General features: G+C 38.4%; 5 protein-coding genes across 6 annotated transcripts; all 5 read right to left on the bottom strand.

Annotated features, from left to right (window-relative positions):
* Positions 1 to 11,138: 11,138 nt before the first annotated feature.
* LOC104596925 (serine carboxypeptidase-like 45) lies at positions 11,139 to 14,543 on the bottom strand. The gene is made up of 9 exons (XM_019197929.2): positions 14,236 to 14,543; positions 14,020 to 14,124; positions 13,832 to 13,927; positions 13,611 to 13,703; positions 13,152 to 13,237; positions 12,742 to 13,044; positions 12,535 to 12,641; positions 12,243 to 12,453; positions 11,139 to 11,458 (listed from the first exon to the last, which is right to left on the bottom strand). Exons 1-9 carry the CDS (start codon positions 14,465 to 14,467, stop codon positions 11,279 to 11,281), a joined length of 1,413 nt encoding a protein of 470 aa, XP_019053474.2. The 5' UTR covers positions 14,468 to 14,543; the 3' UTR covers positions 11,139 to 11,278.
* A 4,573-nt stretch (positions 14,544 to 19,116) lies between these two features.
* On the bottom strand, positions 19,117 to 21,815 carry LOC148800964 (serine carboxypeptidase-like 45). 2 transcript variants are annotated; one of them, XM_088900635.1, is made up of 9 exons: positions 21,556 to 21,815; positions 21,336 to 21,440; positions 21,141 to 21,236; positions 20,929 to 21,021; positions 20,611 to 20,696; positions 20,211 to 20,513; positions 19,986 to 20,095; positions 19,692 to 19,902; positions 19,117 to 19,435 (listed from the first exon to the last, which is right to left on the bottom strand). In XM_088900635.1, exons 1-9 carry the CDS (start codon positions 21,779 to 21,781, stop codon positions 19,256 to 19,258), a joined length of 1,410 nt encoding a protein of 469 aa, XP_088756761.1. In that variant the 5' UTR covers positions 21,782 to 21,815; the 3' UTR covers positions 19,117 to 19,255. The 2 variants fall into 2 exon arrangements, with proteins under 2 accessions (XP_088756761.1, XP_088756762.1); XM_088900636.1 differs by having other exon boundaries at positions 19,708 to 19,902.
* A 3,761-nt stretch (positions 21,816 to 25,576) lies between these two features.
* On the bottom strand, positions 25,577 to 28,302 carry LOC104591210 (serine carboxypeptidase-like 45). The gene is made up of 9 exons (XM_088900637.1): positions 28,032 to 28,302; positions 27,812 to 27,916; positions 27,617 to 27,712; positions 27,406 to 27,498; positions 27,088 to 27,173; positions 26,688 to 26,990; positions 26,463 to 26,572; positions 26,171 to 26,381; positions 25,577 to 25,914 (listed from the first exon to the last, which is right to left on the bottom strand). Exons 1-9 carry the CDS (start codon positions 28,264 to 28,266, stop codon positions 25,735 to 25,737), a joined length of 1,419 nt encoding a protein of 472 aa, XP_088756763.1. The 5' UTR covers positions 28,267 to 28,302; the 3' UTR covers positions 25,577 to 25,734.
* An 8,260-nt stretch (positions 28,303 to 36,562) lies between these two features.
* Positions 36,563 to 39,271, bottom strand: LOC104602857 (serine carboxypeptidase-like 45). The gene is made up of 9 exons (XM_019197682.2): positions 38,969 to 39,271; positions 38,751 to 38,855; positions 38,571 to 38,666; positions 38,359 to 38,451; positions 38,106 to 38,191; positions 37,693 to 37,998; positions 37,483 to 37,598; positions 37,195 to 37,405; positions 36,563 to 36,901 (listed from the first exon to the last, which is right to left on the bottom strand). Exons 1-9 carry the CDS (start codon positions 39,204 to 39,206, stop codon positions 36,722 to 36,724), a joined length of 1,431 nt encoding a protein of 476 aa, XP_019053227.2. The 5' UTR covers positions 39,207 to 39,271; the 3' UTR covers positions 36,563 to 36,721.
* A 19,151-nt stretch (positions 39,272 to 58,422) lies between these two features.
* On the bottom strand, positions 58,423 to 62,807 carry LOC104596917 (plant cysteine oxidase 2-like). Its single transcript, XM_010258237.3, has 5 exons — positions 62,301 to 62,807; positions 60,922 to 61,040; positions 60,660 to 60,819; positions 59,077 to 59,295; positions 58,423 to 58,751 (listed from the first exon to the last, which is right to left on the bottom strand). Exons 1-5 carry the CDS (start codon positions 62,524 to 62,526, stop codon positions 58,627 to 58,629), a joined length of 849 nt encoding a protein of 282 aa, XP_010256539.1. The 5' UTR covers positions 62,527 to 62,807; the 3' UTR covers positions 58,423 to 58,626.
* Positions 62,808 to 66,121: the final 3,314 nt, after the last annotated feature.

Below are 66,121 nucleotides of genomic sequence, written 5' to 3'. Positions count from 1 at the left end.
GTCAGCTGGTCTTCGCGTACCTCCTGTTTAAGACTTGTTTAAGCAACGTACCATGTGATGCGAAGGTAAGCTTTCAACAATGTGTAGGTCCACTTGGTGGTTAATTAGAGAAAATATCAAATTACGGCTTTTGACCTAAGCTTTAGCTTATATCGTCTTTTTTTTTTTTCTTTTTTTCTGTACAAATTGGACCAATGCTAGGGCCCGGGACCTTCCTTCTAATTCTCTGGGGATCCCCATTTAGCCACGTCAGCCTCTGTTCTAAGTCATGGCACACAATTCTTTTCCCGTTTAGGGTTTTTCATTTTTTTTATACACCACAGAGACATACATACTAAGACGAGATCTTAAAAAAAAATACAAATATGTACATATGTGCGTACATGTATGCATGTCTTATTATCTGGATTTGTTATGTATATGTGTGTTTTTATGTCTGCATGCATATGGACATACATGTATTTATATGAGAAAATATATGATATTGGAGACATGGTACAACATCAGACCCCACACATCATGATTCTTGTTATGGGGTGTTGATCGTCTCTCGGACAGGTCCACCCATAAAGTAAATCCACTTTTAGTTTTTTTTTTCTTTTTTGGTAAGATACTTTTGGGGGTTGTATATCCATCCAATAGAATTTCAAAACTTAATTAATCTTTGGAAAAGTAAAGTACAGACAAGTCCAATATAGATTTTTGATTTCCACTGCAGAGCTATAAACATTTAAAATGTCAATAATCCACATTTTATACATCAACATCCACCCGTGAATTGACATCAATTCCATATTGACACTTATCCCAACAGTATTTTGGGCTTATAAATTCTGATCCTGGGCTGAACCGTCATTCTTCCATTAATCTTCTGAGTTGGAATAGATTGTGATTATTATTACTATTATTATTTTAAATCATACACATCTAGATAGTGTCGACATATTTAAGTATATATTACACCAAAATAAAATAACACACAGTCAAGATATAGCAGTAATGATACTATGTGCCAGGTAAATACTCTTGTTTGTAATCTGCACTATTCCATATTCCATTGACTGATCCATTTTAAAAGAACATCTTGTGCACCATGTAACCACCATCTGTTTGGATGGTATATGAATGGATGGGTCGAAACCTAGCTACGGTATAGGCCCACCACCCATGATGTGTGTGTGTGTGAGAGAGAGTATTTATGAAAAACATGTGAGCAATGATCTTAGTTTAACAACAATAGGTCAATGATCCGTACTTAATTCTAGCTTGTTTAATATTTTAAAAGCATTACAAAGTGTAAGATGCACATAATCTTAATATATTGTCTTAATTGGTACTCTAGTGTATGTAATCCAAGAGAAAGCTTTTTTCAACGAGCTACAATTAAGAAGTTGGAGATGATAAAGCATCAAACAAATGTTAAAAATAAGGTATCATATCTACAGATCAACAAAGGTGTTATGGCATGAACTCATTGGATTAAGCACACCTTCAAACGTTTAAAAACATAACCACCTCGAGACTTTTTGTTAGATTATTAGTAAATTATTTCAAGTTGTAGGTATTCTATTGAGTGAGGTCAATGCTTTTGATCAAGCATTGAATTGATTATTTAAATTTGAAATGTGCGGGTCAGTTTTAATTTGTTTAGGCATTTATACACCAGTTCAAGTAAGATTTGCATTTTCTGTGGATTAAAAGATTCAGCTTCCTCAAGTGAGTTTGACCTAGAATGTTATTTTAAGGCTCACAATCTGATAGGATAGTTGTTAGAAGCAGTAACTGATTAGGTTTTTATATTGCCACTAGGAAGAAGTCTATACTTGAAATAAAATCTAAAATAAAGTGTTTCGATTATCCATTAATGGAGAGAGAGAGATATAAATAATGTTTTCAAAACGTTATTGACCCCAGTGGTTGAAATGTTCGATAAAGAAACCGGTCACATATGTATAGAAAAACATTAACTTGGTCGACAAACCGCTGAACCGCATAAACCGATCGAACAACAGCTTAGCATCTCGTTTTGTTATTTGAACCACTGACCCAGAACCATGAGGTTTCATTTATGGGTTGATTTTTAAAATATTGCATACAAATGGGTGTATAGAGATAGACCATGATTTTATGAACCAACGAGTGCAAAGATAACGGGTGTTGATGAATTGATTTTTATTGATGTATCGATTTTTTGTGTTAAGTATTTCGTCATTTGGTCTGTTTCTAAGTAGCTGATGACTCAGGCTGAAGTGAACTTTGGCTGCCGTGCTGAGTCGAGTTGGGCAGGCTAGGTGGCAAGCTGACTATAGTACCGAGTTGCCTATGAGGTGCCGAGATGACCAGGTGGTGAGCTGCCTGTGAGGTGCCGGGCTGACCAGGTGCAGAGCTGCCTGGTGGCGAGCTGAATTGATGAACTTCGTTGCTCTTTAGAGACCTGCAAGGAACCAAATGTCAGAGGACCCGGGGTGGTTAACCCGGCGAGGTCGCTCCGATGCTTAAGTCAGTACTCTCATAGTAGACTGCAAGCTAAAAATCACAAAGTCTGAGAGCTAGAACTTGCTTACTTGCCCCCTTCTGTCATTGGGGTTGGTGCCTTTATATAGGCCTTGCTCACGGACCGCCCCCGAGATCTCTAGGAAGTTGTGTCTAACTGGTCCGAGATCCTCGGAGGTAACTGCCATGCACGTTGACCATCTTCCGGAACGAGGGCCAACCTCCAAGGATCGTGGGGTATGCATGCCGAATTTGTCGGCGAGCACGTCACGCAGGTCGCCAGGTCGGCGCCTGAGCTAAGCCGCCAGATTAGGCACCATCAACTTGACAAGTTATTGCTTAAGTGGTTCCGAGTATCACATAGTTGCTCTGAGGTACCATATGTCACAATCATTGGAGGGCCAAATCCGCCCTCATCAGGTGTATACACTCATATGGATCTAATTAAATACTAAATGAGATGCTAAATCAGTTGGACTAGCTAGTTCTCGACTAAAAATTTGGTAAGTTTAGGTGGATTAGTAATTAAATCTACAACTTGTATCGTAAGAAAATTGAAGTCATCGCTAGAGGTTTAAATTAACCAAGCTAGCTTGTGATTTCAGCTCGCGTAGATATTATAATCTATAATAAATACAAAAATAATATTAATAATTCTTTCTTAATTTTCTTCGTGTAGTATAAGTTATGGGGCTGAAAAAATGGACTCTGAATTTGGGCTTTGGTAGTTTGGTGGTCCTAATATCAAAATATTATGTAAAATTGTAAAAGTCGAGCTGGACAAGTCTCAGATAAGCAATTGTTTATAACTTGACCCATTTTAGAGTTGCTAGTTGGGTTTGGGTATATACCCACACCAAGTGGGTGGGCCAAGCATGGCCTAGGTGGGCCTACATCTGATGTTCCAACTTCCAAGTAATTTGTAGCCCCCGATACTCGTAGAATTAGAACAGAAAGCACCAAAACTTGAACATTGTACTTCACAGAAAAACGAAGAATCGAAGGAATTAGGCTTCCAACAGGTCTGAATAGTGAATACACAGACTCAACCTTACCAAGACGTTTCACCCAGAACCAGAACCATACCAACTGTGGTCAGATGCATTAGCGGTTTTAATGTGAATCTTCAGAAAAATAAATACTTAGATGTCACTACAAATTCTTAATGTTTTACAAAGTCATTATTTAAGAATAATTATAAAGTCAAACGAAATTGATCTTAGAAGGCAACCAATGGCCACAGGAGTAGGAATTCATTGGCATTTTGAGTTATGAACAAGTCAAATCTTCTGCTGATTAATGACTTTTACTAAGCCAGAAAAGAAGTCATTAATGGAAAAAAAAAAAGAGAGAAATCAATTTCTTTTCAACAGCTTCAATTCCCACTGAAATCAAATTAAAATTTATATATATCTTCACATAAATGTATTAAAAAACTCATAATGGGCAAGACATGCTCTCAAAAATCAAAGAGATTATTGATTTACAGATATCCCGTGCAGGCAAGATGGTGGTTGCTAACTTGGGAGGACTTTTGGTGATACAATTTCAACACAATTGACTTGTCGTTGTTTGAAATTTTTATAGAGCTCCACGCTTCCACTGGTATGAATTGAGAGAATATTAGTTGTCCATTTTTATAGTAATAATGGAGAATGAAGGTCAATCCAAATTAAAAAAAAAGGGGCAAAATTATTGGGGGGAGGGGGTTGGTCTAATGGTTCAATTGGTTGATTCATTGTATTTTGTATTCTAGCTGTCAGAGGATGAGATCGGTCTCAACTTTCAACTTCAATGGTCCCTACTTGTCTAGTTTTGGGAATAGTTCTGTCATTTTGTGCTATGGAGAAAAGAAATGTTTGGGAATTGGGATTGCATTAATCCTTTGTGGTTCCCTGAAGGTATCTGGTCCAATTGTAGTTGGGCCAAATACCATGTGCATTTGGTAATGTCATTAATGAGCCAAGCGGGACTCGGGAGAAATTGGTTCCAATTCTCCCATGCAAAAAATCTGTTATGGACGAGTTAATTTTCGTCTGTAGTTTCCAATTCCATATCCCGATATCCGGGGCTGGCCTTACTCTTGGGCCCAGGGATTCACGAATGAGATAAGTGACCACTTGGACTTGGAACGGCTGGAGGGCTGCGGCTTCTGAGTTCTGGCTTTCTCAGGTAGGGCTCCACACAGCCAGCAGCCAGGCCGTAAGCTATGTTTGTTAAGAAATCTGGAGCAAGGTTTTAAAACCGTCCTTCATCCAGATGGTCAGACCATCCAATCTAGAAATTGGTCAGAATACAGGTTCTGTTTCTTCCCCAAACCGTAATTTTTCCAAAAACCATTGAACTTAGATAATTGTTTTCAGGCATTTTTTTTATTTTTAAAATTTTTTGATGCAACATGGGCTGATTCTTTCAGACTGGATGGTTGAACTGCTGACTTGGAAACCAATCACCAAAGTGGATCTGGTTCTTGGTCGTTTTTTAAAATACTAGTAAGCATGCACATGCTTTATACGTGACAATTCTAAATGATGATAATGATAGTAATAATGTATCCATAAATTTTTATAAATATGTAGTTTTTTATTTTGTTTTTTATTATTAATCGGATGCAAATTGCAAAGTCAAAATCTAATTACATAAACACTTCATCCAAATATGTGATAATTGGATCGAGTTGTGGAGTTTCAAGTATCATTGATAATCCCACATGTTTTGCTAGATTCTTATTTTTATAATGTTTTATCTTTTTGGTGCATCTTTTTTTTTGTTCATTTATGAAAAAATAAGGTTTAAATAGAGGAGAATGATGTGAACAATATTTGTTCAATTTACAATTTAAATGTCACAATTAAATAGGGATTAAATCCAAAATGAGTATTTTAGTCAAAAGAAATTTTCACAATCTTATTCATATTTTTAATAGTGTAGATATAGTATTATAATTGTGTTCAATTTTTTCTTCTTCTTTTTTTGTATTTCTGTGTACAGAAATATTTTTGATGTCACACTTACTTTTTGTTTAATATGATAATTATATGATATTATACATGTGACTGAATGCTTTTTCTTTTTGCAAAATTTATGTATTTTTATATTTTATTAACTATTCTTATTTATTTATGACATTAAATGTTAAAACATTTGACCGAAAAGTTGAACTATTGGTTTTTGTCAAATAGTAAAATAATTTCATTTTTTGTCAGCTTTAGATTATGTATTTCATTTTCATATCAATAAAAATAATCCTTGTTTATTACACTTATTGCTTTAATTTATTAATAAAAGTATCATAAATGTGTATAATTTTTTATATATTTTTGTAATTTAATATATTTATTCTTATTTTAAAAATTTTATTACCTAACTAAGATTTCATAGGTTGATCAATTTGATTCGGATGGTTGAATTTCTTAGCCACCACTTGGACAAATAATGTTTTTGTTTTTGAATCAGTTTTAAAATATATGGGTTTATGTTGTTAAAATATTGACATAAATCTATTTAGAAGCATTTATTAGTAAAAATTAACTTAAATATAGGATTTAATAAGAGAAAATGAGAATTAATAATTTAAATATAAGACTTAATGAGAGGGGATTAAATGAGGTGGGAAGTAATTACTGAAGTTACATTTTCAACTCTTACCATTAGAGATGAACTAAGTACACAATTATAGACATTTTAGTAGCTATAAAAGCTGTCATTAAAGCTATAATAAAATGACTTTTATACCCTTTCTTAAACAAAGAAGTAGAGGGAATTTTAGTCTCAAAAAAGTTTCACATTGCATTCCCACTTTTATATATAACTAGCAATTAAGCACATGCGTTGCACGTGAGAAATTTTTCTTTATATTAATTACTTGAATTTTAGATATACCATAGTTAAGATAGAAATTGAAAATTAACAAAAGTAACAATATGATTAAAAATAAACTTAAATGCTTGTAGCAAATAACAATTATTATTATTTTTAAATTTTGTATTGTATTTTTATCATAAATAAAAAATGAATTTTATTTTAAAAATTATTTTTATTTCATATGATGAATATATAACATAAAAAATGTTCTCAAATGTTATCGAAAAAATTCTGTACATTTTCATTTTAGTGTTTTTTCTTTTCTTAAATATTTATTATTCAATTATGATATCATGAGTTTCTTTGAAAAGTTGGATTATTAGTTTTAAATTTGGGTAATTATAGTCAGAGCCGACTACACATTTAAAATTAAGCTACAAGTTGGCCCATAAACCTTCAAAACTTTGACAACTGGCTCTACACTTCAAATTATAAAAACCCTTGCCATGTCATCAGAGGCTTATGTGGTTGTTGCCAACATGGGACACTTAATCCATATTGGACATAACAAAAAGCTTATACCAAAATTGGAAAATAAAAAAAAAGGGTCTTTAGTTTCTCTCTCTCACTCTCACTCTCACTCTCACTCACTCACTCACTCACTCACTCTCTCTCTCTCTCTCTCTCTCTCAATCTCCCTCACACTCTCTCACTCACATGGTCATTTTTATTTGTTCAACGACTGTGTGATTTGAAAATAAATAAAAATGGTTTTTGGTTCCTATATTTACGTTCTTTATATCAATTTCTCTTTCTCTCTCTCTCTATCTATTGTTCTCCCTCAATTTCTCTCATTCTCTTTCTTAGTCACTCTCTCATTCTCCCTTAATTTCTATCGTTCTCCTTCAGTTTCTCTCTCACTCCATCTCTCGTTTTTTTTTTCTTACACACTTATGTGGTATAATTAGATTGTATAAAAGAACATGAGACCAATTTGGTATGGTTCAAAAATCATTACACCTATTTGATAAAAATTCATAAGAAACTCTTGGCTATGTAATTTAAACAAATTGGAGAATGATAGAGGTTGAAGGAGAGAGAAGGAGATATTGACCGAGAGGGAGAAGAATGAGAGAGAAAGAGAGATAGGTTTTGATTTGGCTACAGATTGAAGCTGGAATAGTGAGAGAGACAAAGGGAGCGAGAGATCAAGAGATGACTATGAGAGTGAGAGAGAAGGGAGGGAGATCGAGAGATAGAGGGAGTGGGAGAAACTGAAAACCTATTTTTGTTATTGGTTTTTTGTTGTGTCCAACATGGACTAAGAGTCTCATGTTGGCAACAATCACATAAGCCTCCGATGACATGGTGGGGGTTTTTATAATCTGAAATGTAGAGCTGGTTGTTAGAGTTTTGTTGATTTCTAGACCAACTTGCAACCTAATTTTAAATGTACAACCGACTTTGACTATAATTTTCCCTTTAAATTATATATTTCATTTACATTATATAAAATATTTTTTACTTATCGCACTTAATTTTTGTTTGTCTTTGATATCATTTGACTCAATACACTAACTCACCATCTAAAAAGAAAAAAATATTTTGATTTCTAAGTTGACATTAAATTTTTGTATTACATTTCCATCACTGATAAAATTATTTCTTATGTATAAAACTTATTTTTGTTCAATATAATGAATGCATGATATTAGAGATGTACCCAATATTTTATTTTTTATAAATATATAACATTAGATATGTACCCAAAATTTTCTTTATCTTTTTTTAATACTTTTGTGGTTCTTTGTATTTTCTATTATTAAAAATTTTATTAATTGACTATGGAATCATTTCATTTATAGGTGGGTTTTAAATTTGGCATTCCATTTTCACCATTAATAAAAATACTTCTTACATTTCCTAGTTATTTATTTTAATTTTTATTATTTAATTATGACATTATTTATCAATCCATTTGACCCTAAATGGCCAAATTGCTTGCCCACCACCGGGAGGGGAGAAAATGGTTTTGTTTTCAAATTACTTTTCAAAATATTCATTTTTATACTATTAAAATTAATATTATGGATTTAATTATAAGAATTTAATGATGAAAAAAATATATCTTAAATATAGGATTTAATGAGAGAGAATAGGAAAATATTTTTATTTCCAATTGATTTTAAATTTTACATTCCGTTTCCATCATTAGTAAAAATATTTCTTATTTATCATAACTATTATTGTTTAATATGCATGTTAAAAAATGTTTTCAATTTTTTTTTAAATTTTATTATTTAATCGTGGCAACATGGTTTAACCCATTTGACCCAAAATGATTTAATTTCTTACCACCACCTAGATGAAAACACTATTTTTACTAAGTAGATTTTAAAATTATAAGCTTTTTTGTTATTGGAATTATTAATTTATTAAGTATGGATTCAATTAATAGAACTTAATGATTAGAAGAAACAAAACTAACTTAAATATATGATTCAATGAACATGAATACAAATTAATAACTCAAATGTTGGATTTAATGAGAGAGAATTGAATGTATTGAATATCTTTAAATTACCTCTTTTCAACTCATTTAATATGAAGAAATGGATACCCTATTTGCCCTTGTTCCTTTATTAATAAATTTAAATATAGAGGGGTAAAATTTGTCCTTAGAAAAATCTAGAAATATTCTTGAGGCTATTCATGCTTTTTAAAGTAGTATAGATATAGATTAATATGACAAGTCCAATTTGATAGCTGCATTTGAAGGGCTGTCTGTGCCTGTATGGGAGGGAATTTCAGCTCAAATAGGCAGTCAGTCAGTCTTCCCACCCAAATGAACCTTCAGTGTAGTGTTTGTTTGGGAGGATTTTCAGCTTTTGACAGTGCAAGGTGTGCTCTACCCAAAATAGTTTATTAGCAATATTTGGTGCAAAATCCTGAAAGCCTAAATTTGTTGTCCTACCTCTAAAAAACAGGCTTTTCATTGAAGTATGAGACAAAAAATAACTTTCTGATGAAGCGAACAGGCTCCTAGTCTCAAAGCAGTTGAGGAATTAGAGCTGCTATCAGGCGGAACTTCACCTTGTATGAATCTGGCCATAAGTATCCCATGTGGACAACTTTTTCAAAAGTGCACATATTCTTCTTCGCAATATTGATTTTTTTTTTCACTTTTTTGTTTTTTTATTGGTTGAATCAATCCATTTGACATTTAAAATAAGGGCAAAAATCATGGTGCATCTATAGAAATTGCTGCAACATAACTCAAACGAAGTGATGCAGCACAATGACATTTTTAAAGTTAAGTTAATTAATGATAAATACAACTTGTGAAATATGAATCAATATGCAATTAAATCATGTGACATCCTTAACATGATTAGTTAAAATAATGATGTAATATGCCAAAAATTTTCAAAATGCATTGCACTGTAGTTGGTCTCTAGAAATAAGATATTGTTTTGAAGTAAAATCACCCCCCCCCCCCCCCCTTCATAATTAAGATTTTGACATAGGTATTCGGAATGGAAAATTTTCATTTGAGTTTCTCCTCCTTCCCTTTGTTGGATCCAAAGATTACCACTCACAATGAAATTCATTGTATATCTGTTAAGAGAATTCATTTATTTTAACTTTTAAGTCCCATAAAAGAACTCAGCTCTATTCGCATGTAATAAATCAAATTTATGTTTTCAAAGGTTGAGAAAACTTCAAACAAAATAATTTCATTTTATGTCCCCTCCAAATCGGTTTATTATTAAACATGAAAATTATTAGATATTAATTCAAGCATTTTTCATTGCAATGTTATAAATTCAGTATGTATAGTGATGCTTAGTAGCACCTGCAAATGAGGGAGTGGTGATTCTTGACCAAACCCATCAAATCCACCTATCAAAAACGCCCATTAAACCCATCATCATCCAAGCGGCCCATCAATATGTTTGGGTTGAGTTGGGTATTTAATTGGACCTGCAGGTTGTTGGGTTCTTATTAAAATATTCAAGGTCTATTAAACATTGGGTTGGGTTGTCCGGCCCCGGCCTTCCCCTAATCCCTGTATAATAAAAGACAAATTTGAGAATTTGGATTTTAAATAGGTTGTAAACTAAACATTTTTTGCTGCATTTTATTTTAATGATTTATTTACTTTTTGCAGTTAAAATGCCCTTATGAACATTGAATTTTTAACAGCAATAAAGAGATAATTCCTTAAAATAAGGAATGCCAAATGCAGCCTTAGTATTGAAGAGATTATGTACGAATTGGGCACCAAAATAGGTGGTGGTAAATTTAAAAGTACAGGGTGTATTAATAATATTGGAACCACTCATGCTGAGAGAAGATCCGTTAACAAAAAGATCACATTAAGGGCCCATTTCGAAGGGCTTAACTTTGGTTCAGCTTCAAATTCTTTGAAGGAGCGACTTGAAGAGACTTCAACAGAGAGCCTGAAAATTAAAGTTCAATCTGAACCTCTCCTTTTTAATAAACACCACCAACCCCTTGCATTAAGATCACCCTAATTTTCCCAATTAGGAAGAAGGATTGGATTTGGTCCTATCATAAAAGAGGAAATGGTCTGATTTATGGTGAATGATAAGGCCACGTCTCCTTGGAGCACATTGGAGTATTGTGTGTATAAATTAAATTGGGAACTGACCTTGAAAAATTAAAACCTGGGCTCCTTCAAATTTGAACAAATACATAACTCAAGCCTGTCCAAGTTGCAAGCCTAGTTTGGGGATGGGCTACTCCTTTCAGGTCTGAAAGAAAGAATCAAATTGGCGTTACAAGTAGAGTTGAAGACATATTGCTCATTCTTCACCGGAAAGAAGAAGATATATCATCGGACATTTATTATTGTTATCAAAAGAGTTATACAAATAAGGTAGCTATAGCTGTGAAGAAGACAAAGACGCAAGTTTAAAGCACCAATTCAATTGAGCTATGGGCTCAAAGCCTCCCTCTAGGCAACTTTGGGCGTGGGCAGAGAAGATGCACTTAGAAATGCTCGGAACAGTGTTAGAGCTTGTGATGGCGATGTGTATGGAGCTCCATGCGATCCACCTCTGACTGTTGCAAAGGTAAGATATGTCACGTTCTTTCCATATCTTAGCTTACCAAACGACTGAGCCCAGCCACCCACCTGCAAGAAAGACAATAATTTCCTTTTTATTTAAACAGAGGGTCCTCTCTATATCTACACACACCCTCTCTCTCTCTCTCTTTTTTTTTTAAGGAAATCTGCCCATTGATTCATGGTTGAGGCAAATCAAAAAAGAATTTGAGGGCAAAGCTAGTGTGGGCCCTTTTTGCCAACGTTCATATTATTCAAGGCGGCAGTTCCATAAAGCCTTGTGGCCCTTGGGGGGAAGAGGACCTAAGCAGAGGGGTTGATAGGCAGAGAGTTGGATGTTTTGGCCTAATAAGTAAAGACAAAATTAGACACCCTTTGGACTCGGATCATCAAGTAGGTCTAGGTTGGTAGTTTTGAGTACATCTAAAGATAATTTGGGTCTGTTGGCTGTAAATGTTATAAATGGGCCGGGGCTGCCCATCCCACACCAACAGATTAAAATTTGAGCCTGGAGAATGACAGATTTATCCCTGGATCAGAATTTGTAAGTTCAAAGTACTGTTGGGGTATGTGTTAGCTCGGAATTCATACTAATTTACTAGAGAGCTTTGATTTATAGAGTGTGGGTTATTGATATTTTAAATATTTATAGCTCTGTAGTGAAAATCGGAAATTTGTATTGGACCTGTCCGTACTTTTCCTAAAAATGAGAATTTGAGAAGATGGATGAATTGAACAAGGTGCTTTGTGAGTTTCTGGGGTCAGATGGTGGACATGGCATCAGAAACGTTGTCCCGATATTTCGTTTTAAAATCACAGAAACCTTGTTATTGTTGTTGAACGGATCGTATACCTGCTTATTATCATACCAAGGTCCATAACTTGTCAGGGGAACAAGCTTCAAACTTTTAGCAATAGTATTAGCAATTATCCTCGTCTGACTGAGTGAAACTTTTGCGTCTTGGTCACCGTTGTATAACATGATGGAAATATTACTCTTGAGAAGATCTGAGACGACTGGTATTATGTTTATATCCACATTATCCATTTGGTATTGAAGAGGCCTGCAAAATGCAAACTTTCAGTTACATATCGAGAGAGAGAGAGAGAGAGAGAGAGAGAGAGAGAGAGAGAGAGAGAGAGACCCTGAACAAAAGCTCCAGTTCACTGGAATGGCATGAAGTGCTTTTTGAACCTTAGGTCTGTTGAGGTAAGCAAGAACTCTATCTGAGAGGCATGGATCAGCAGCACTCTGGTAAAATAATCCAAACAGAAAGAAAATCGATCATAACAAGAAATGTTTCCATTAATTACCATCTTAATTAATTCTTACGTAAATATTCAAAGCATACCGTTCCCTTTGCCATTGGGTTTGTTGCTCTGGCTCTAAATTGTTCAGCTCTGCTCGATGGTAAGCACTTGAACGAGAGCAGGTCATTGCGATCGAGATCATCACCAATCTCTCCATTGATTCTATCAAACACATCAATGCATTCCTTGGACAGATTTTTATAGACAAACAACTCCTTGTAGTATGTTGGAATCTTACAAATTGTCTTCTCCAGCATTAATGTTTCATCTGAGATTGCTCCATGCGACCACAAGTCGTCGGCGGACTCCATGCTAATATCTAAGTTAAGAAGTGGACTCCCAAGCTACAACCAGAAAAGCAATAAAATCATGTCTCATCTCTGCAGAGAAAGAAATTTATCAACAGATCGAATAACTGAAACAATAAGATGTAATTAGTTCACGAGTTTACAGCAACGCCCTTCAGCTTGATGGGTCTGATGTCGGGCTTCCTGTTGTACTCCAGCAGTAAAGATGCAAGCTGTGGAACGTAATGGCCTACAACCATATATACTATTGTTCAGAGTCATAGATACGAACACACAAAAGAACAGTTGTAGTCAATCAATGGCGTACAATAATCAAACCTATTATTGTCACGATATTCTTATATATTTCACAGCGTTCTGCCAGGCATTTCTAATAATTCGAAGAATTGAATTATTTGAAATCTATGATCAAACTAACTGGCTTCTATTATTCAAATAGACGACTAGATTAATTGCCTTCTATATAGGAACATGCAAACAGGGGCTTCATTTAATTTTGGGAAAATGAAACAACAACTGAAGAATCGTAAATTTTTAAATTTAAGATTTAAGAGTACGAAAGACAGAAGGAGTCTTCTGTTTAATACTAAACATTTTGTTACCTGCATAACTATCTCCGGCTAGATAGAGGTCTGAGTGTTTGTATTTTGGGAATTTTTCCAACCAGTTAAGAAGAAACTTCAAATTATCCTCAGCTGTGAAGAACCAACAGATTAAAAGGATTATAGCTAATTAAAACCTACAAGGTGAGTGTCAGTTTTAAATCTCGAAACGTTGTACTACAGATATTCAGGAGAAAAAAAAAAAAAAAAAACATAATTACCAGTTGTAGTGTCGTTCCAAGAAATGTAGTCTAAGCTGGTGTTGGAATATGAAAAGCCTACTCCAATGGGACTCTCCACATACAACATGTTGGATTCTGTCGACAATTTTAACATGTGGTTTTAATTCAGTTCCTTCTTAAATGAATAGATTTCGAATTTGAAATAACCCAAGTGAAACTCAAATTACCCAAGTTCCAAGAATACATGTTCTTAGCTAACATTCCATTGTCCTTGGGCTGGAATGGACCGTGTTCAATGAAAGCACCTTCACCGAGTGAAGAGCAACCAGGACCTAGCAATTTGGATTTAATTAAACAAAGTATTAGAAGACATATGGAGATCGAAGAAACATCTCAGAAGAAAAATTAGATTAAAGAGGATCAAGATTGGTACGGAATTAAACCTCCACTTAGCCACAATGTTAAGGGACGAGACAATGGATGAGCCGAATCTGCTTCAACGAAATAATAGAAAAGAGCTCGGCCATGAGCAGCATCTGTTACAATATAACCAGAGTACTGTTTGAAAGAAACATGGGTGGGTTGGCCTGGGAGAATTGTAGGCTCGCCAAAGGATTTAGTGAAGAAGAAGAAACAAATGATAGAGATAACTGTCGACATGATTCGCAAAGCCATCCCCGATTCCGAATGATGTGTATGTGGAAAACAGAGATGGCTTTAGAAGATCTATATGTAGAGAGAGAGAGAGAGATGGCTCTGAACTGATTGAAAGATAAGGAGCAGGTTAGTGAGTCGGTGCCAGTGCTGCCATGCAAGGAGTCAATGATCGAGATGACTCAAGTCTGAGTCTAAAACATGTACTGAATGAAGCCGGGTCAAAAGGAAAAGCAAGAAAGTTTAACGCGGAAGGTAGTGTTCGTATTTGTTGTATTGTATTCATGCTGAGAACCAACTTTCTTTGTTGCATATTGCACAAAATAAGTGATTTAATAAGCTGAATGAGGATGATCTGGACCCACCATTCAATCAACCTCATTCCGAAGATTGATTGGACCAACAACAGGATTGTTATTCAAAATCTGTGTTCTATTCAATCGATGTTAGGTAAGCCCCCTCTCTTTCTTTCTTTGGTGAGTGGTGCCGTGGTTTGGGGTAATGGATCGGTTTTGGGTTGTACATCGTTCAAATCAAAATTAATTTGGACGGATTGTACTGGATGGAGCAATAAGTAGACATTGAATTACACCAGTCTAGTTCGATGGTCTAAGGTATTTATTTGATTGATTGGACTTGGTCCAACTATAATTGGATTGGGTCGAATTGAATCAATATTTGGTCAGTAATAAAAAGATAATACAGGTGTCAATTGACCAGATTTTGGTTGAACCCAATTTAAATTAAAACTAATTTGAATAGATTGAACGGTCCAGACATTGAATTGGATCGATCCAAAATGGTTCAAAGTATTCATTGAATTCAATTGGACCTGATACATCTGTAATGACTCATATTAGACCGGATTGAATTGGACTAAATATGGTCCAATTGACACCCATTGCCGTGGTGTGCTCTAACGTTTGATTCTGATGTTCTGTACATTTCCAATGTGCTACAGTTATCTGTGCACTGGCAATGCTCATTGTTTACTCCCCATACCCATGTCAATCCCATATTAAGAAACTAGCGGGGGCCTGTGTGATGCATGGGATGAGGCACCCCTCCTTATTTTAAGACATTCTACTCCATCCCTGTCCCGATCCCAATGGTGGGGCGAGTTTGGGGCAATGCACCCATTCTTCGTCGGAGAAGGGGAATCCCCAAATTTTCCCCATCCTAAGGCAGTCACCTAAAAAACTAATTCTTGGATATTTTACAAATAGTATTATGGGAATTTGGGGGTATTTTAAGAATTGGATTATGACAATTTGGGGCATTTTATAAATGAAATTATGGGATCCCAGGATTATAAGAATATGAGGAAAACTTAGAAATATTTTAAAAATCAATATTAAATTTACATATATTTTATTAATTTACCATTGGGTTGGGGAATTATATGCAAATCCCATCTCTAATTTGGGGCAAAAATATTTTCTCCGTCCCCACCCCATCTTTGCCTCGTCCTTGTTTAAGATTTGAGAAAACTTGCCCCATTCGGGGTGGAGCAGGGCAAGGCCCTAGTTTTATAGGGAAAATTGTCATCCTTACAATTCTAATAATTTTCTATAAGTAATTAACTAGCAGTAAATTAAATAACAATATTTTATGATAATTTCCAAAAAATTATTTTTAAGCCCAAATTTCTAGCTTTTTTAAGTGCTTATATAATAAGCACTTATTCATTTTTTTCTTCTAAAATTATCCCTAGTTGAATTTTAAAATAACACTTATAATTTTTTTAAAACCGCTTTAGAAAAGTACTTTCATGAAAGTACTTTTATAAAGTGCTTTCCTAAAAATATTTTTATAAAAGTAATTTAATAAAAGTACTTTCATAAGTATTTTAGAAATTTAAAAGAAAATGAAGAAAAAAATAGTCACAAATGATTATTTAAGTGCTTATTGGAGAAAAAGACTATCAAATGCCCAATATAAAATAAGTGTTTATTTTTTAAAATAAGCACTTTAAAAAATTGGATGCCAAAATACGAATAAATGCTTATGCAAATAAGTACTTATTTTTAACATAAACACTCCCAAACATGGCCTAACACCCCCGAGACCATTTGTGAGGGCTTCTTCATTGATTAAACTGCGTTGATTGAATCCCTTAGAAGAAAAATCAGATTGACGCCCCACAAGCACCCCACAACACTTCCCACCTGTGTATTGGGAACATCTCTCCATAACAATTACGGGAGATATTTCCAATACAGGTTGAGATGTGCATGTGGGGAACCCTCTAGGAGGAGAGGCCCAAGATACAGCATTGATAGATATCCCAAGCAACCAATTGATGGAATTCAATTAACACACAAAGCCCCTGATGTGGGGATAATTGACCATCCAATCACTGTGTGGTTTATTTATAGGGCAGCCCTATTAGTACACAGGCCTTCAAAGGACAATCTTAGAATATTTCCCATTTTGCCTTAGTGAGGGCCCATAATTGCAAGCGTTACGACTTACAACCTTGGCCATGCTCAATTTTGGCTAAGGTTTTAAAAGGCAAAATCATAGGACAGTCTTTTCACTTTGCTTTATAATTTAATGACTTAAGCCTTTGGATTAAAGGTATCTAATCTTGTGTATAAGTACTACACACAAGTACATGAGCTTCTCAATTTTGGTTAAGGTTTTAAAAGGTTAAATGTAGAGGCAAGACGTAAGTCTCAAACTATAAATATAATTTTTTTATTTTTACATGTATATAAATATAATGTATATACATGTGTATGTATATAGGCATACAATTTATTTCATTTTGTAGTGAACATATACATTTTCTTTTTATTACGTATATATTCTTTTTAAAACTATGGTTTTGACAATTCCCCTTCTTGTACAACAATGATATTTAGGGATGGTAATTTTCTCCATCCCCGACGGGGACTCGACTTCCTCGACCCAATGGGGTCGGGGATGGGGATTGAGATCTCCACCCCGCCCCGACCCCGATTATGTGTGTGTATATATATATATATGTATATATTATTTATATTATATTTATATCAAAATATATTTAAAAAATTATTTATAATTTAAAATTTTTATTTGTCTTAAGTAAATTTTTTTTTCAAATAAATATTGTTATTTAAAAAAAAATGGGGATTCAGGTCCTACAGGGAATCCATCGCTGTCAGGGGTCGGGGATGGAGGACAAATTTTATCCTCGATGAGGATCGAGGACAAAGACGGTCAATTTCATAATCGGGGTAGGGGACGGGGAATATGATCCCCGCCCCGTTGCCATTCCTAATGATATCAGAATCAAATATTCAGTTAATCGTTAGTTTTTGATAGATGTACATAGTGATTCCCATAACTTTGTTGGTTTCTCCATGGTTTAGCAATTGGCAAGGATAATTGATCTGTCATGGTTTAGCAAAGGGCTCTTGATTGGTGCATGTGAGCAAGATTTTTAAAACTGAATCGAATAATGAATCAGTTAGGAGTTCAGTTTTCCGGTCAAACGGTCCGATTGTTCAAACCAAACAGACGACTCATTCTGATAAAAAAAATTAAAAAAATAAATATAGCTAAATCGTTGAATGATTCAAACGATTCAACTGCCCAGGTCAACAGTTTGCTAATCAAATCAACGATTTTTGATGAAATAATGGTTCTACGATAAAATGGAACCAATCACCTAACCAGTTCCTGGTTTTTCTAATCCAACCATCCGGTCTGATCCAGTTTTGAAACAATGGGTGTGAATAAAGTTTGATGATATGATAATTACTTCCATTAAAAAGAGAATACAAAAACAGATGACTTAAACATGTGGGGAAAATTGTTGAAATAAATGTGTGAACGTAAAGTTTTACCTTGGAAAAGCATACGAGATGTGAGACCGTATACAAATGTTTTTTATTGAATATATTGGTATTTGCACTTTTCCAAAACTTAGCAAGTGCAGTTTTTTTTTTTTTTTTTTTGTGTGTGTGTGATTTTCACAGCTCCCACCATATATATAAGGTGAAAAAAAATCACAAAGGGCATAAAATGTAACTTATTTACACTTGGGGACTCATGTAAGAAAACCATAGGGGCATATACCCAATGACAATAAACTATTTTTACAACAATTTGTTTTAGCCCTGAGCTAAAACTGTGAATGATGGCTGTGGGCCGTCCACTAAGAATTATTAGAAAGATGTAACTGAACTGATATGTCAATGTGCGGCTACAGTAAGACAGTGGAAGGCCATTCATACATTTTAGCCAGCTGGGTTAAAAACCTTAGTGTCGGAATCTCCCGCCAACAAAATTCCCTTCCAACACATATTATGGTGGGTCCCATTCTTATGATGCTACACATGATCTACACATAGACATCTTTTTTTGGCAGGTAATCCGGACTCAAAATGTAACAATGTATTGCTTTGAAAGAGGAGTTACAAATTGAGCGTTTTCGCTGTCCAGAGATGTGGAAACTGTGTGTATAGCGTCTTACTGGGTGTTGTGTCGATAAATCATCCAAACCCAGATTGGATTTCGATGTTGGTACTGGAATTAATCAACATTGGAGGATTGGCGCGTAGAAGTGCAACTGGGGTACTAGATTTTTAAAAGTTAAAACCTGGGCTCCTTCAAAATTTAATAAATATTTAACCCAACCCAACTAAGTTGCAACCCCAGTTATGAAAGAATCAAATGGCGAGTTGAAGACAAACTGCTCATTGGACTTTTATTATCATTATGATCAAGAGAGTTTTACAAATAAGAGTAGTTGTGAAGAAGACAAGATGCAAGTTTAAATCACCAATTAATCCGATTGAGCTATGGGCTCAAAGCCCCCTTCTAGGTAACTTTGGGCTTGGGCAGAGAAGATCCACTTAGAAATTCTCGGAACAGTGTTAGAGCTTGTGATGGCGATGTGTATGGCACTATATGTGATCCACCTCTAACTGTTGCAAATGTAAGATATGTCACATTCCTTCCTTCTCTTAGCTTACCAAACGACTGAGCCCATCCACCCACCTGCAAAACAGGCATAGAACATCTGGTGAGGAAAGCTGCTATGTGCACTCAATGGGAACAAGCAAAGCTGCCCGTTGCTCCATTAATCAATCCCTTCTCAAAACTGATGCATCGATCATCTGATTTTAAAGAATTCCAGAATCTGGGTGCAGTTTGGAAAAGGTGCTTAATTTCTGGGGTCAGACAGTGGACTTAGCATCAGAAATCTTGTCCTTAAATTACAGAAACTAACCCTATTGAACGGATCGTATATTACCAGATTATTATCATACCAAGGTCCGTAACTTGTCAAGGGAACAAGCTTCAAGCTTTTAGCCATGGAATTAGCAATTATCCTCGTCGGAGTAAGTGGGATTTTCGTATCCTGGTCACCACTGTAGAACATGATCGGAATATCACTCTCCAGAAGATGAGACACGACTGGTATGATATTTATGTCCACATTATCCATTTGGTATTGCAGAGGCCTGCAAAATGCAAACTTTCAATTACATATTCATTGATTGATCCAGAGATCTAGAGAGAGAGAGAGAGAGATTGAGAGACAGACCCTGAACAATAGCTCCAGTTCACTGGAACGGCATGAAGTGCTTTTTGAACCTCAGGCTTGTTAAGGTAAGCAACAGTTCTATCTATCAAGCACGGATCACCAGCAGTACTCTGGAAAAGTAATCCAACACAGAAATGATCACCATATCGATCATAACAAGAATATATCGTTCCCATTAATTACCACCTTAATTCATTCGATCTTATGCAAATATTCAAAGCATACCGTTCCCTTTATCATTGGGTTTATTGCTCTGGTTCTAAATTGCTCCACTTTGGTCGATTGTAAGCACTTGAAAGAGAGCAGGTCGTTGCGATCGAGATCATCACCAACCTCATTATTGATTCTATCAAGCACATCACTGCATTCCTTGGACACATTATTATAGACAAACAACTCCTTGTAGTATCTTGATATCTTACACACTGTCTTCTCCAGCATTAATGTCTCATCTGAGATTGCTCCATGCGACCACAAGTTGTCTGCAGATTCCATGCTAATGTCTAAGTCAAGAAGTGGATTCCCAAGCTACAACCAGACAAGCAATCAAATCATGTCTCAGTTCAAAGAAAATTTCATGAATAGAATAATTGAACAGTAATATGTAAGAAGTTCATGGGTTTACAGCAACGCCCTTCAGCTTGATGGGTCCGATGTTGGGATTCTTGTTGTGTTCCAGCAATAGCGAAGCAAGCTGTGGAATGAAGTGGCCTACACTCAAATACAGTATTCTTGATCAGTTCAGAGACAAACCAACACACAAAAGAACAATCAAGCGTATTAGAGTTCTCAACTATGATGTCTTTCCGGCATCATAGATTTTCCCATCTAAATGGCTTCTAGGAACATGTTAGGAAGCTTAATCCATTTTGGGAAAATGAAACAGCAACTGAAGAATCATAAATTTTTAAATTTCGGAGTATGAAAGAATCTTCTTTGTTACCTGCATAACTATCTCCCGCCAGATAGAGGTCTGAGTCTTTGTATCTTGGGAATTTCTCCAACCAGTTAAGAAGAAACTTCAAATTATCATCAGCTGTGAAGAACCAAAAGAAATAAAATATTAGAACTAATTAAAACCCACCAGGTGATTAAGTAAGTTACAATTATTCTTAAAGTTATACTACAGAGAATTAGAAAAAAAAAAACACTAACCAGTTGTAGTGTCGTTCCAAGAAATGTAGTCAGAGCTAGTGTTTGAGTATGAAAAGCCAACTCCAATGGGACTCTCCACATACAACATGTTGGATTCTGTCCACAGTTAAGGTTATCCGACTTCATTCAGTTCCTCCTTAAACGAATAAACTTCAAATTTGAAATATTAACTGATCAAGTGAAATTCTTAATTACCCAAGTTCCAAGAATATATATTCTTAGCCAAGTGTCCACTGTCCTTAGACTGGAATGGACCATTTTCCGTGAATGCACCTCCACCAAGTGAAGAGCAACCAGGACCTAGCAATTTGGATATAATATTAAACAAAGTATGAGAAGACATGGAGATCGAAGAAACATTTCAGAAGAAAAAATAGATTAAAGAGGATAATCAAGATTGATAAGGAATTCAAACCTCCACTTAGCCACAATGTTAAGGGACGAGATAACGGATGAGCTGAATCAGCTTCAACGAAATAATAGAAAAGAGCTCGGCCATGAGCCGCATCTGTTACAATATAACCAGAGTACTGTTTGAAGGAAACATGAGTGGGTTGGCCTGGGAGAATTGTAGCAAGCTCACCAAAGGATTTAGTCAAGAAGAAGAAATAAATGATAGAGATAACTATTCGCAAAGCCATCCTGATCGATTTGTGTTCGTGGAAAAGAGAGATGGGTTTAGAATATATATATACAGAGAGAGAGAGAGTAGAGAAAGATAAGAACAATGATGAATAGTGATCAGACACGGTGCCAGGGCGGCCGGCCATTTGTTCTTTTCGCTTAGAACAATGATGCAAGGAGCCAAGATAAATATCGAACGCCGCCGGGTCAAAAGGAAAAGAAGAAAAAGTTTCATGCGGAATGTGTTGGCATTTGTTTGCATCTATAGATGTTTCTATGGGACCCTTGTTAGTTTTATTCCCTTATGATGAAGGCCCATCCCAAGGCCCATCTCACTCCTAGGGGCGGCAGCTCCTAGGATAAGGTCAAGAGTCTAATATAAGTCAAGAAAGGATAATTCAAGATCTATTAAGACTTAATCCAAGACTCCAAGACTTGTCAAGAATCCAAGATTATCAAGACTCTTCCAAGATTAGCAAAAACTCAAAACTCCAATCAAGATCCAACAAAGACTCCAAGAAGCATCAAGAAATCCAATACTCCCAGATTCATGCATAAGGAGAGTTAGAGAGATCGGACGGTGGAAGATCAAGCCCAAGAATTCCAAGAGGGTTCGACCTTATCAGGACAGCCCAAGAGGATCAAGATCAAGATCAAGATTCATGTTCTTTCCTAGTTCTTTTACAATTTCCAAATGTATTATAAATATTGCTATTTTCCCAAAGTTATTTATCAATTCATACTTCAGATTTTCAAAATTTCTTCAAGTACTCTTCGTCCTATTTTCGCCACCTTTTTCTCTCTCCTAGAGAAATCGGTGTTTTCGCTAGGTGCTAGTGAACGCCCAGTGCTTGCATAGCCAGCTCCGGTTCTCATTGCGTCCACGCTGCGTCAGGTGGTATCAGAGCAGGGAATTCGCCCAGTCATGTCCAACCCAGACGGTAGTAGTCGCAACCCACCCCGTGACGGAGATCAGGGGTTCCCAGCTGTTTGGAGAGCAATCGAAGAGCAGCGTACAGCCACACGTAACATCGAACGGCAGTTGGCAGAGGTGACTGAACAACTACAAACCTTGTTATGGGAGGTTGTCCCACGAATCCGGGAAAATCCACAGCAGATCGCAGGAGACGACCACGACAGACCACTCGTCGCTACTGCGTCCCGACGTCCAGTTCTTGACGACGACAATGATGACGATTTTGAATTTGGTGGTGCTCCAGTTCTTCCCGGCAACGACAGAAACGGTAGAAATTGGCACAATCAAGGTAATTTCAACCCCCGTAGGAATAATGATGAATTTAAACTCAAGGTAGATATTCCTACTTTTAGTGGAGATCTTGGTATAGAGGGACTTCTGGATTGGATCACAGAAGTCGATAGGTTCTTTGATTACATGGAAATACCAGAGGAACGAAGGGTAAAACTAGTAGCTTTCCGATTAAAGGGAGGCGCATCTGTTTGGTGGGAACGGATGAGAGAGACCCGGATGAGAGAAGGAAGGGGTCCTGTTCAAACCTGGAGGCGCATGAAACAATTGATCAGAGGTAGATTTTTACCTCCTGACTATGAACAATATATGTTTGAATCTTATCAGAGGTGTGCACAGGGTTCTTCTAGTGTTAATGAATATACATCTGAATTTTTGAGATTAGCTGAAAGAAATCAATTATCTGAAAGTGATAACCAGCAGGCAGCTCGTTATCTAAGCGGTTTAAGATCGTCTATCAGAGATAAAATTGGTGTACAGATGGTTCTTAGTGTGCAGGAAGCAAGGAACCTAGCCTTGAAAGCAGAACTAATGTTCTAGGACAAGGCACGCAGTGATAATTATCGCCGGTACAGCGGGAGCGACAACAGACTGGCAACTGTCGACAGGAACAAATCAGTTCCGGTAGTACAACCTTCTCACCCGGCAAGTACAAGTAACGCCGGTAAGGCTACTACAGGAGGACATACTCGAGGTAATCCTTCCAACCCTCCTAAACCCAGTAACCCTTATGCAAGGCCTGCTCCTATTAAATGTTTTAAATGTAATGAGGTTGGACATAAATCCAGTGACTGTCCTAGGAGGAAGGCAGTTAATATGGTAGAAAGGGAGGAGGAAGAAGATATTGAGGAGGAAGTATATTGTGGACCTGATGGGGAGGATGAAGAGAGTCCATATGAACATGAGGAGTATACTTGTGTGGTAAGAAATTTGATGTTGTCCCAGAAAAATAAGGATACTTCTCAAAGGCATAGATTATTTCGTACCAGATGTACTGTCAAGGGAAAATTATTTAATTTAATTATTGACAGTGGTAGTCAGGAAAATATTATTTGCAGGGATGTCATCCAACAGTTACAGCTGATTCCTGAAAAACATCCCAACCCATACACAATTGGGTGGATCAAGGAAGGAGGCGACGTACGAGTGGAAGAACGCTGCAATGTACCTTTTTCAATTGGTAAGTACCATGATGAAGCATATTGTGATATTGTAGATATGGATGCTTGCCACATTTTGTTATGGAGGCCTTCGCAATTTGATACAGATGCAAGGCACATGGGTAGGAAGAATACCTACCAATTTGAAAAAGAAGGTACACGTTGCTGACCTTCACCGGTACCTGCCAGAGATCATATGGGTATATCCAAGACCTTCAACGTTGCTGACCCTCACCGGTACCTGCCAGAGATAACACTTGCCTATCCTCGTCACGACTCGGGGTCGGGTTCTCTCCAAGTGGGGGAGAATGATGGAGACCCATCCCAAGGCCCATCTCACTCCTAGGGGCGGCAGCTCCTAGGATAAGGTCAAGAGTCCAAGATAAGTCAAGAAAGGATAATTCAAGATCCATCAAGACTTAATCCAAGACTCCAAGACTTATCAAGACTCTTTCAAGATTAGCAAGAACTCAAGACTCCAATCAAAATCCAACAAACACTCCAAGAAGCATCAAGAAATCCAATACTCCCAGATTCATGCATAAGGAGAGCTAGGGAGATCGGACGGTGGAAGATCAAGCCCAAGAATTCTAAGAGGGTTCGACCTTATCAAAACAGCCCAAGAGGATCAAGATCAAAATCAAGACATGTTCTTTCCTAGTTCTTTTACAATTTCCAAATGTATTATAAATACTGCTATTTACCCAAAGTTATTCATATTTCAGATTTTCAGAATTTCTTCAAATTCTCTTCATCCTATTTTCACCACCTTTTTCTCTCTTCTAGAGAAATCGGTGTTTTCACTAGGTGCTAGCGAACGCCCGATGCTTGCATAGCCAGCTCCGATTCTCATTGCATCCACGCTGCGTCACGTTAGCTTGAAACCAGAAAATAAATAAAGTCAATGTGCGGCTACAGTAAGACAGTGGAAGGCCATTCATACATTTTAGCCAGATGGGTTAAAAACCTTAGTGTCGGAATCTCCTGCCAACAAAATTCCCTTCCAACACATATTATGGTGGGTCCCATTCTTATGATGCTACACATAATCTGCACATAGACATCTTTTTTTGGCAGGTAATCCGGACTCAAAATGTAACAATGTATTGCTTTGAAAGAGGAATTACAAATTGAGCGTTTTCGCTGTCCAGAGATGTGGAAACTGTGTGTATAGCGTCTTACTGGGTGTTGTGTCGATAAATCATCCAAACTCAGATTGGATTTCGATGTTGGTACTGGAATTAATCAACATTGAAGGATTGGCGCGTAGAAGTGCAACTGGGGTACTAGATTTTTAAAAGTTAAAACCTGGGCTCCTTCAAAATTTAATAAATATTTAACCCAACCCAACTAAGTTGCAACCCTAGTTAGAATTGAATGGCGAGTTGAAGACAAACTGCTCATTGGACTTTTATTATCATTATGATCAAGAGAGTTTTACAAATAAGAGTAGCTATATAGACTATACGTAGTTGTGAAGAAGACAAGATGCAAGTTTAAATCACCAATTAATCCGATTGAGCTATGGGCTCAAGGCCCCCTTCTAGGTAACTTTGGGCTTGGGCAGAGAAGATCCACTTAGAAATTCTCGGAACAGTGTTAGAGCTTGTGATGGTGATGTGTATGGCACTATATGTGATCCACCTCTAACTGTTGCAAATGTAAGATATGTCACATTCCTTCCTTCTCTTAGCTTACCAAACGACTGAGCCCATCCACCCACCTGCAAAACAGGCATAGAACATCTGATGAGGAAAGCTGCAATGTGCACTCAATGGGAACAAGCAAAGCTGCCCGTTGCTCCATTAATCAATCCCTTCTCAAAACTGATGCATCGATCATCTGATTTTAAAGAATTCCAGAATCTGGGTGCAGTTTGGAAAAGGTGCTTAATTTCTGGGGTCAGATAGTGGACTTGGCATCAGAAATCTTGTCCTTAAATTACAGAAACAAACCTTATTGAACGGATCGTATATTACCTGATTATTATCATACCAAGGTCCGTAACTTGTCAAGGGAACAAGCTTCAAGCTTTTAGCCATGGCATTAGCAATTATCCTCGTCTGAGTAAGTGGGATTTTCGTATCCTGGTCACCACTGTAGAACATGATCGGAATATCACTCTCCAGAAGATGAGACACGACTGGTATGATATTTATGTCCATATTATCCATTTGGTATTGCAGAGGCCTGCAAAATGTAAACTTTCAATTACATATTCATTGATTGATCCAGAGATCTAGAGAGAGAGAGAGAGATTGAGAGACAGACCCTGAACAATAGCTCCAGTTCACTGGAACGGCATGAAGTGCTTTTTGAACCTCAGGCTTGTTAAGGTAAGCAACAGTTCTATCTAACAAGCACGGATCACCAGCAGTACTCTGGAAAAGTAATCCAACACAGAAATGATCACCATATCGATCATAACAAGAATATATCGTTCCCATTAATTACCACCTTAATTAATTCGATCTTATGCAAATATTCAAAGCATACCGTTCCCTTTATCATTGTGTTTATTGCTCTGGTTCTAAATTGCTCCACTTTGGTCGATTGTAAGCACTTGAAAGAGAGCAGGTCGTTGCGATCGAGATCATCACCAACCTCATTATTGATTCTATCAAGCACATCACTGCATTCCTTGGACACATTATTATAGACAAACAACTCCTTGTAGTATCTTGGTATCTTACACACCGTCTTCTCCAGCATTAATGTCTCATCTGAGATTGCTCCATGCGACCACAAGTTGTCTGCAGATTCCATGCTAATGTCTAAGTCAAGAAGTGGATTCCCAAGCTACAACCAGACAAGCAATCAAATCATGTCTCAGTTCAAAGAAAATTTCATGAATAGAATAACTGAACAGTAAGATGTAAGAAGTTCACGGGTTTACAGCAACGCCCTTCAGCTTGATGGGTCCGATGTTGGGATTCTTGTTGTGTTCCAGCAATAGCGAAGCAAGCTGTGGAATGAAGTGGCCTACACTCAAATACAGTATTCTTGATCAGTTCAGAGACAAACCAACACACAAAAGAACAATCAAGCGTATTAGAGTTCTCAACTATGATGTCTTTCCGGCATCATAGATTTTCCCATCTAAATGGCTTCTAGGAACATGTTAGGAAGCTTAATCCATTTTGGGAAAATGAAACAGCAACTGAAGAATCATAAATTTTTAAATTTCGGAGTATGAAAGAATCTTCTTTGTTACCTGCATAACTATCTCCCGCCAGATAGAGGTCTGAGTCTTTGTATCTTGGGAATTTCTCCAACCAGTTAAGAAGAAACTTCAAATTATCATCAGCTGTGAAGAACCAAAAGAAATAAAATATTAGAACTAATTAAAACCCACCAGGTGATTAAGTAAGTTACAATTATTCTTAAAGTTATACTACAGAGAATTAGAAAAAAAAAACACTAACCAGTTGTAGTGTCGTTCCAAGAAATGTAGTCAGAGCTAGTGTTTGAGTATGAAAAGCCAACTCCAATGGGACTCTCCACATACAACATGTTGGATTCTGTCCACAGTTAAGGTTATCCGACTTCATTCAGTTCCTCCTTAAACGAATAAACTTCAAATTTGAAATATTAACTGATCAAGTGAAATACTGAATTACCCAAGTTCCAAGAATATATATTCTTAGCCAAGTGTCCACTGTCCTTAGACTGGAATGGACCATTTTCCGTGAATGCACCTTCACCAAGTGAAGAGCAACCAGGACCTAGCAATTTGGATATAATATTAAACAAAGTATGAGAAGACATGGAGATCGAAGAAACATTTCAGAAGAAAAAATAGATTAAAGAGGATAATCAAGATTGATAAGGAATTCAAACCTCCACTTAGCCACACTGTTAAGGGACGAGATAACGGATGAGCTGAATCAGCTTCAACGAAATAATAGAAAAGAGCTCGGCCATGAGCCGCATCTGTTACAATATAACCAGAGTACTGTTTGAAAGAAACATGGGTAGGTTGGCCTGGGAGAATTGTAACAAGCTCACCAAAAGATTTAGTCAAGAAGAAGAAATAAATGATAGAGATAACTATCGACAAGATTCGCAAAGCCATCCTGATCGATTTGTGTATGTGGAAAATAGAGATGAGTTTAGAATATATATATATATATACAGAGAGAGAGAGAAAGAGAGAGATAAGAACAATGATGGTTAGTGATCAGACACGGTGCCAGTGTGGCCGGCCATTTGTTCTTTTCGCTTAGAACAATGATGCAAGGAGCCAAGATAAGTATCGAATGCCACCGCCCTTCAATGAATCTCAATTTGAAGATTGATTGGACAAACAAGTTAGAAATTATTCTTATTCAAAATCTGTGTTCTATAATATGCCAAATGTCAATTAGTGTAAGCCATCGCTCTATTAGGTGAGTGGCGGTGAGACCCCTCTAATTTCTGAACATTTGCTAATTGCTATGTGCTTGCGACCTTGTGTGCTCTCAGCTAATTCCCCACACGCCACGCCCAAATCAACCCTAAAGAAACCACTTTTGCTATAGTAACGTAACCTTGGGCTAAAACTGAAAATCATGGCCTTTGAGTTATTGGTATGGCCCTATCAAGACCGTCACTTCATGTCATTCAAGGTGGGACACTATTAATACATCAAATTAAAGTGGCTGTGAGATGATTATAATACTACTGCTGAACTCTGATTTGCTCCACATAAAATGTGATTCACACCAATCTCACATCTTTCGTACTAATAATATAATATGTATTTACACTTTTTTATTAAATGTTTGTACTTTATTTACTTATAAAATCGAGAAAGATAATAACCGTTTATGATAATTAAGTGTTATTGATATATCAACTTAAGAGTGAAAAAAATATTTAATCGATTGTAGAAGCTTTATTTTATCATTTTCAATACGCACAAAAGGAGGGAAACTGCTGAATTGGAGTGGCGTGTGGTGCATGGTTGCCATATATTGTTTCCCGTGAGGTGCCCTCTATAAGGAACAAATCGATACGATTTCAATGTGTCCAGTCCAATTAAGCCTCCTTCAAAACATTATTAATTAATGAACATCATTAGCATTGTATTTAATTACGACTTGAAACCTTTTCTTTTCTTATTTTTATATACCAAGTTTGAAAGATATTGCATGTTTATAAAGATCTCCCCTCAAATTTCTGACAATCATAAAAACCTTCCCTCTATTTTTGAAAAATTCAATAAATACCTCCCTTCTGTCAATAATTAACACAAAAAATGTTAAAGCGATGATCAATTTTTCCAAAATACCTATTTTACCCTTTTTATGAATTAATATGCTCTATTTGTACTAAAATACCCCTATGTCAGCAATTCCATAGTCCGCTCGAACTGTTCATGTTCTTCCTCATGAAGCACAGTGGCGGAATGGCGTGCATTCCCCCCTCCAACCTTCCCTCTTCTTTAATTTCCTCTCTCTCTCTCTCTTAATTAATCTTTTCCCTTTCTCCTCATCTCCCATTCTTTGACTTTCTTCTGTCACTGCAAACACCCCCTTGGTTACCAATTTCATCTATTTGAACGACAGTAGTGGCTGAGCTACTGTAACCACCCCATACCACTACTGCAACTATGGTCCCCATTTTTCTCAATCATTCTCTCTCTCTCTCTTCCTTTTTTTCATCTTCTCCTCTCTAACATTTTTTTTTCTTTTATTTTATTCCCATACCTCTCCACCATGCTTCCTCCGGTAATGAACGAGAAATTAGAGTATAGTTCCCATTGCTGAACGAAATTCCTAGTATCATCGTTGGACGGGTACTGGGAATCGGTAGTCATCGACATCAGATGTGTTAGTGGACTAGACAATTAAGCTGTAAGCACCATTTTCCCATCCCTATGCAGTGAAACTTTGGATCGATGACCATTGACGGGTCTGTCTCGGTTGGCCATCCATACAACTGTCTTGTCCATTAAGTTGGTATACCAAATTGAGAAGTTGTATGGTTTGTGCCCATCGGGTAGAATCCACAGATGAACCATTTTTAGGGGAGATAAGAACGTTTGAAGCAAAATCTTGGACTGATAGAGAGGAACATCTGTTCAAATAACTCCTTGGGGTTGAAAATGCAAAAGAAGAGTAAAAGAAGAAGACACTGAACATAAGAGAAAAAGGGAATTGGGTGTCCCATGTTGGAGAAAAGATAAATTGATGTTAGAATTCGTTTGAAATATTTTCGGAAAATTTGGGGTTCCGCCCTGATTTCTGGTTTTTGTGGACAAACATCGAGTTAATGCTTTTACCAAGGAGGACACTCAAATTTTCAACGATAATAACGTAAAAGCCATGAATGAAAAGAACATAAAGAATAGTCATCGCCGCTAGAGGCTCATCTCTTTTTCTCTTCAAGGTTCGTTGAATTCATTTTCATTGGAAGCAATCAGTGTTCGGCGGAACCTGTAGTTTGGTAGGAAAGTTAATCAATCAGACTTCACCGAAATTGGCTATTACCGTCAATTTTTTAAAGCCACATGTGTAGAAGTTCTGGAGGTAGTTCCGACAGTTCGTGACAGAAAACTCTTACAATTGCACATCTTCGCAAGTTTTGGAGGCAGTTCCGATAATTCGTGGCAGAAAACTCTTACAATTGCACATCTTCACAAGTTCTAGCTAACAGAAATTGTTTAGAGTCGGTGAAGGCCAAGTTGGAGGATGGCGTCCTTACAATCTCCTTGGCCAAGCTGTCCCTGGACCAGATAAAGGGCCTAGAGTGGCCGGAATCGAAGGTGGTGAGGGGGAGCAAGCAAAGCTGAGTGAGGCTAGCACAAGTCGTACCAAAATACAAGAAATATATAAACTAATTTAAAAAAGGGTAAAATGGGTATTTAAAAACACTTAACGCATGGATTTAACGTTTTCTGTTTGAATCAGTGAGGGAATGGAGATTTTTGTTGAATTTTTTAAAAATTTAAGGAAGCTTTTGTTAAAGAGGTTTTTATGATTATCAGAAACTTGAGAGAAGGTTTTTGTATTTTACCCTTTCTTTTTTTTTTTTAAATAAACCTTATTGCAATTATTAACTTTAGGATTCCGGGGAATAGGGCATTTCTTGAATTGTCAAAATTGAGGATTCTTTAATCATCTTGATGATCTTGAATCAGGTGATGTGGAATATCGAAATTTGAAAATTTTGACACCTTTTTTGAAATACCATACAATTATGATTATAAATATATTATAATAACAAGTTAAAATACTTTAAACTATCAATCAGCCTGCCTCTCCAACAAATATGACTTTTTTTTATTGTGTATTTTTCAAAAATTGGATGGAACAAAACACTAGTGAATCAGAACGATTGTAAAAACACTTTGGCGCGGAAACACTTTCTTAAAGAGTGAAAACAAACTCGTTGCTTAGTGGTAAAGAAGAAATTTATCCACTTTTCACCATTGACAAGGTCAGAGATTTTTGTATCATTTATTTACCTAAATGTGGATGAACCAACCTTTCATCCTCTATAATATAATTTCCGCATCTTGTGTTTGCCTAAGCATGTGAACAAGAAATATTTTATAAATTTCTAATAATTGATCATGTTTTATTTTGCATAAAAGCATTCTATTTTTGTTTGATCCCTTCATGAAGGATCTTCAATCTTGTATTATTTTCATGCCCAAGCCAATTAGAGAATGCCCTGCAAGATAATCAACTACATCAAACAGCTAGGGGGCTGATGAGGGCGGATTTGGCCCTCCAATGACATTGTGACACATGGCATCTCGAAACAGATGGACGACACTCAGACACCACTTAGGCGATGATTTGGAGTTTCAGATCGTAGTTTGTCGTCGCCCCGAGCTGGCAACCTGCCTTTACTGCCAACCTAGCAACTTCAACCACAACTTAGGCCGGCTAGGAGCACCTCGTTACTAGCCAATGTGACATCGACATGAGGAGCGACCTCTCTCGAGGGCTTGCCGACCTAACTGAAGTCCAGGAGGCGACCTGCGAGTTGTGCTCGCTGACAAATTTGCTATGCATATCCCGACACTCCCAAGTTTCTCGGAAGTTGGCCCATGTACCGAGTGTTCCGGAGAATGGCCAACGTGCATGGTGGTTACCTATGGGGATCTCGGACCGATTAGGCGACCTACCGGAAATCTCGGATGCGGTGCATGAAGCCCACGCCAAAAAAAAATTATATAAAGGCACAAACCCAAATGACACGAAAAGGTAGTGCGATTTAGTGCATTCTAGCTCTCCTTGTTCTTAAACTCTCAGCTCACATATACTATTACTGACTTAAGCATCGGAGCGAACTCACCGGGTTAGTCACTCCAGGTTCTCTAATACCTCCATTTCTTTGCACTTCAAGCGGCCTACTTGGCAACAGGCATCTGAGCTGCCCTATATCTAGGAGCATCCAAATCACACACCATCAGGGGCATTCTACAACATAAATTATTTTTCTTGTTGTGTATGTGTGTATGTGTGTATGTGTGTATGTGCGTTTCAAAATTGAAACTAACCATGTTGAACACCCCCTAAATTTAGTTTCAAAAGTATGTTTTCATTTGATTATTCATCATGTTCCATAAATCATATAATTTCTATACTAGAAAATTTGTTTTTGTTTTAAAAACCAATATTTTATTGGCTCCAAAAACATATGTATTGTTTTTGAAACAAAACCAATGTGTTTTTCCCTAAGAAAACAAAACAAAATTCAAAACATGTTTTTGTTTCTTGCTGATGTGGCGAATTCTACAACATTAATTGTTTTTCTTGTTGCCAGTTCTAAAAACAAATCAAAACATCTTGTTTGAAAAAAAGATTGTTTCTTAAAACAAAAACACAAAAAGAAAAGTTCTTGAGGTTTTCAAAACTGAAATAAAAATATGTTCTTAAATTTGGTTTTAAAAACATATTTTCATCTGATTCTTTAACATCATATTCCATAAATCATATAATTATTATGTTAGAAAATTTGTTTTTATTTTAAAAAAAAATATTATTTTTTTGGTTCCAAAATCATGTATCATTTTTTTAAACAAAACCAACTTTTTTTTCCTTAACAAATGAAAACAAGTAGAACGCCCCTAATGGAAGGCCATTCATTAGATGTATTGTTGTGGGTCTATCTTGAATTAGATAGATGCATGGAAGGTCATTCATTAGATCACCCCAATCGAGTTAACAGGGCACAATCCGAAAGTTTGTATATGGTTAATCCATGACCTGATGACTGGATCAAATGGATCTGGGTTGAATGGATTTTGATCAAGTCAATTCGTAGCAATGAAATTGGCTTGACAACTTTAATTTCAGGCTAGTTCAATTCGTAGCAATGAAATTCATTGAATTGGGAGAGGAATTACATTTTGAGCGTTTTCTTCTGTTTAGAGAACATTTTTTTTTTCATATTTTCAATAGGTATAATGCGTCCTATTGGTAAGGGTGTCAATGGACCGGTTTTGGATTGGACGGACCAATTGGACCAATCCAATCCAAAATATTTATTAGATTGGCTTGGACCTGGTCCGTACATAATAAATTTAAGTGTCATTGAACGGGGTTTGGATTGAAACCAATCTAAATAAAAACAAATTTGAACAGATTGAATAAATGAACTCACATTGACACCCCGACCTGACGCAGCGTGGAAGCAATGAAAACCGGGCTGGCTATGCAAGCACCGGGCGAACACCAGCTTCTAGCGAAGCTAAACGTAAATCTCTATAGGAGAGAGATTAGGTAGACTAGCTCCTAAAACAAAATCAATATGATGTTGTATGTATCTCATGGGTGGGAGTTCATTTGGTAATTTATTTGCACTACATCATGGAACTCATCAAATAGTCCCTGCACTTCCACTGGAATTTTATTCCCATCCAGGGTCTCATTCATATCTTCTCCCTTAACTACCAACAAATGTACCTCGTGGGTATCCTTACATTCTTTTACAAATTTAGCATGATGATGTGTAATAGTAAGGAAATTTTTCTCATTTGTTTTTGGGGCCTTTGGAACATTCTTTTCAGACATGGGTAACAAAGTGTAACGTATACCCTCTTTTTCAAGTTGGTAGGTATTTTCCATACCCATGTGTCTTGCATCTGTATCAAATTGCCAAAGCCTACCTAACAAAATATGGCAAGCATCCATGTCTATAATATCACAATATACTTCATCATTATACTTACCAATAGAAAATTGTACCTTACAGCGTTTCTCCAATCGTACGCCGCCTCCTTCCTTGATCCACCCAATTGTGTATGGGTTTGGATGTTTTTCAGGAAGTAGTTGTAATTTTTGTATTACATCCCTACAAATGATATTTTCTTGACTGTCACTATCAATAATTAAATCAAATAATTTACCCTTGACAGTACATCTAGTACGGAACAATTTGTGCCTTTGTGAGGTGTCTTTATTTCTTTGGGACAACATTAATTTTCTCACAACACATGTATATTCTTCATGTTCGTATGGACCTTCTTCATCTTCCCCCATCAGGTCTACAATATATTTCTTCAATATCTTCTTCCTCCTCCCACTCTATCATATTAACTGCCTTCCTTCTAGGACAGTCACTGGATCTATGCCCAACCTCATTACATTTAAAGCATTTAAAAGGAACAGATTTTGCATAGGGATTACTAGGTTTAGGAGGGTTGGAAGGGTTACCTCGAGTATTTCCTCCCGTGATGGCCTTACCGGCGTTAGTTGTACTTGCCGGGTGAGAAGGCTGTACTACCGGGGCTGATTTGTTCATGTCGACAGTTGCCGGTCTGTTGTCGCTCCCGCTGTACCAGCGATAATTATCACTACGGGCCTTTTCTTGGAACATTAATTCAGCTTTCAAGGCTAGGTTCCTTGCTTCCTGCACACTAAGAACCATTTGGACGCCAATTTTATCTCTGATAGCCAGCCTTAAACCGCTCAGATAACGGGTTGCCTGCTGGTTATCACTTTCAGATATATGATTTCTTTCAGCTAATCTTAAAAATTCAGATGTATATTCATTAACACTTCGGGAACCCTCCGCACATTGTTGCTATGATTCAAACATATATTGTTCATAATCTGGGGGTAAAAATCTACCTCTGATTAACTGCTTCATGCGCCTTCATGCGTTCCCACCAAACAGATGCGCCTCCTTTCAGTCGGAAGGCTACCAGTTTAACTCTCCATTCTTCTGGGATTTCCATGTACTCGAAGAAACGGTCGACCTCTGTGATCCAATCTAGCAGACCCTCTATCCCCAGATCTCCACTAAAAGTAGGAATGTCTACCTTGAGCTTAAATTCATCATTATCTTGCCGGGAATAACTGGAGCAACATCGAACTCTAACTCGTTGTCACTTTCATCATCGAAAACTGGATGCCGGGATGCAGTGTTGATGGGTGGTCTGTCGTGCTCGTCTCCTTCGACTGGATGTGGATTTTCCCGATTCTGTGGAACAACCTCCCGTAACAAGGTCCGCAGTTGTTCAGCCATCTCTGCCAACTACTGTTCGATGTTACGTGTGGTCGTGCGCTGCTCTTCGATTGCTCTCAAACAGCTTCTAACCCCTGATCTCCGTCACGGGGTGGGTTGCGACTACTACCGTCTTGGTTGGCCATCTGACTGGGCGAACTCCCTACTCTGATACCACCTGACGCAGCGTGGAAACAATGAAAACTGGGCTGGCTATGCAAGCACCGGGTGAACACCAGCTTCTAGCGAAGCTAAACTTAAATCTCTAGAGGAGAGAGAAAAGGTGGCAAAAACTGAAGTTGTCTATTCGCTTGGAAAATAACAATATTTATAATACATCTGGAAATTGTAGAATAACTAGGAAAGAAAAATAGTGATAGATCTCAAACATCTAATCTTCTAGCTAGGTTCGAACTCTTCTTTGATCTTGTCTTGATCTCCACCGTCCGATCTCCCTGATTGTATGAGTTATCCTGTCTTCTTGGAATTACCTTGGATCTTAAACTTCCTTGAATCTTGGATCTTGATGTATCTTGAATTCTTGAATTATCTTATTTTCTTGAATTCTTGATTTATCTTGAATTCTTGAATTATCTTGGATTCTTGAATTCTTGATTTATCTTGAATTCTTGAATTATCTTGGATTCTATGAACTGCCGCCCATATGGTGAGATGGGCCTCCATCACTACCTATTGGGTGTCCAATAGGTAACAATCAAATCTAAGTTGGATTAGATGTTTGTATCTATTATTTAATCACCATAAGAGGATAGTGAATAGTACAAGTGCAAATGGGATAGTGGATTTAAAAATTAAAACCTAGGGTTTTCAAATTTAATAAATACACAACCCAAGGTTGCCCAGGTTGCAACTTGCAACCCTGTCACCCGTGAACGAGATGATCAAATCGGCATTACAAGTAGAGCTGAAGACATATTTGCTCATTGGACTTTTATTTTTGAATACCAGAAGAGTTTTACATATGGGATGGGACTATCTGTCATGTACTTGGTGAAGAAGACAAAGACGCAAGTCTGAAGTAGTAATCCAACTGAGCAATATTGGACTCAAAGCCCCACTCCACTTTAGCTAACTTTGGGCGCGGGCAGAAGAGATCCACTTAGAAAAACTCGGAACAGTGTTAGAGTTTGTGATGGCGATGTGTATGGGACTTCATGCGATCCACCTCTAACTGTTGCAAATGTAAGATATGTTACGTTCTTTCCTTCTCTTTGCTTGCCAAACGACTGAGCCCATCCACCCACCTGCAACACAGGTTTTCTTTTATTTTTTTATTTATTTAAACAGAGAGTCAGCTCTATTTCCACTCCCTCTCTCTCTTTCTCTCCTCTGTTTCTGAGAAGAAAGATTTAATTTTGAGGAAAGGTGCTCTGTGCACTCAATGCCTCAATGGGAATGAGGAAATCAACCTTCCCTACCTTTGCCCCAAACTATCCCTATTCTTTGAGAAGATAGATGGTTTGTGTATATAAGGTGCTTTCTGGGGTCAGAAGTTGGTTTTAAATCACAGAATGTTGAACGGATCGTATACATATACCTGCTTATTATCATACCAAGGCCCGTAACTTGTCAAGGGAACAAGCTTCAAACTTCTAGCGACGTTATTAGCAATTATCCTTGTCTGAGTAAGTGGGATTTTCGTATCCTGGTCACCACTGTAGAACATGATCGGAATATCACTCTTGAGAAGATCTGAGATGATTGGTATCATGTTTGTGGCCAAACTTTCCATTTGGTATTGAAGGGGCCTGCAAAATGCAAACTTCCGATTACATATTCATTGATTTATTGATTGATTGATGGATCAATCGATTGAGAGAGAGACCCTGCACAGAAGCTCCAGTTGGTTGGGACGGCATGAAGTGCTTTTTGAACCACAGGCTTGTTGAGGTAAGCAAGAATCCTATCAGGCAGGCATGGATCACCAGCACCTCGCAGAAGCTATATATCCAACACAAAAAGAGACGAGCACCATATAAGAAACGCTTACAGTACGTACCAACTTATATAAATTTTCAAAGCAAAACATATATACCACTGCCCCTATGTTTGAGTGCATTATTGCTTTTGCTGCTCTAAATTGCTCAGCCTCGGTCGATGGTAAGCACTGGAGCGAGAGCAGGTCATTGCGATCGAGTTCATCACCAACCTCCTTATTGATTCTATCAAACACATCACTGCATTCCTTGGACAGATTATTATGGACAAACTCCTTGAAGTATCTTGATATTTTACAAACTGTCTTCTCCAGCATCAATGTCTCATCTGAAATTGCTCCATGCGACCACAAGTTCTCGGCAAACGCTATGCTAATGTCTAAGTCAAGTAGTGGATTCCCAAGCTACAACCAGACGAGCAATCAAATTATGACTTAAATCAGAGAGAAAATATTTATGAACAGAATGACTGAACAATAAGATGTAATTAATAAGTAGTTCACGGGTTTACAGCAACGCCCTTCAGCTTGATGGGTCTGATGTTGGGCTTCTTGTTGTACTCCAGCAATAGCGAAGCAAGCTGTGGAATGAAGTGGCCTACACTCAAAATACAGTATTTGTTCAGTTCAGAGACTCACCAACACACAAAAGAACAATCAAAGACATGAATTGTTTGAACCCGGCCAATGGCGATAGACAACTAGATTAATTGCCTTCTAGCTAGGAACATGTTAAGAAGCTTCATTTTGAGAATTTCTTGTTACCTGCATAACTTTCTCCCGCTAGATAGAGGTCTGAATTTTTGTATTTTGGGAATTTTTCCAACCAGTTAAGAAGGAACTTCAAATTATCCTCAGCTATGAAGAGCCAAAAGTATTAAAAGATTAGAACTAATAAAAATCAACCTACAAGGTGATTAGATCAGTTTAATTTTCTTTTAAAACGTTGGACTGCAGAGATTTAGAAAAACGCTTACCAGTTGTAGTGTCGTTATAAGAAGTGTAGTCCGAGCTTGTGTTTGAGTATGAAAAACCAACTCCAATGGGACTGTCCACATACAACATGTTGGATTCTGTCCACAAGTTTGACAAGGTTCAGTGACTTCATTCAATTCCTCCTTGAATGAAAAGATTTCAAATTTGAAATAATAACCTACCCAAGTTCCAAGAATACTTGTTCTTAGCCAAGAGTCGATTGTCTTTAGGCTGGAATGGACCATGTTCCATGAGTACGCCAAAACCAACTGAAGAGCAACCAGGACCTAACAATTTGGTTTAAACGCACACCGATAAGAAGACATGAAGAAAAAACATCTCAACATGGATGATGAAAATAGAAAGATAACGAAGATTAATGATACTGAATTCGATCGACCTCCATTGAGCCACAATGTTAGGGGACGGGACAATGGATGAGCTGAATCAGCTTCAACTAAATAATAGAAAAGAGCTCGGCCATGAGCAGCATCTGTTACGATATAACCAGAGTACTGTTTGAAAGAAACATGGGTGGGTTGGCCTGGGAGAGTTGTGACAGGAGGCTTAGCAAAGGATTTAGCCAAGAATGAGAAATAAATGAAAGAGATAACTATCGACAAGATTCGCGAAGCCATTATCAGTGAATGTGAAAGAAATAGATGGCTCTAATCACAGATATATAGAGTCTGGAGTCTGGACCACGGAGAGAGAGAGAGAGGTTCTGATCGAAAGATAAGCAACTGGTTTGTGAGTCGGTGCCGCAGTGCCAGTACGGCCATGCAATTGTTTTTTTGGATTAGAAAAATGATGCATTCAGTCAGGACTGAATGAAGGCGGACCCAAAGGAAAAGAAAAAAAATAAGAAACGGCTTCGTGGGGAAGGTACTGGTATTTGTTGCATCTATAGTCATTCCACTATACGAAAGTTTTCGTTGGTATTAGAAAATCCGATTTCGAATTCGATATTCTATATAATCCAATTGAATTCGGATAATTTGAATATTTAATCGATCGAATTTCGATATCTTATTTTTAACAAATAGTTAATCGGATTCGAATACAGATATGACCTGATTTGATTCGATAAATATTCGAATTCGATCAATTATTTAATTCTTATATATAATATATAAAATATTTTATATAATTTATATATGATAATTAAATTGTATAAATAATTTATATATTTATATATTTTATATCGACAAAATATTTATTTTATATATTTATTAATTATTTAAAATAATTAATTAATCGAATACGGATATCGAATATCGGATGTTCTAGTCGGATTCAAATTCGGATATTGCTTGATCCGATTCGAATTTGATCCGTTTACACCCCTTGTTCCAACACGAGTAAGGGTGTCAATGGACCGGTTTTGTACTGGACCCCATCCAGTCCAAAGTCAATTTGGACAGATTGGATGGACTAATAAGATATATTGGATTGGATTAATCCGGTCCAAAATATTTATTAGATTGGATTGGAACTGATCCATCCATAATAAATTTATATTGGATTGTGTTGGATTTAGCCAATATCTGGTCCATTGATATAAGATAAGAATATAGGTGTTAATGAATCGAATTTGGGTTGAAACCAATCTAAATTAAAATGAATTTGAACAAATTGGACAGTCAGACATTAAATTGGACCTGTCCAAAATAGTCTAAAATATTCATTGGATTGGATTGGACCTGATCCATTTATAATGGACTCACATTGGACTGGATTGGATTGGACCTGATCCATTTATAATGGACTCACATTGGACTGGATTGGATTGGACCAAATCCAATCCAATTGACACCCTATATGAGTAGTTGTGTTAGGAATAGATCCTAGCTCTTCTTTGTTGTTTCTTGCACATATACATGATTTTGGTGGTGTTCTACAATGTGAGTTGTTTTTCTTGTTGCGGGTTCCAAAATCAATTCAAAAGCATTTGGTTTGAAAACAAAATAATGTTATTAAAATAATAATCAGAATGCATAATGGAACTTGATGACGGCGGATTTGGCCCTCTAGTGAAATTGTGACACCTGGCACCTCATGCCAACTAAGTGCAGCCTCTTGACAACTAGACAACTCGAGCTAGCTACAGGCAGCTCGGCATAGGCAGCTCGCCACAGGTAGCTCGCCACTTACAGGTAGCTCGCCACTTATAGGCAGCTCGCTTCCTATTAGGCCATGAAGACCTGCCTCGGGTAGAAGCACCTCGGCACATTACCGGCAGCTCGGTGAAAAGTAGCTCGGCGCAAGGTAGCTCGTTGTAGAGCAGCTCGATGTATCGCAAGAAGATTTCCAACTTGACAACTGTACCTACCAAATCTGGAGACCTGCACTCACGTCTCATCGTGCTTGCCAGCCCTGAGAGGTGTCCCTTGTCTGGCAAGGCCGTACTCTACAACAGTTACCTGCGCCCACCAGCTCAGCCTTGGCAAGTAACGACTGTGGCAGAGAATCAGAGGCGGTTACGCCAGATCTGTCAGAACACCGCTATATAAGAGCTCTGACCCCCCAGAGGGAAAGGGGGATGAAAAATGGAGGTAACCCCTTCTCTCTAGCTCTTTCATTTCTCTAATATCATCTTCACGCTCTCTACTATCAGAGTGCTAACTTAGCCATCAGAGTGGCCCCACCGGGTAAACACCCCCGGGTCCTCTGATTCAGTTCTCGCAGGTTCCTCAGCTCCCGCCGTCTACACAAAGGAGCAGATCATCTCATGCAAAGGGCGATTGGGTTACACTACACTGGGAAGCTTGCCACCAAGGCAGCGCACCCAGCAGCTCATCAAGGTAGCTCACCACCAGGGAACTCGCCACCAAGTAGCTCACCACCAGGCAGTTTGCCACCAGGGAGCTCCATCATCCTCTGAGTCACAGGCCACCTGGGAGCAGGTCAAATGACGAGGTACTTAGCCAATAATTGGTACATCACAAAAAAATTGGTACGTGACCAGAATCGATTACATCAGAAATTATAACTTTTGCTTTCCAAGATTGAGTTGCAACAGTACTGTTGAACAACAGTTGTTGAGAAATTGAGAATTGCATCGAATAGGAGGGCTGATTCATGCCATTTGGTCACTTTCCTTAAAACTGCATTTGCCCCCTACGGTATAGACTGGTGAATGCAAATTGGTCACCAAGATAAAACAGTCCACAAGCAATTGGTAGGCATGCACTCGCTTACCAAACCTCTACGAACCACTCAAAGATGATGCTTAGATATGGACAAATGACAGAGCAGAGAAAAAATTGTGTTGTATGTGTTTTGTGTCACCGGGTTGATCAACACTCTATTTATAGAGTGCTTTCAATCATCCGAACAGACAGAGATGTTCATTCACCAATAAAGAGATGTGTCTCTCCAAAACAAGCACCAATTCGAAGAGACACGGACAAAAGAGGAAGAAAATGTTTAAGAATCAAAATTAAGTTAAGTTAAAACCGGTCGTTAAGAATCAAATGGTCAAAGAGGAAAAAACAATAGGGTGTGACGTGCGCGTACATTGGCCCGGCTCAATGCATAAAGGAAGCAAGCCTGCTAATATACTCAAGTCCATTTCTTTCCCAAGCAATGTGAGGGAAGAGGTCTTCACCAACATGCAAGAGTGAAGAGAGAAAATACAAAAACAAAAAGCAAAACGAAACGAGGTAAAATTCTTGAAATTTTGAATCTCTCTCCAACAAATAAAAGAACAAGAAACATGTTATTATATGTGTTTTTGTTTTAAGACTTAAAACCAAAACATGTTCTTGAATTTTTGGTTTCAAAAATATGTTTCCATCTGATTATTTAACATCATGTTCCATGATAGAGATGGACCTACACCAGTTGTAGCAAGAATCGGGCCTACACTAATCTCCGCACACAAACAAGAATCGGGCCTACGCCAGTTGTAGCAAGAGCCAAGACAACCAGAGAAAATCCGAGGGCAATTCCGTATGTTGAAAAAGAAACAATTTAGACTCAGAACAAAAAAACAACTTTTAGATACTATGAATTGTATACGACAAAGTTTTGGGAATCAATAGTTGCAGGCGTATTCAACTTGTGAAATCAGAAACCTTTTCTAAACGCAGTTTAGCAGCCCTCCATGGCATTAATTAAGGCGTGAAACTTTTAATTTATGCTAATTTCTATAAAATAAATTCATTTTTTTCGGTATCATACGCGAATTCTTTTACTTAATACGTGTATTTTCCTTGCCGAAAGTTTTGAATTTGCTCAGAAAAATAAGCTCACACTCGGGTTACAAACCGCGGCACCCAGATATATAAATATGCTAAGACCAGCAGAAAGCTGATATGAATGAACTGGTTAACGTTTTTTATTTGTTCAAAAATGTCAACTAACAGCCAATTGAGGGGCCGCTAGTAGTAGAATGGCAACGGAGCGGAATCATATTTCCCGTTCCGCCACCAATTCTGAAATTAATTCTCATTTCCGTTCTTCATCCCGTGGGGGATAAAATTTTATCCTCCATTCCTGATTCTTGATAGAAATGGGTTCCATGCAAAAACCTGAATTCTCAAAATCTTTTAGATAATAGTATTTTTTAAAAAGATAAATTTATTTAAAATAAATAAATGATTTAAATTATAAATGATGTTTTAAATATGTTTTGATATATATATATATATATATAATATAAATAATATATGTTTAATATTTATATATATATATATATAATCAGGGTCGAGAAGGGGCGGGGACCTCAATCCCCATCACTGACCCTGACCCCTACCTCAATCATGATTCCTATTAATCCCTATCCCCAACCCGGACCCAAATCGGGGATTCCTATTAATCCCCGTCCCCGCTCCCACCCTGTCAAAACAATCCAGATCCTCAACTCCATCGGGTCGGGGAAGTCGAGTCTCCATCGAGAACGGGAAAAATTGCCGTACCTAACCGCCAGTTGCTATGTTAGTCGGTTCGTTCCAGCAGAGACTAGTGAGTCAAATCATGCTACCACCAAAATTTAGAGAGAGTTAGTTGTGGTATTGTGCTATTCAAATGGAACGGCCCTTGTGGGGGATTCAGATGTATCAACTATTTTCAGTTTCCCAGACCCCATGGGGTGGGGGATGGAAATTGCCTTGACAAGTATGAAAGTAGGGATAGGGAATGATAGTGATACCTGACCAGCGGTGGGGACCAAGATGGAGAGTGAATTATCAGCCGTGCCTTGACCCTAATTATATATAATATTATTTATGTTACATATATATAATATTATTTCTGTTTCTTATATATAATTTAAAAAATCACTACTTTAAGTAAATCTATTTTTAAAATAATTTTAATTTAAAAAATTTGGGGATTCGAATCCCTATCAAAGATTTGAATCGATTGCAGAGATTTGTTTCAAAGTTAGAATCAAGGAGTATGATTACCACCCCGTTTCCATTTCTCAGCAATATAATTGATACTGAGGGAAAAGGATTTTTGATAGGGTCGATGTCAGCCACATTTTTGTCACATGGAAAGATGATGTGGCCAATCCATATGCAGTTCTTAGGTCAACGTCAGCCCACCTGTTATATTAGTATTTTTGAGGAATAATATTGGTTACTGAAAGTTCTGATATTTCAATATTAAATATATCAGAAATTTGGTTTATTTTGGCTCTGTGGTCAATATCTCTGGTCTTTGGTTTTTTTGATGGATAACCTCTAGTCGTTCAGCCTTACTAAAAAACCCAACCAGCAGACCCACTCTTATTTCAGTCTGAACTAAAAACTCCAGGTCTGAGCCTAGCTCTTGTAGTAAGGCCCATGTTGGTCCAGGTCAATATATATCTTCTTGTTCCATTATCTCCATCATGCATTCTCCTTGATTCTCTCTCTTGTCTCCTTCCCACCACTTCCATTGAGCTATGTTACCATTCCCAACCCAATTACCAAAAAATATTACTACAGTCTCTCTCCTATTTCTTTTGAGTTGGATCTCCCACCCACAAGAATTCTGCCCGCGTATACCCACATAACATCGCTTCCACACACAAAAACATCTCATCCTCCTAGGCTCCTACATAGTATTATGCACAGGGAGATGTTCCCAATGCACAAGGGGTAGTGTGTTGTGGGCAAAAGATGTGGTGTCATTAGGAATGTATCATGTTACCCCACTCCCCAATCAATTACTAAAATCTCCCCCCCTCCCCCCTCCCCCCCAATCTATATCCACTCTCTCATTTAAAATATTCATATTAATTATTAAATAGTTAATATTTAATCCAACCCATATTCAATGAATATTAAATAATGTTATTATCAAAATTTAATAAATACGGTTAGTAAATTACCAAAAATTAATAGATATTGTTATTAATTAAGTCATCTTGACTTTTTAAAGTATTTTGGGTAAATACTGTTACATTCATATTAATTAACAAAATTTTATAGAAATTGAAAACTCTTTAACTAATTCCTACAAAATTGAGAATTGTATTTAACAATTACCGAAAAGTATAAAATTGTAGTTATTGCTAGTATTATAGTATGAAATTATATTAATTAATTTATATTGAAAATAAAAGATAAATTAGTGTAATTTTGTTAGTAAACCACCTAATAAAAATAAATATTTAATAAAAATTTAAAATAATTTTCAATAAATCTCCATAACTACACAAATGTAATAACTTTTTCAAAAATTTTCATAAAACTACGTTTTCATAAAATAACACTTTGGAAATTAAAAGATAATTTTTTTGAAACTTTATTTAAAATGTATTAAATAATTATTAAAAATTATTGAAATATTTTGGAAATTTTAGGAAAATTTATTACATTTGATAGATTTTGGAAAACTATTAAAAATTTATGTAAATTTCATTGTAAATTATTGAAAATTATTAAAGATAAATGAGTATGAGAAAGGGAAAACTGTAATTTGAACCAATAATTACACAAATTATTAAAATAAATTAGTATAATATCGGAAAAAGGAAATTATTGATTAGTTTATATTAGAAAATGTAAGATAAATTAGTGTAATTCTATAAGTAAACCATTTAAAAAGAAAATAAATTATTTGATAATAATTTAAAAATAAATTTGAATAAATTTTCAAAATTACACAAACGTAATAATTTTTTTCAAAATTTTTCAAAAAATTACTTTTTTGCAAATTAAAGACAATTTAGTGTACTTTTAGAAATTTACCATGTGGTTGATACTTAGTATATCCTTTTGATCATTTTTGTTATCAAATTGAATATTGGGTTGACAGGGAGTGGGTGCCTTCCCTTGAACCCGCCTAACACTAGAGACGGGGCGGGGAAAATTCGAGGATTTTTCATCCCTGATGAAGAGTGGGTGTCTTACCTTGAACCCGCCCAACACTAGGGACGAGGTGGGGAAAATTAAAGGATTTTCCATCCTTGATGAGGAGTAGGTGCTTTGCCTTGAACTCATCCGACACTAAAGACGAGGTAGGGAAATTCGAGGATTCCCCATCCTTAGTGGGGGGTGGGGGCCTTGCCCTGAACCAGCCTGACATTGGGGATGGGGTAGAGTGTCTTGACTACGGGGCAGAGACAGGAATGGGGTGACCCGCTCCGTTGCCATTCCTATGTAATTGTTAATTATTAGTGAAACTAATAAAAATGTTAATTTTTGTAATTATTTTTATTTATTTAAAGTCAATCAAAAAAATTATTTAAAAATAATAATATTTAATAAAATTACTACAAATGAGTAATAAAATTAAATTTATTAAAAAATATTTATTCATATTAAATTAACAATAATTATTTTTTTTGTAAATCAACATTAAATAAAAATACAATTATTAAAATTTTAAATATTAACAATAAATTTGAATACTTTTGCTTAATTAACAATTTATTTTGATTATTAATTTATCAATTAATTAATAATAAATGAAATTATTCAATCTTTTAGATTTTTCAATACTTGGGTCCCTACTTGTTTTATATAAATATTATATATCATATAATTGATGACTAAACGATTAAATTGCAATGTAATCGTCGCTTTTAGGGGCAGGGCAAGAAATGAAAATCCGAATTCGAAACTTGTGGTCTCTAATAATCCTGATGTTTAGTTCTTTGGTAGGGCACTTCTTACATATCGGATGATTCACCAAACTTAAACCAGGAAATTAAAAGGCATCAGCATCCACGGAAAAGATAATTTTAGTTGGCATCATCAGATGTTAGATAGCATGATAAGATTTTGAATTTATTGCAAAATTGAAAATGTATACAAATCAGCTTGCTCATTGTGTAGCCCAGCTGAGAGCTATAACATTACATTACACCGTAATTCGCATATATTGTTATGAAACGTCGTCAATACTCGAAACAGTCGGAGTAGAGGTGAAAGTCGGGCAGGTTGGGTCGGTGGTTTATGGTTAATTCAGGTTGAGCCTTAAAATTTGAGTTTAAGAATCAAGTCCGAGGTCAAGTTTGATTTTTCCAATCAAAATCCAATTCGCCCTGTAATTTGATGCACTTGGGTTGGGGTTGGGGTTGGGGTTGGGCTTGGGCTTGGGCTTGGGCTCAGTTTGGTCAATAAACTTACTCTAAAATTATATATATATATATATATATAAATGTATTTATACATATATTTATGTATATATATATATAATATATATGAAATAATTGTGGAATACTTGTGAAATAGATGTCATATTAGCTGGAGAGAGAGTAAACAAAAAAGTTTAATTCATTTCATCTTATTTTCAAGACAAAAAAAAAGCATAAATACAAAACTTAAGAGAATAATTAATTATAGTACTATATATGAAATGGTAGGCTGGTAGAATTTAGCGGTAACATTTACTTTAAATACAAATTGAAATATAAAACTTATGAGGGAATCGTTAGTAAAATAATTAAATGGGATAGCCAAGCACTACTTATTAAAAAAAATAAAAAATCAGTATGCAACTAATTAATTGCCACAAGTCTTTTTTTTATATATAGCATGAGTATTTAGAAATTAAAGTAGAATCTTGCAGCCAAAAAGAATCTTTAGAATAGTATAAATTGAATTCAAAAGCATGAGAGACGTTTGACCGTTGAACAGTATCAGTGACTAGGAGTGGAATATGGACCATGGGAATGACAAACCACCATTGAAAGAAGTGAATAAATAGAGGAGAAAATAATAATAGGAGGAGCAAAACAAAGAGGATTCTTGGATATTTGGAAATATTCCTCAAAAAAGCAATCACTTTAATTTCTTCTTTAGGATCAAGCCAGGAAATGGAGCTTGGATCTCCTACCCACAAAATGTTTTCACATCCATACACACAGGACATTACAGATACACATTGGGAACATCTCCTTAGTCATTCATGCAGAGATGTTTCCAATACGTAGCAAGTGTCCGATGGTGCTACCCATGCTTCAAAAAAAAAGACAGAGAGAGAGAGGATTAGATCCCATTGGAAACAAAATTAATTTAAGCCAATTGAACAATCCAATAAAACATATTGAATTGGACCAGTCCAGATTTAATGGTCCAAAGTATTGATTGGATTGGATTGGACTGGCCTTGTCCTTTTATATTGTGTTGAGTCGGGCAGAGCCAATATCCAGTCCATTAATAGAATATATCAAGATAAAACTAGAGGTGTTAATAAACCAGGTTTGGATTGAACCCAATTTGAACTAATTGAACAGTATAATAAGACACGTTGAATTGGGTCAATTCAGACATAATGGACCAAAATATTTATCAAATTGGATTGGCCTAATCCATCTATAATAAACTCATATTGAACTGGGTTGGGTTGAAGCAATATCCGGTCCATTGAACAGCCTAATCAGTAGGTATGGACATGGGATTAGTTTGTGGGATCCTGAATCCGGAATGCCGGAAAGCAGAGGTCCGATGTTTCAAAGTTTCACTTCCACGTCAAATGGCTCCCCCTATCCTCCTACATATTATATCTAAACATCATATTAACAATAAGATATAATCAAATTTATAAGATGCCCAAGTAGCAAAATCTCCCTAGTCTAGTCTAGTTCCTGACCAAGATTTCTCTTTTTTTTTTTTTACAGGTAACCATCAGTCTTGACATAAGCATATTTAAGTACCATTTTTTGTGCAAAGCTTGAAAACGTAAGTTAAAGATATTTCTGTTTGTTGACGCACGAGCAACTTTCCTTCACATAAAAGTGAAAAGTAGAAGTGTAAATCAGTTAAAAGTATATATGAGGTTTCTAATAAATATTTGAAGTATCCCTGATGTTTTAAAATTTGCTTAAAATACCTTCATTATGATGTAATATGACAAATATAATCCTTTCATTAATCGTCTGTAGGGGGGTGTGAGTCAAGCTATTTATGAATTATTCGAACTGGACATTTTGAATATGGTTTTCAAAACCGGATCGGACCGGACGGTCAGATTGGAATGTCGGGAACCGGTTCTTCCCAAAAAACGGATTTTTCCTTAAAATCGTTGATTTTGGTCAGCGAACTACTGAACCGAATGATTAATTGTTTGAACCGTTTAAATGATTTTGACTGTTTTTATTTTATTTTATTTTTTATATTTTTGTCAGAATGGGGCGAACATTCGATTCGAACGATCAGACCATTCAACCCGATAACCAAACCCCTGACCGATTCAGTCACTGGATCGATTTTAAAAACCATGTTTCTGAATATTCGAATTCAACTTGCAAATAACCAAGTTCGAGTGGTTGGTTGAGTTGAGTTCGAGATTAATATTCAACTCGAGCAGCTTGTGACTTGTAAGGCTAATTGAATATTGAATAAATATATTACATTATTTTATAAATTATATCAATATACTACGATCCTTAATATATTATGTATACGCATAAAAGACAAAATGACAACTTTTTTTTTTTCATGAAAACAGGCTCTTCATTTCCACCCTCAAACCCTTCCATTTATAGGAATGGCAAAGGGGTGGGGAAAGGGCAGGAGCCATTTTGTCCTTGCCCCTGCCAATGGGGATAGGGATTTTCCCATTCTCCACCATTTTTTAAAATAAAAATAAAGTAATTATAATTTATAATCTTATAAAATAGATCCAAGTATATTCAAACATTTTCAATTCTTTTTTATAAATGTTAACACAAATTTATTAACTAATTCATACAAAAAACACAAATACCAAGTTTTGGGCTCAAAACCTTAAACCCTTTTATTAAAAATCTAAGGAGGTGTTTGACAACATGCTTGAAACAAAATCAACTTGTACATCAGCGAACATGTATCATTTTCTGATACGCACTTGTTTTTGTTTTAAAAAACAAAACCGATTATGTTGTCGAAAAGCTTTAAAATAAGAAAATACCTTAAACCCTTTTCTGATACGCACTTGTTTTCTAAACGGGAGAAGAAGAAAAAAAATGGAAAGCAAGGCAGGAGAAAAGAGCATTGTGTTTGCTAGAAACAGTGATGGTGGTGATTGGAATGGAAACTTCTCACCCCTTCCTTTCTCTCTTGTTTGATCATCAACAGCGAAGAAAGAGAGGAGACTCATCTCTCTCTCTTCTTCTTCTTCTTCCTCCAACACCCCTTTGCCCTTGTTTTTCTCTTTTATCCATCCAATCTTACATCTTCTGCAATTATTCCATTCATGTGATAAAAATCATGTCATCCTCGGAAGACTACAAAGAGGTTACTGATGAGTTCAATGGCATCAAGCTTTCATGGTCTTTCAACAAAAACTCTACCATCCAGATTTCATATTACCACAGTCGATGATAGCTTTTTACACACTCACATTCCATAAAGCATCGTCCAGAACTTATCAATGGCTCCCTCTTTTTTAGTTTCAATGAATTTTAAAGTTTGAAAATTTTGGAAAACAAGAAAACGCAAGTAATTTCATGCTGGTTAAATTGCACTCACGTACAAATCTTTTAACCCATATGACATTGACATGAGATAGGTTGTGCATGTCTCACTCAGTATATCCAGACTAGTTATTGTATGGTGGTGAGTAACTTATCCCTTTGTTTACTTTCTTATTCTTATGTTATAGTAGTTGCGCTTTCTATTTGCTAGGTGAACTCCGCTATTCATTCACTCGTCTACCAGTCCAAGATCCATTTGAAACGAGCCCGGGAGGCCGAAGAAAATACTCGGAAGCTTTACCGCGAGCTGGATTTAACTCGGGGTGAGGTTCTTCGAGCCAAGAAGGGAACTCGGAGCCAAGGGGAGTTGATCCTCATACTGACGGAGGAGAAGAAGAAACTCAAAGGGGAGAAAGAGGCTCTCCTATGGGAGAACGAGAACATCGAGGCATTAATTAAGGAGCGCACCGAGATCTTTGACACCGCCATCCAGGAGGCGCGGATTCAAGAGAGGGATCACGCCATCGAGGAGTTCAAGGAGTCCCCGGAGTTTCACAAACTCCAGGTCGAGTATGGATCTAAGTCGTACCGGTCATGCTTTAAGCTTTGCAAGTGGCTGATGCGGCGGAAGTTTCCCGAGCTCGACATCAGATCTGTTTCCATATCGGCTGTCACTCCCGAGATGGCGAAGGAGGCTGACGAGGAACCCGACTACTCCAAAGGGGAGAGTGGCGATGAAATTCTTGAGGCGAGGTCGTCAAGGGAGGCAGGCCAAGAGGACGTGGAGGAGGACCACATGGAAACCGACTAACTTGCTAGAGGGGATTCTAGCAGATCGGATGTTTAGTCGTGCCTCTTTCTTGGACCTCCTTACATACAATGTGCATCCCGGGCCTCTAAGCTCGGCTACAGTAGTTTTTTTTTTGTACTTGAAGTTCTACATCAATGAAATATAAGTGTTTTGCAATCTTTGTGTGCAAAATTTTTTCTAAGTGTAGTTTACTCCCGATCTGGCGAACTAAACCAAATAGGAGTGAACTTTTCCTAAGTATAGGTTGCTGCCGAGCTGGTAAGCTCGACATTAGTAGGAATGATATAATTGTCATTGCATGCCAGGGCGATCAGACACTGTAGGGTACATACCCGATCTGTCTATGCCTGGGTCACTTATTTGCCTAAGTGTTGGTTATCCCTAAGTGTCGAGCTAACGCGCTTGACTCCATGTGGGATTAACCTTACGTTGTTGTACGTTGGGGTGAATTAAACACCGTAGGGTTTGCACCCGAGTTGTCTATGCCTTATACGCGACTAAGACTTGTCTGTCTATGCCGAAGAGGCAACTAGGATTTGTTTGCCTATGCCGAAGAGGCGACTAGGACTTGTCTGCCTATGCCAAAGAGGCGACTAGGACTTGTCTAGTGCCGAGGTCTTCTGTCAGCTCGGTGCCATTGCCCTTAGACTTCTGGGAGTGACTCGTAGTCCTCTCAACAGTTCATGAGTAGTACCTTCTTCGGTTGTCGATATTCCATGCTCGTGGTACTTGCTTCCCTTCTAAAGTCTCGAGCACATATGTGCCTTCCCCAAATACCCGCTTTACTCAGTATGGACCTTCCCAATTTGGTCCAAGCTTGCCAGTGTCGGGCTCAGGTACCATAACCTTTCGAAAAACCAGGTCACCAACGCGGAAGTGTCATTTTCTGACCCTGGCGATATAGTACCAAGCTACTCTTTGTTGGTAAGTTGCAGTCTGAATGTAAGCCATGTCTCGTACCTCCTCTATCAGATCTAGGTTGGTACGGAGCTTGTCATCGTTTTCCGCACAAGCCTTCCTGGGTGTCACGAAGTACATGCTCAGCTTCTGAGGGTTGCAAGCAGCGCAAGTAAGGGAGCGTGAAAGACCTTCTGTACAGCTATCCATCTATGAGGACGTATTTAGCTGACTAGCGCTCTACCCTTCGGGTCGCGTTACGTTCTGCAGGTAGGGTTCCATGGAGCAGATAACTCATGAGTGGGTTGATCCAGCTCGGTTCCGCTTGTGATACAAGAGCGACCTCTTCTGCGCCCCCCCCCCCCCCCCGAAAATACTAGGCCGAGGTAGGCCCTCTATGTACACAGTTCGCATGGCGTTGCTGCTCGTGCTAGCTAGTCGCGACAAGGCATCAGCCTCAGCGTTCTCGTACCTCAAAATTTGTTTGATAAAGTAGGAGACAAATCTACGCAGGAACTCTCTAACTTTGGCCAAGTAAGCTGTTATAGTGGGGTCGTGGGCTTCGTACTCACCAATGACTTGGTTAACCACTAGTTGTGAGTGATTGCATACAATGAGGTACTTTGCTTTCATTTCCCTTCCTAAGGTTAACCCGATGACTAATGCTTCATATTCTTCCTCGTTGTTTGATGCCTCGAATCTGAACCGGAGAGCATATTCCATCTTCACCTCGCTTGGGCCGTACTGTATCAGTCCTGCACCACTTCCCTACTGGTTGGACGAGCCGTCAACGTGGAGGATCCAGAGCTCCTCGTCCCAGGTTGGTTTCACTCTGACCGGGACTAGTGTCATACTGGTTGAAGCTCTCGTCATGTGATCGAGCTCAGTCAACACGAGGGTCGTTGTGCTGAACGTGCATTCTGCTATAAAATCGGCCAAGACTTGAGCTTTGACTGCTAGCCGAGGCTCATACCGAATATCGTATTCGCTCAATTCGATGGACCACTTCGTTAATCTCCCATACACCTTGGGTTTGAGCAAAATCAGCCTCAGGGGTTTGTTGGTGAGAACGACGATAGTGTGGGCTTGGAAGCACGAGCGAAGCTTCAGGCTTCTATGATTAGTGCGTATGCTAATTTATCGATCTCTGAATACATGGTTTCTGCATCCTGCAAAATTTTGCTAACATAGTAGATGGGTCATTGGACCCGATCTACTTCTTTTATCAATACCGAACTAACCACTTCGTCGCTCGCAGCAGAGAGGTATAGCTTTAACACATCCCCTTCTTCGGGTCGAGTTAAAACTGGGGTGGTACCTAAGTATCTTTTCAGCTCATGAAAGGCGAGCTGGCATTATTCAGTCCATTCGAAGTCCTTACTCTTTTTATGGCTTTAAAAAAGGGTAGGCACAGGTCTACCGACTTGGACATGAAACGGCTCAGGGGGGCTATCAGACCAGTTAGCCTCTGAACCTCTTTTACTTTCCAGGGTGGTCTCAGATCTAGAATGTCTTTTATTTTATTTGGGTTGGCCTCAATGCCACGTAGATTGACTATATAGCCTAAAAATTTACCCGAAGTGACTCCGAAGACGAACTTATTTGGATTTAACTTCATGTTATATCTTCGCAAAATTTGAAAAACATTCTTTAAATCATTCAACAAAGAATCTGAAAACTGGGTCTTCACGACCATGTCATCAACATAACATTCTACTTTATTGCCAATTAACGGCTCAAAAATCTTATTTACAATGCGCTGAAATATTGCCCCAGCATTTTTTAATCCGAAGGGCAAGACCTTGTAATAGTATAACCCGAGCTTAGTTATGAAGGCGGTCTTCTCTTCATCAGCAAGATCCATCCTAATCTGGTTGTAACTAGAATAGGCGTCCAGGAAGCTCATCAATTCATGCCCTGAGGTTGCATCCACTAGGCGGTCGATCTTGGGTAGCGGGAAGTAATCCTTCGGGCAGGCTCTGTTCAAGTTGGTGTAATCGACGTACATGCGCCACTTGCCATTGGCTTTTTTCACTAGAACCAAGTTAGCCACCCAGCTCGGGTAATGGACTTCCCTGATGAAGTTTGCTGCGAGGAGCTTCCCAACCTCTTCATCGACTACCTTCCAACATTCCGATGCGAGGTTGCGCTTCTTCTGCCTTACTGGCCTGACTAAAGGGTCAGTATTCAATTCTCCAAGCAAAAACATCTAAGTTTTCAAGTAAGAAACTTACCAGCTGGGAGCAAAGAGGTCCGTTGATCGAGGCACCGATCCGGAGAGTCTTGGCTGGTTCGTCAACAGAGACCGGTATGTGGACCGTCTCCTCTTTCGGGGCAGCTTGCTCGTCGGTATACTCTGCTGGTAGCGCGAGCTCGACATCCTCTACTAGCTTTGCTTTTCCTTTTAGAGTAGCCACATAGCACTTGCGTGATTCGAGCTGGTCACCTCGCACGACTCCCACTCCGTAATCAGTTGGGAACTTCATCGCCAAATAGTAAGTGGATAATATCGCACGTAGAACATGCGTGATGGGCCGACCTACTATGGCGTTGTAGGGGGAGGGAATCGCAACTACCAAGAACATATGCTCAAATCGCAAGATGTTTGGCCACGTGCCGGTTTCCACGGGTACTGTGATTCGACCAAGAGGTCTGACCTCCTCGCCGTTGAACCCTACCAAAGGAGTATCTATCGGTCTCAGGTCGCTTTGTTGTAACTATAATTTGTCGAAGGTCTCCTTAAGTATATCTGTTGAGCTGCCTAAGTCTACCAAGATGCACTTTACCTCGAAGTCATTAATTCGTAGCTTCACCACTAGGGCGTCGTCATGAGGGTACTGGATCCTGCGTGCATCATCCTCAGTGAAGTATATCGGTTCTTCGAGCTGAGGTCGCTTTTGCGGGTTTTCCTCTTCGTTCTCTAACTCGCGGACCAAGGTCCTCCCGGCTGTTGATGTACATCCGGCGATGATGGACCCGCCGGTGATCATGTTAATTACCTTGCGGATCGGCCTTTCCTTTGGAAACTATCGTGGTGGTTGCTCATTCTGCCTGCTAACCTCAGGGCCATTCCTCCTCTAGTCCCCTTGTCGATCTGCCTACTGATCTATTTGTCCCCTCTCTTCTTGCAAGATGAAGTTCTTCAGGTATCCGCGTTGGATAAGTTCCTCGATCTCGTCGCGGAGATTCCTGCAATTCTCTGTGTTGTGTACATAATTTTGGTGAAAATGGCAGTAAACATTTGGGTTTCTTGTTGCGAGGTCTCCCTTTAGCCTGCGAGGCCATTTGACGAAGGAGGAGTCCTTAATGGCCATTAGGATCTCTCATCTCTTAGCGTTCAAAGGCGTGTAGCTCGTTCTCTCCACAAGTGGGGCCTTGGAGCGCCAACCTGATTTGCGAGTTCGCGAGGGAGACCGGCTTCTTGAGTTGTTTCTTCCCCTGCTCGGGAACTTGCTTTTCTTCCTTTTCTGTCCACCATTGCTCGTTCATTCATTCTCTCTCTTCCTCTTTTCCAGCAGTGGGTTGTCGATCTTTTGATTGATCTCCTCTCGGTACCGATGAACTGATCCGCTAACTTAAGGAAGTCGGTGATGTCCTTTGGTTTGTTAGCTACCACATGCCACTTAAACTCTTTGTGAGTGATTCCTTTCTTTGCTGCAGTGAGTCGTACCATCAGGTTGAGGTCCGATGTCTGCAAGCAAGTGTCGTTGAAGCGCTTGATATATCTTCTGATCGATTCTCCTTCCCTCTGAACCATGTTTTGGAGGCTTTCCTAATACTTCGGACACTTCTTGCTAGTAATAAAGTGCGCAGTAAACAAGTCGGCGAACTAAGACTAGCTTTTGATAGAGCCCGATGCGAGATTTCGGTACCAAGTTCGGACTACCCCCTTAAACGTAGTAGAGAAGGCCACACACATGCAGGACTCATCAGCCCCAACTAGGTGCATCTGAGACTGGAAAGAGTCCACATGGTCATTGGGGTCGAAAGACCCGTCATACTTGTCTAATGGGGGTATCTTAAAATCCTTTGGCATTGGAGTTGCCAAGAGCTCGGGAGACAAAGGGGATGACCGGCAAAGTAGTGAAGGTGCAGTCTTTGTAGCCACCGAGCTCGCTTCTTCCTTTCCTTTGGTTTGCTCTTCTTGCTGACTTGGCTTCGCTGGCGGGCTGTTCCTGACCGAGGGGAGGCGTGTTTTGCGACGTCGCCGCTGCTGTTTCTTCACCAGCTCGGCGTTGGTGCTACTGACTTCAGTATGGTCTGGTATTTCGGCCTTGTCGCAAGGTAGATCATGGTTCCTTGTGGGATTCTGTAAGTTGTGGGGCTCGAACTGGCTATCACGAGGGACGGAGAGGCCTTGTCTCGAGTTTGCACCTCGAAACCCAAACTGGTTATCTGCTCGTGAGCCGTCATTTTCTTGTTGTGAGTACCAAGGCGGATTGGGCAGACTATTCCCGGACCTATTTCCGAGATTTCCTTGCGAAACTGGAGAAGTGTGCTGACCGTCTCTCCTTCCATGGGGCAAAACTTGACTCCTAAGAGGAATCGGTACTTGTGAGGTCTCTTCGCCCTGATGGGGAGATCAGGTGATGTTCTGGTTAGTTCCAAGCTGATTCGGGTTTTGACCCTAATGGGGCCTTGGGTGCCGAGGTGGAATCGGCTGCTGGTTTGGCTGTAGTGGTAGGAACTAGTGTTGATACTGTTGATAATGTTGGAACTATTGGACCTGCTGCATCTGGATCTGAATAGCTTGGACGCACTGAACGAGGTCATGAAACTGTGAATGCTCGATTCCAGGGGGAACCACAGATGACTCAAAGAAAGTTGTGCCTACCACTGGGGGAAGTGGGACGCTCACTTGCGTGGTGCTCGGTGATGCGGGCAGTGATGGGACTCCGGACGCTGTGAGCGAAATAGTGAACTGGCCAATGCACACCGTAGGAGCTTGAGGGAAGGTTGATTGTTACGCTTGCCCCCCGGTGATGTTCATCTCGACACTTTTTCCGGTGTGGCTGGAGAATGCCATTGAGGTTGAGACTAAGTTTGAAACTGTAAAGAGATAGGGATGACCTTTCGATCGTTTCCCACAGACGGTGCCAATTGATGGTGCGCGATCTGGCTACTCCTAGTTGGAGGGCGATCCGAACTCCAAATGGGCGACGAGCTGGATCAATCTGCAAAACAATGGATCCGAGAACCTGGGATAGTTAACCCGACGAGGTCACTTCGATGCTTAAGTCAATACTTATGCTGTGAATGCGAGCTGAATGCTTGAGAGCCTGAGTGCTAGTGAGTAAAATAATCATGCATACATTTGCCTTGAGATTTCAAGTCTTTATTTACTAGAGCAATTGTGGGCCTTACGAAGGAGCTCTGGGATCTCCGGGCTGTGGAGATAAGGTTGGTTCCGTTTTTGAAGGAGAGCAGTATGTTGATAAGGTTTATTGTCTACCTCCGATTCAGGTGGAACTGGGATGAATTCTTATCGTGATCTCAATAAATTCGGGATCTGTTGGCTCATCGTGACCTCAAGAGATTCGGGATCTATTGAAGAGGCCTTTAGAGTCGGTTATGTGACATTTCGGCTCATTAGCTCGGAGCTAGAACTTCGATTCTTTAGTCCCAAACTGGATTGGGTGTCGAAGTGACTCTACACCGAGGTGGATTTTAGGCCAAAGTGGCTAAATGCCCAAACTCTAAATGTTGCGAACCGGGCTTGCCTGAGTGAGTTGTCATCCTTCGATTAAATTGTGCCTATTGTCCCCTTTTAGCTAAATCGTGTCAAATCACCCTTCATCAATCGGATACCAACCACCACGGTCAAAGTGCCAATTGACAAAATACTTCAAGGGTCCCACATAATTTCTTAGGCTGCATTATCAAAAACCGATAGAGTGTAGTTATTATCAACGTAAAATTATACTTTGATTCAGTTTTGCATTCATTTGAATGGAGTGTAATTTTACATCGATAATAGATGTAAAACTTCATCACCTGTAAAATTTTACACTCCCACCCACCCATCACTATTTTCAAAAGAGCAAGGGTGACTTTCTGGTTCATTATAAAACATCATCTGATTCCAAACGCATCTTTTACAATTCTCTTTCGCTCAACTTTCTAATTTTCTTATTTTCTGTCAAAGCCAAACACATCTTAAGACCTTCCACACCTGCGCTTCGGCTTCGCCTCCTTATCATGCGCTTTCCATCTAGAATTCCTCGTAGTCGTATAAGAGGTTTCCAAAATCAAATTCCTTTGAAGGCCCATTATTAATAAAAAGAAAAACACGATGACAAAACAGATCACATTAATGACAAGAAAGATCAAATTGCACCCTTTTTTTTTCCTTCTTTTTGTTTATGTACATAAGCTACAGATAGAGAAGAGAGAAAGAGAACCCCTTGCTTCTAAACAGAGCCCTTACTTCCCGGGGAATCCGAGAAAATACTTGCACCAACGATTGGCAACTTCTAAGAGCAAATTATAAAGATTAAGAAAAAAAGATGTATAATCAATTCTCCACAATTCTTGGGCCTCTATACATTGCTCCCACAACCAAAAGGTTCTCTGGGTTCTCTATCTCTTCAAGCCATGCATATCCCTCCCTCTCCTCCTCAGGCACCAATCTTTCGTCACCTGAAAATCACATAATACCCCTCTTAAGCTATAGGAAAACGTTACGGAAATCCTCTGAGATTGCTCTACTTGTCTTATGGATGTGATGCATAAAGGTACTCAATCAATACACCATACGTCCTCAATTTTATTTAGGTTATTTATTAAATGAGATCAGTTCTGGGTTCAGTCATTCAGTTATTCCCAGAATCCGTCTCTACCTTACCATTTTTATCCTTGAATCAAACAGAAAACCTCCCTAGATCCAAGATTTCTTTTTCCTTCGTATTAAATAACATTGTTGGATCACAAACAGTGCAGCTCCAAAAATCAAGCAACAAGATACCTGAAAAGCTGGCGTACGGGAAGTCGTGGTAATATGTGCAAGGTCGGCCTTCAGAGTCAGAATACGGTGGACCCAGCACATCTAGTACAGCACAGGATGTTAATGCTGTGAAACAGTGCATGTTTCCTCCATCAGCAGGATAGAGTATGGAGGTGTTGCATGGGGCAGTGAAATCCGAATCAGTCTTGATCTTTGCCAACCGAATCCCATGGGGCTGAACTGCAACCATTAACAAAGGCAAGGGGTCAGTAGAGGCTTTTCAAAGGATTAGGAGGAGAGGAAAGATACAAAGATCCAAGCAACCACCAAATTTGAGGGAGATGAAAGGTAAACGAGAAGGAAATTACAACCAATAGACTTGGAACCTGTGTTAAACGCTACCAGAACAAACACATGATTGCCTCTAACCTAACGAAAAAAACCAATAGGCACTGAAAGCAAAAAAAAATAATAATAATAATTGAACCAACCCTGCAAGTCAAAACATCCATCTCAAACATAAACATATGATATTGGAGACAACTGGATAGACCAAAACCATTTGATGCATTATTATTTAGGCATCAGAGATAGTGGAAGGTCCACAAGACTATGTTGAACAGTAAGGATAACCCAACCAAGTCTATCATTGACTAAAGACACAAACAGCTAGTCCAGACTTCCACATGCAACAGGAGTGCAGCACAAAGTAGGAACAATTGACCAGTGACCACCCTCTCCCCCCACTTTCAAAATAAATAGCTGGGAACTTCTTTCATTTCAATTTGTTTCTTCCCCCAATACAATAATAAGTCTTCTGTCCAATTCAATGGCAGAGATTTTATCCGTGCTCCAAGCACATCTTATTTCAAAGTGCCCCTTGCAGTCAATATCCTGCAATTGCTTCCAAACCAAAAGTACCTTTTGGGGCCAAGAAACCCTCATGGTAGGCCAAGTGGTCTGCAGGACGTACTAGCTACTTTAGACACATCCGTGCACATCTCAACAGTATCTTTGTATACTAACATTTAATCAGGCAACACAACTGTAGTAATTGACTAATTGTCACAAGTGGGTAAAAATGTCTAAATAGCTCTCTCTTCATAACCAGTTTACTGCTTTAGTGTATATCATCCTCATTTTTAAAGCAAGCCAGTTTCTTTTACCTTTACTCCTCTGTTCCTCATGAAGGCAAGAATAGTTGGGGTATCCTGCACCTATATAATCACTACAAGATAATACATATCATAATTCAATCTCCGTGGTTCCCTCTAGATGTGAATTCTAAAAAAAAAAAAGAAAAAGCAAACAAAAAAAAATGGATAACAAGAACTTTTCACAACTTGGAGCTTTAAAAAAATTCCCCCATCCACAGCCACCAATATGAAAGGTTGCACTCATATCAGTCAACTATCAAAGGTAAGCATAGGATTTTCATTTAAGTTTCAAAATAAAGAGAAAAAGGCAGTTAAAAAACATAAGCAATAGAAAGATAGCAAACGGGCCATTAGCAGAGAGCATATGAAATTATGAACAGTCTCAAGGTAACCAATCAAAATTACAAAAAAAAAAAAAGAATCCAAGGTGAACTTGAGAAAACTTACTGTGTGAGTTGAGATTCTGGTTTGTGGCATGGGGCAAGTCGGTTGCCCAGTCAAACGATTTGATGTGCATGGATCCAAAGAGTAGCTTGCTGAAAACAGTCATTCCCGGATGATTATGTAGTGGAATGATAGCAGACGGAGGCAAGCAGAATATCCCAATCTGCAAGCACCCAAGTAATAGACTTCAGAGAAGCAATTAACACTGATTAACTTCCAACGCAACTAGTAGTCAATCTTCAAGGCCCCAGAAAATCTGACATACCGAAAATCTACTGCATTCATAGAGGTGTAGGTATGTGATTGGAGGGATGCCTTCAGGCTCATTTGCCCTAAAGTATGGCATATCTGGACTCAGACCAACATCCGCCGGTTGCATGTGATCTACAAAAAGACATGAAAAGTTATTCACATAAGCATCAAGCTCTAATCAGAAAAGTACGTAAGCAAGATGGAAATTTCTAGAAGTCCACTTCTTCAAGATATGGAGAGCAGACAATTACTTAATATATGTATTACTTAGATGTAGGATTTAATTAATGAACTTATTTACGCATACATGTTTAGCATAGAAAAGCGTGGAGACCAGCACATGATGGCCAATTAGCAGCCAAGAGAACGTTTTCACTTTTTAGATGCCTTGTTAAGAAAACGAAAGGAATCTCAAGAAGGATATTCGCAGAGATGAAGAAAATTATAATGAGAATACATTATATAGCATCTGTATAGCCTCTAAAGGGAGGTTCGATTAAACCGGCCCAAAAGGAAACAAATCAAACACAACCCAATAAAAGAAAACCCATGTAACAAATAACAGCCAAGCAACAAAAGTTCCACAAAAAGTTATAACCATACAAAAGATGAACAGCTTACTGGTGCGTTGATTTAATAGGGCATTCGTAAGCTGAAAAAATAAAAAAAGAAAATTTTTGCTAGAAAAATATGAGAGAGAGAATATAAGCAGCATTGTAAAATCTCGGGCTGACAAGCGTGAGAAGCGGGTTTCAGACTAAAAAGAAAATATCGAAGGTTAAGTCACACCCCTCCCAAAAATAAAAATAAAATAAACTGGATACTCGGGACCAAAGTAATGGCCGTAAAGAAGCAATCAGCATATCCCACCCAAAGAGCAAACGTGAGCTGACCTCTTGCGTTCCTCTGTTTCTTGAGTCTTGTTTCCTTTTACTGCCAATGAAGCTCATGACAGCATGAATGAAAATGATACTAGAAACCCAAGAACAAGGCAACCTAAGAAATGGGGTGGTCATATCAAAATCCTACCTTCGAGCATTAATCAGAGGAGAGGAACAAGAGAAAAGAGATTACCAAATCCAGCTAAGAGAAGGCGCGAATGTAAAATCAGTGATTCATAGTCAAGCAAATAAGAAAACCCAATTCTCAAGGCAGCATATCAGCAGTTTCCATTCCGAGAAAGAATACATACAATGTCATTGGAACATCAATGGGTTTTCGTTAAGTTAATCAAGAAAACTTAAATATAATTGAATTCCTAATTCTAAGACATAACCGAACAGGAAGAGTAAAAAAGGAAAGCAGGCAATATTCGAATAGGAAGTCAGAAGGCCAGAACCACTAAAAGTGTTCAACGACGGACCCGGAACGCAGAGAAAGGGAAGCACGTACCGAGAACCGACCGCAGTCGTTCGACATCCCTACGAGACGGAACAGTCCCAGCACCACCCCTGGCAAACACTTCCGTGCACGTCCAGAAGAGCTCCTGAACGACGTTCGGCATCGATTTCTTGCGCCTCCGGTTCTTCTTGGGTTTGCTGCTGTTGTTGTTCCGCTCCTCAGGTAATTCCCGAAATTCCTGCTCTTTACGATCTCTCAGGTTCGTTTCAATCCTCATTTAAATCAAAAGAACCCAGGGAGCCAGAAGGATAGCCACAATAACGCAGGAAATCCGAGATGGGTATCCGATGATACCCAATAAAATGCAGGATAAAGAGGCGGGTATCGACGAGCGAGGACAATCAAAAATTGTCCAAGAGAGACTCTAATAGTGGTTGTACAGAGAGAAAAGAGTAGAGATGCTGTGATATTTTTAGGTTAGTTTAATAATTTTGGTTACTGTTGGGGTGTTGGGGGGGAGAGAGAGGAAACAGAGGGGGGGTGGGGCTGGATTTCCCTGTAGAAAGCAAAGGCGAATGGGGGTATAAAAGGAGACACGTTAGGGTTTTGACGAAATATTATTTGTTTTGGGAATGAAAACCAGGGGCCATGATATAACTTTCCGGTGGGCTATTCAAACAGCGGATTTTTATCCACCCCCCCTACAAAAAGGAGAGGTTGCATGTGGACCGGATCCACCTTCTATACGTAATACAAGCCAGAATTCCAAATAACAATTACTTAACCCACTATACCCGTGTATCATATCATATCTTATTATAAATGTACTTACCACTAGTTTATTAACAATTTCTTTTATTTTTTATTTTTCCTTTTTCAAAGAATAATTACCATACTGGTTGTTTGGTGAATGAATTTCTTTTTTGATATACATAGTACACATTACAGGAAAATCGGAGGTGGGGCAGAGCAGGGTACACATGAGATTTATTGACCATACCATGGAGAGTTTGTAGTTTTGCAATTTCATATCTGCTTTTTATTTAGATGGGTCAAGTGATCATATCTACGGGGTGATTTGTGGGTTTGATCTTCTTCCTCCCATTTGGATGGACCAAATGAAAAAACTTTGGCTGTTTGAATAAAACAGTTTGGACTTTAGACTATTCAGTCCTTTATTTATCTTTTTAATTAAAAAAAAAAGAAAATCATCATTATAATTACTTTTTTACCCCCACATCCATGCTAACGTGTCACACACATGAGGCTCTAAAGTCAAACAGCCAAAGTTTGCTTTATCTACAACTAAGGTCATCACATTGAATTAGTAATAAAATAAGTAAAATGGCATCAACCAAAATATTTATAGAAACACATGATTAATGTTGTTAAGAACTTTTCTGATTATCAGATGAGGATCTAATTGTCATTTTCTTGTTTAACTGTATCTATCGTCAAATTCAAGCGCCCATAGTTATGGCAGTGCCAAAATGGATTGACAAAACAGGATTCATGTAAACAATCCATTATCCAATATTCTTGGGGCTAAGATTAGATGATGGTGCAAGTTACATTTTGAGGAATACTAGTAAATAAAGAGTTGTATGCAACCCTTGGTTCTGTCGGCCTTAAAAAATTTTGTCGTCGTGTTATATTAAGTATGCATTTATGTCTATGTTAAGCGGGTGAAAAGCAATATCTTATGAAAACCCTCAGGTTGATCTCCTTCAACTAAATAAAAAATAATAATAATAATAATCAATCGCGCATCATATTACCACCCCAGTATAACTGAAATATTTTTAAATTCAAAGCTTTCCACTTGTGCGTTGAATGAAGAACCACTTTAGGCTAAAGAATTGATTATCACAGATCACAAAGGATTCCACTGTTTAGGTTATTTTGTCTTCATGAGTTGAAAATGACTTGCACAATTGCTTCCTTCTTAACATTTCAAAATGACTCGCAAGTTACCATTGCTTTATCCAAGTTTTCATGAAAAAAGAATATCTAAATGCGCTTATCACTTCTTAAAGCTTATATATGTGACGTATAAAGTGAACCTGATGAGGGGAAATTTGGCCCGACCTCACGATCGCCCGACACGTGGCAGAGACAAGCAGCTCGGGACAGTAGAGCGCCTGAAGCGAACATCGGAAACAAGTCCAAGCTCACTACCAAGCCCGAACTCCAGACCGCTATACTGAGTCCGAGCTCCCTTTTAAGAGCGAGCTCCCTGTTAAGGGTCCGAGCTCCCTAAGTAAGAACCCGAGCTCCCTACTAGGAGCCCGAGCTCCCTGTTAAGAGCGAGCTCCCTGTTAAGGGTCCGAGCTCCCAAAGAACCCGAGCTCCCTAAAGTCCGAGCTCCCTATTAAGAGCAAGCTCCCTACTGGGAGTCCGAGCTCCCTATTAAGAGCGAGCTCCCTGTTAAGGGTCCGAGCTCCCTATTAAGAGCAAGCTCCCTACTGGGAGTCCGAGCTCCCTATTAAGAGCGAGCTCCCTACTGAGAACCCGAGCTCCCTGCAAGGAGCACGAGCTATACTGGGCCCCAAGCCTCACAAAGCTGACCCGAGCTGGCCCATGGCAGCTCGGAACACTCCAAACCGAACTCAAGACACCTCGCTCGCCACTCCAACACTTCACTTCCGAAACACCAGGCCGACCAAACGTACCCGACACCAAGGACGTCTGTATCCAAGGGCGACGCGCCTGACTGATTTTGGATCTGACGCCTGACAGCCGCATTTCAAACGGCTTCCTACTACTGCCACCTGCAACCGTCGTCACTAGCCACAGAGACGGCTCCGACAAAAGGAACAGTGGCGGTTCTGCCCGGCCAGAGGAAATGACATCCGAATTGGCAGGAGTTTAGAAGTAATCATGCCCGACCTGACGGAAGCCTGGAAGTGAGTGTGCGAGGTGGTTATAAAAGGCTTCTACCCCCCAGGAACGAGGTATGCTAACTTTCGCGCTATCTGGTTTATCTTGCCTTTAAAGGATTCTAACTTGAGCTTCGGAGCCCTTACGCCGGGTTCTCCCCGGAGCTTCTCTTCTCTTTCCGTTTCAGGTCCCTGTTACTCAGTTCAGAGGCAAGATCATTGACAGCTAAGACCGGCCAGATTGGCACCATCAGAACCCATGTCATTTTAGTTTTAAATATCATCTAAAACCCGCAATACTGCCTCCTAAAATGGAGAAAACCTGAAGTTGAAACCCACTTTCAACATTATCTATATTATATAAAGTGGATAATTGCTTTGAGTTCGGTGAATGTATAGTACATACATAAAGCCATTGATTAGGGCTTCCAAGTGTATGGTTAATTAACCCTTAGTTGCATACATGTATAGTACATACATAAAGCCATTGATTAGGGCTTCCAAGTGTTGGTATGCAGGTTCAGATTAATCACTTTATGTGGATAAAAACGCCAAATGTTAGAATTATACTTAACAGGGGCAGAGCCAAGAAATTTTTACAAGGGTGTCAACCTAAATGAATAATGGATGAACCCATAGGGAAGAGGGGGGGCAACCATTGAGGTAGAGAGTGGGGGGAGGGGAAAATTTATATAGAAAGTGGAAATTTTCTGAACTATAGGGCAGGCCGTGGCTCCCCTGGTTCCGCCCCTGATACCTAGTCTGCCCCTCTCTTGACTTCCAAATAGCTCAGACCAACATGGGTTATAGCTTTTTTATGCAATGGACAAACATAGTGAAATCATTTCAATCTAAATGGTTTCAAATGCCCCATATGCAGGGGCGGAGCCAGAAATTTTTTTTTGGCGAGGGCAAAACCTATGCGGATTGAGAAGGGGAGCAGAATAAATGTGGATGGCCATTGAGGGCAACCATTGGGACGGGGAGTGGGGA

The sequence above is a fragment of the Nelumbo nucifera genome, chromosome 3 (assembly GCF_055504915.1).
Source record: "Nelumbo nucifera cultivar China Antique chromosome 3, China Antique-T2T, whole genome shotgun sequence".
Lineage (NCBI taxonomy): Eukaryota > Viridiplantae > Streptophyta > Magnoliopsida > Proteales > Nelumbonaceae > Nelumbo > Nelumbo nucifera.
The sequence above is the reverse complement of the archived record's forward strand: the minus strand, read 5'-3'. Positions and strand labels throughout refer to the sequence as shown.

Coding starts and splice junctions, on each gene's coding strand:
- LOC104596925 (XM_019197929.2), bottom strand. CDS start 14,467: ATGGCTTTGCGAATCATGTCGACAGTTATCTCTATCATTTGTTTCTTC. Junction 13,928..14,019: donor CATGTATTCTTGGAACTTGG/GTAATTTGAGTT, acceptor AATTGTCGACAG/AATCCAACATGTTGTATGTG. Junction 13,704..13,831: donor TTGGAACGACACTACAACTG/GTAATTATGTTT, acceptor GGTTCTTCACAG/CTGAGGATAATTTGAAGTTT.
- LOC104602857 (XM_019197682.2), bottom strand. CDS start 39,206: ATGGCTTCGCGAATCTTGTCGATAGTTATCTCTTTCATTTATTTCTCA. Junction 38,192..38,358: donor AGCGGGAGAAAGTTATGCAG/GTAACAAGAAAT, acceptor TTTTGAGTGTAG/GCCACTTCATTCCACAGCTT. Junction 37,999..38,105: donor TCAAGCTGAAGGGCGTTGCT/GTAAACCCGTGA, acceptor GTCTGGTTGTAG/CTTGGGAATCCACTACTTGA.
- LOC148800964 (XM_088900635.1), bottom strand. CDS start 21,781: ATGGCTTTGCGAATAGTTATCTCTATCATTTATTTCTTCTTCTTGACT. Junction 20,096..20,210: donor ACCCAATGATAAAGGGAACG/GTATGCTTTGAA, acceptor TTACTTTTCCAG/AGTACTGCTGGTGATCCGTG. Junction 19,436..19,691: donor CTTGGTATGATAATAATCTG/GTAATATACGAT, acceptor CCTGTTTTGCAG/GTGGGTGGATGGGCTCAGTC.
- LOC104591210 (XM_088900637.1), bottom strand. CDS start 28,266: ATGGCTTTGCGAATCTTGTCGATAGTTATCTCTATCATTTATTTCTTC. Junction 27,499..27,616: donor TTGGAACGACACTACAACTG/GTTAGTGTTTTT, acceptor GGTTCTTCACAG/CTGATGATAATTTGAAGTTT. Junction 27,174..27,405: donor GGCGGGAGATAGTTATGCAG/GTAACAAAGAAG, acceptor ATTTGAGTGTAG/GCCACTTCATTCCACAGCTT.
- LOC104596917 (XM_010258237.3), bottom strand. CDS start 62,526: ATGAGGATTGAAACGAACCTGAGAGATCGTAAAGAGCAGGAATTTCGG. Junction 59,296..60,659: donor CCAGAATCTCAACTCACACA/GTAAGTTTTCTC, acceptor TAATGGTTGCAG/TTCAGCCCCATGGGATTCGG. Junction 58,752..59,076: donor CCCGTACGCCAGCTTTTCAG/GTATCTTGTTGC, acceptor TGTGATTTTCAG/GTGACGAAAGATTGGTGCCT.